Consider the following 57,773-nt stretch of genomic DNA (forward strand, 5'->3'; position numbering starts at 1 on the left):
CAACGCTCACTGTTCATCCAATCGATCGGCTTCAGTTAGCAGCAGTAGCGAAGGAATCACTCGATCGGGTTCAGTTAACAGCCATCGATCAATCGCTCGGGTTCAGTAATGTGTAGCCTGCAGTGCAATCGCTCGGGTTCAGTTAGAGCCCAATGCCTCGCTCGGGTTCAGTTAGAGCCAACGCCTCGCACACACGCGCGTACGTGTACGAGAGAAACATGCATCGCTCGGCTCCCGACCACCCACCGTAACCGGAAACTCCCCGAGATTTTCCTCGCCCTCGCTTCTACCACGGTTTTTTCCGTCATGGACGGCCCAAAGAATGTCATGCAGCAGCGTCTCCGGCCCTCCCAGGACGAAAAGCCCATTTTCTGTCATGATTTTTTGTCATAGAAGTAGGAGCCCACCACATCTATGATGATACCGGGTTTTGTCACAATTATCGTCATAGAAGTCCCATAAGTATGACAGAAAAAAGTTTTGTTCGGCCCAAAATGTCATGGATGTGTCTTTTTTTTGTAGTGCATCAATAGATATCAATGTGAGTGAGTAGGAATTGCCATGCAACGGATGCACTAGAGCTATAAGTGTATGAAAGCTCAAAAAGAAACTAAGTGGGTGTGCATCCAACTTGCTTGCTCAAGAAGACCTAGGGCACTTTTGAGGAAGCCCATCATTGGAATATACAAGACAAGTTCTATAATGAAAAATTCCCACTAGTATATAAAAGTGACAACATAGGAGACTCTTTATCATGAAGATCATGGTGCTACTTTGAAGCACAAGTGTGGAAAAAGGATAGTAGCATTGCCCCTTCTCTCTTTTTCTCTCATTTTTTTGTTTGGGCCTTTTATCTTCTTTTTTATGGCCTCTTTTTTCGTCCGGAGTCTCATCCCGACTTGTGGGGGAATCATAGTCTCCATCATCCTTTCCTCACTGGGACAATGCTCTAATAATGAAGACCATCACACTTTTATTTACTTACAACTCAAGAATTACAACTCAATACTTAGAACAAAATATGACTCTATGTGAATGCCTCCGGTGGGGTACCGGGATGTGCAATGATTCAAGAGTGACATGTATGAAAAAATTATGAATGGTGGCTTTGCCACAAATACGATGTCAACTACATGATCATGAAAAGCAATATGACAATGATGGAGCGTGTCATAATAAATGGAACGATAGAAAGTTGCATGGCAATATATCTCGGAATGGCTATGGAAATGCCATAATATGTAGGTATGGTGGCTGTTTTGAGGAAGGTATATGGTGGGTGTATGGTACTGGCAAAAGTTGCGTGGTACTAGAGAGGCTCGCAATGGTCGAAGGGTGAGAGTGTTGGGGAACGTAGCAATAATTCAAAAATTTCTACGCATCACCAAGATCAATCTATGGAGATCCTAGCAACAAGAGAGGAAGAGGATGATCATCTTCATACCTTTGAAGATTGCTAAGCGGAAGCGTCACTAGAACGCGGATGAGGGAGTCATACTCGCGGCGATTCAAATCGCGGAAGATCCGATCTAACACCGAACGGACGGCGCCTCCGCGTTCAACACACGTACATATCGGGGACGTCTCCTCCTTCTTGATCCAGCAAGGGGAGATGAGAAGTTGAGGGAGAGCTCCGGCAGCACGACGGCGTGGTGGAGGATCTTGCAATTCTCCGGCAGGGCTTCGCCAAGCACTACGGAGGAGGAGGTGAAGTTTGAGAGGGGCAGGGCTGCGCCAGGGGAAGGGTGTGGCAGTCCTCCCCCCTCCCCACTATTTATAGGGGGAAGGGGAGAGGGGGGCGGCCCCCTTAGATCTCATCTAGGGGGGGCAGCCAAGGGGGGGAGCTTGCCGCCCAAGTTGGTGGGAGGCGCCCCCACCCCCTAGGGTTTTCAACCCTAGGCGCCTTGGGCCCTTAGGAGGGGCACCAGCCCACTAGGGGGCTGGTTCCCACCCTTGTTCAGCCCATTTAGTCCCCCGTGGCAGGTGGACCCACCCGATGGACCCCCGGACACCTTTCGGTGATCCCGGTACAATACCGGTAACCCCCGAAGTTATTCCGGTGACTGAAAATGGACTTCCCATATATAAATCTTTACCTATGGACCATTCTGGAACTCCTCGTGACATCCGGGATCTCATACAGGACTCCGAACAACATTCGGTAACCGCATACTAATTCCCATAACAACTCTAGCATCACCGAACCTTAAGTGTGTAGACCCTACGGGTTCGGGAATCATGCAGACATGACCGAGACAGCTCTCCGGCCAATAACCAACAGCGGGATCTGGATACCCATGTTTGCTCCCACATGTTCAAAGATGATATCATCGGATGAACCACGATGTTGGGGATTCAATCAATCCCGTATACAATTCCCTTTGTCAATCGGTACGTTACTTGCCCGAGATTCGATCGTCGGTATCCCAATACCTCGTTCAATCTCGTTACCGGCAAGTCACTTTACTCGTTCCGTAATGCATGATCCCATGACTAATTGCTTAGTCACATTGAGCTCATTATGATGATGCATTCCCGAGTGGTCCCAGAGATACCTCTCCGTCATACGGAGTGACAAATCCCAGTCTCGATTCGTGCCAACCCAACAGACACTTTCGGAGATGCCTATAGTGTACCTTTATAGCCACCCAGTTACGTTGTGACGTTTGTTACACCCAAAGCATTCCTACGGTATCCGGGAGTTGCACAATCTCATGGTCTAAGGAAATGATACTTGACATTAGAAAAGCTTTTAGCAAACGAACTACAAAATCTTGTGCTATGCTTAGGATTGGGTCTTGTCCATCACATGATTCGCCTAATGATGTGATCCTGTTATCAATGACATCCAATGTCCATGGTGAGGAAACCATGACCATCCATTGATCAACTGGCTAGTCAACTAGAGTCTCACTAGGGACATGTTGTGGTCTATGTATTCACACATGTATTACGGTTTCCGATCAATACAATTATAGCATGAACAATAGACAATTATCATGAACAAGGAAGTATAATAATAACCATTTTATTATTGCCACTAGGGCATATTTCCAACAGTCTCCCACTTGCACTAGAGTCAATAATCTAGTTACATTGTGATGAATCTAACACCCAAAGAGTTCTGGTGTTTATCATGTTTTGCTCGTGGAAGAGGTTTAGTCAACGGATCTGCGACATTCAGATCGGTATGCACTTTACAAATATCTATGTCTCCATCTTGAACATTTTCATGAATGGAGTTGATGAGACGCTTGATGTGCCTGGTCTTCTTGTGAAACCTGGGCTCCTTGGCAAAGGCAATAGCACCAGTGTTGTCACATAAGAGAGTCATCAGGCCCGGCGCATTGGGAATAACTCCTAGGTCGGTAATGAACTCCTTCATCCATATTGCTTCATGTGCTGCCTCCGAGGCTACCGTGTACTCCGCTTCACATGTAGATCCCGCCACAACGCTTTGCTTGCAACTGCACCAGCTGACCGCCCCACCATTCAAAATATACACGTATCCGGTTTGTGTTCCAGATCTGTGTCGAAGCTAGCATCGACAAAACCCTTTACGACGAGCTCTTCGTCACCTCCATAAACGAGAAACATATCCTTAGTCCTTTTCAGGTACTTCAGGATATTCTTGACCGCTATCCAGTGTTCCATCCCGAGAATACTTTGGTACCTCCCTACCAAACTTACGGCAAGGTTTACATCAGGTCTGGTACACAGCATGGCATACATAATAGACCCTATGGTTGAGGCATAGGGGATGGCACTCATCTTTTCTCTATCTTCTGCCATGGTCGGGCTTTGAGCCGTGCTCAGTCTCACACCTTGCAAAACAGGCAAGAACCCCTTCTTGAACTGATCCATATTGAACTTCTTCAATATCTTATCAAGGTATGTGCTTTGTGAAAGACCTATGAGGCGTCTCGATCTATCTCTATAGATCTTGATGCCTAATATGTAAGCAGCTTCTCCAAGGTCCTTCATTGAAAAACATTTATTCAAGTAGGCCTTTATGCTTTCCAAAAGTTCTATATCATTTCCCATCAATAGTATGTCATCCACATATAATATGAGAAATGCTATAGAGCTCCCACTCACTTTCTTGTAAACACAGGCTTCTCCATAAGTCTGCATAAACCCAAACGCTTTGATCATTTCATCAAAGCGAATGTTCCAACTCCGAGATGCTTGCACCAGCCCATAGATGGAGCGCTGGAGCTTGCATACCTTGTTAGCATTCTTAGGATCGACAAAACCTTCCGGCTACATCACATAAAATTCTTCCTTAAGGAAGCCATTAAGGAATGCCGTTTTGAGGTCCATTTGCCATATCTCATAATCATAGAATGCGACAATTGCTAACATGATTCGAACGGACTTCAGCTTTGCTACGGGTGAGAAAGTCTCATTGTAGTCAACCCCTTGAACTTGTCGATAACCCTTAGCAACAAGCCGAGCTTTATAGATGGTCACATTACCATCCGCGTCAGTCTTCTTCTTAAAGATCCATTTATTTTTCTATAGCTTGCCGATCATCGGGCAAGTCTGTCAAAGTCCATACTTTGTTTTCATACATGGATCCTATCTCGGATTTCATGGCTTCAAGCCATTTGTTGGAATTTGGGCCCGCCATCGCTTCTTCATTGTTCAAAGGTTCACCGTTGTCTAACAACATGATTTCCAAGACAGGGTTGCCATACCATTCTGGTGTGGAACATGTCCTTGTGGACCTACGACGTTCAGTAGCAACTTGATTCGAAGTACCTTGATCATCATCATTAACTTCCTCTCTAGTCGGTGCAGGCACCACGGAAACATCTTCCTGAGCTGCGCTACTTTCCGGTTCAAGAGGCAGTACTTCATCAAGTTCTACTTTCCTCCCACTTACTTCTTTCGAGAGAAACTCTTTCTCCAGAAAGGACCCATTCTTGGCAACAAAGATCTTACCTTCGGATCTGAGGTAGAAGGTATACCCAATGGTTTCCTAAGGGTATCCTATGATGACGCATTTTTCCGACTTGGGTTCGAGCTTTTCAGGTTGAAGTTTCTTGACATAATCATCGCATCCCCAAACTTTTAGAAACGACAGCTTAGGTTTCTTCCCAAACCATAATTCATATGGTGTCGTCTCAACGGACTTAGACGGTGCCCTATTTAAAGTGAATGTGGTTGTCTCTAAAGCGTATCCCGAAAATGATAGCGGTAAATCGATGAGACATCATAGATCGCACCATATCCAATAGAGTGCGATTACGATGTTCGGACACACCATTACGCTGAGGTGTTCCAGGCGGCGTGAGTTGTGAAACAATTCCACATTTCCTTAAGTGTGTACCAAACTCATGACTCAAATACTTTCCCCCACGATCTGAGCGTAAGAACTTTATTTTCCTATCACGTTGATTCTCCACCTCACTCTGAAATTCCTTGAACTTTTCAAAGCTCTCAGACTTGTGTTTCATTAAGTAGACATACCCATATCTACTTAAGACATCAGTGAGGGTGAGGACATAATGATAGCCACCGTGAGCCTTAACGCTCATTGGACCGCACACATTAGTATGTATGATTTCCAACAAGTTGGTTGCTCGCTCCATTGTTTCGGAGAATGGAGTCTTGGTCATCTTGCCCATGAGTCATGGTTCGCATGTGTCAAATGATTCATAATCAAGAGACTCCAAAAGTCCATCTGCATGGAGTTTCTTCATGCGTTCGACACCAATGTGACCAAGGCGGCAGTGCCACAAGTATGTGGGACTATCATTATTAACCTTACATCTTTTGGTATTCACACTATGAATATGCGTAACATCACGTTCGAGATTCAATAAGAATAAACCATTGACCAGCATGTGACCATAAAACATATCTCTCAAATAAATAGAACAACCATTATTCTCAGATTTAAATGAGTAGTCATCTCGCATCAAACGAGACCTAGATACAATGTTCATGCTCAAAGATGGCACTAAATAACAACTATTGAGGTTTAAAAATAATCCCGTAGGTAAATGTAGAGGTTGCGTGCCGACGGCAATCACATCGACCTTGGAACCATTCTCGACGCGCATCGTCACCTCGTCCTTTGCCAGTCTTCGCTTATTCCGCAGCTCCTGTTTTGAGTTACAAATATGAGCAACCGCACCGGTTCAAATACCCAGGAGCTACTACGAGTACTGGAAACGTACACACCAATGACATGTATATCACATATACCTTTGGTGTTGCCGGCCTTCTTGTCCGCTAAGTACCTGGGGCAGTTCCGCTTCCAGTGACCATTTCCCTTGCAATAAAAGCACTGAGTCTCGGGCTTGGGTCCATTGTTTGGCTTCTTCCCGGCAACTGATTTACCGGGCGCGGTAACTCCCTTGCCGTCCTTCTTGAAGTTCTTTTTACCCTTGCCTTTCTTGAAACTAGTGGTCTTATTCACCATCAACACTTGATGTTCCTTTTTTGATTTCCACCTCCGCCGATTTCAGCATTGAATATAACTCAGGAATGGACTTCTCCATCCCCTGCATATTGTAGTTCATCACAAAGCTCTTGTAGCTAGGTGGGAGTGACTGGAGGATCCTGTCAATGACCGAGTCATCTAGGAGATTAACTCCCAACTGAGACAAACAGTTGTGTAACCCGGACATGGTGAGTATATGCTCACTGACAGAACTGTTTTCCTCCATCTTACAACTGTAGAACTTGTCGGAGACTTCATATCTCTCGACCCGGGCATGAGCTTGGAAAACCATTTTCAGCTCTTGGAACATCTCATATGCTCCGTGCTGCTCAAAACGCTTTTGGAGCCCCGGTTCTAAGCTGTAAAGCATGTTGCACTGAACCAGGGAGTAATCATCACTACGCGACTGTCAGGCGTTCATAACATCTTGAGTTGCTGGGAAAATGGGTGCTTCACCTAGTGGTGCTTCTAGGACATATGCTTTCTTGGCAGCTATGAGGATGATCCTCAAGTTCCGGACCCAGTCCGTATAGTTGCTACCATTGTCTTTCAGCTTGGTTTTCTCTAGGAACGCGTTGAAGTTGAGGGCAACATTAGCGTGGGCCATTTGATCTATAAGACATATTGCAAAGATATTTTAGACTATGTTCATGATAATTAAGTTCATCTAATCAAATTATTTAATGAACTCCCACTTAGATAGACATCCCTCTAGTCATCTAAGTGATACATGATCCGAGTCAACTAGGATGTGTATGATTATCACGTGAGACGGACTAGTCATCATCGGTGAACATCTTCATGTTGATTGTATCTACTATACGACTCATGTTCGACCTTTCGGTCTCTTGTGTTCCGAGGCCATGTCTGTACATGCTAGGCTCGTCAAGTCAACCTAAGTGTTTTGCATGTGTAAATCTGGCTTACACCCATTGTATGCGAACGTTAGAATCTATCACACCCGATCATCACGTGGTGCTTCGAAACAACAAACTTCCGCAACGGTGCACAGTCAGGGGGAACACTTTCTTGAAATTTTATGAGGGATCATCTTATTTATGCTACTGTCGCTCTAAGAAAATAAGATGTAAACATGACAAACATCACATGCAAATCATAAAGTGACATGATATGGCCAATATCATTTTGCGCCTTTGATCATCATCTTTGAGGCGCGGCATGATCACCTTCTTCACCGGCATGACAACATTATCTCCATCATCATGATCTCCATCATCGTGTCTTCATGAAGTTGTCTCGCCAATTATTACTTCTACTACTATGGCTAACGGTTAGCAATAAAGTAAAGTAATTACATGGCGTTATCATTGACACGCAGGTCATACAATAAATTAAGACAACTCCTATGGCTCCTGCCAGTTGTCATACTCATCGACATGCAAGTCCTGATTCCTATTACAAGAACATGATCAATCTCATACATCACATATCATTCATCACATTCTTTTGGCCATATCACATCACATAGCATACCCTGCAAAAACAAGTTAGATGTCCTCTAATTGTTGTTGCATGTTTTACATGGCTGCTATGGGTTTCTAGCAAGAACGTTTCTTACCTACGCAAAAGCCACAATGGTGATATGCCAATTGCTATTTACCCTTCATAAGGACCCTTCTCATCGAATCCGATCCGACTAAAGTGGGAGAGACTGGCACCCTAGCCACCTTTATGCAACAAGTGCATGTCAGCCGGTGGAACCTGTCTCACGTAAGTGTACGTGTAAGGTCGGTCCGGGCCGCTTCATCTGACAATACCGCCGAAACAAGATAGGACTAGTAACGGTAAGCAAATTGAACAAACCAACGCCCACAACTACTTGTGTTCTACTCGTGCAAAGAATCTACGCAATAGACCTAGCTCATGATGCCACTGTTGGGGAACGTAGCAACAATTCAAAATTTTCTACGCATCACCAAGATCAATCTATGGAGATCCTAGCAACAAGAGAGGGAGAGGATGAGCATCTTCATACCTTTGAAGGTTGCTAAGCGGAAGCGTCACTAGAACGCGGATGAGGGAGTCGTACTCACGGCGATTCAAATCGCGGAAGATCGGATCTAACGTCGAACGGACAGCGCCTCCGCGTTCAACAAACGTACAGCCCGGGGACGTCTCCTCCTTCTTCATCCAGCAAGGGGAGAGGAGAAGTTGAGGGAGAGCTTCGGCAGCACGACGGCGTGGTGGAGGAGCTTGCAGTTCTCTGGGAGGGCTTCGCCAAGCACTACGGAGGAGGAGGTGGAGTTGGAGAGGGGGAGGGTTGCGCCAGGGAAAGGGTGTGGCAAACCTCCCCCCCCCCACTATTTATAGGGGGAAGGGTAGAGGGGGTCGGCCCCCTTATATCTCATCTAAGGGGGGGCGGCCAAGGGGGGGAGCTTGCCCCCCAAGTTGATGGGAGGCGCCCCCACCCCCTAGGGTTTTCAACCCTAGGCGCCTTGGGCCCTTGGGGGCGCACCAGCCCACTAGGGGGCTGGTTCCCACCCTTGTTCAGCCCATTTAGTCCCCCGTGGCAGGTGGACCCACCCGGTGGACCCCTGGACACCTTTCGGTGGTCCCGGTACAATACCGGTAACCCTCGAAATTATTCCGGTGACTGAAACTGGACTTCCCATATATAAATCTTTACCTCCAGACCATTCCAGAACTCCTCGTGACATCCGGGATCTCATCTGGGACTCCGAACAACATTCGGTAACTGCATACTTATTCCCATAACAACTCTAGCGTCACCGAACCTTAAGTGTGTAGACCCTACGGGTTCGGGAATCATGCGGACATGACCGAGACAGCTCTCTAGCCAATAACCAATAGCGGGATCTAGATACCCATGTTGGCTCCCACATGTTCGACGATGATCTCATCGGATGAACCACGATGTCGGGGATTCAATCAATCCCGTATACAATTCCCTTTGTCAATCGGTATGTTACTTGCCCGAGATTCGATCGTCGGTATCCCAATACCTCGTTCAATCTCATTACTGGCAAGTCACTTTAATCGCTCCATAATGCATGATCCCGTGACTAACTGCTTAGTCACATTTAGCTCATTATGATGATGCATTACCGAGTGGGCCCAGAGATATCTCTCGGTCATACGGAGTGACAAATCCCAGTCTCGATTCGTGCCAACCCAACAGACACTTTCGGAGATGCCTGTAGTGTACCTTTATAGCCACCCAGTTACATTGTGACGTTTGGTACACCCAAAGCATTCCTACGATATCCGGGAGTTGCACAATCTCATGGTCTAAGGAAATGATACTTGACATTAGAAAATCTTTTAGCAAACGAACTACAATATCTTGTGCTATGCTTAGGATTGGTCTTGTCCATCACATCATTCTCCTAATGATGTGATCCCATTATCAATGACATCAGGAAACCATGGCCATCTATTGATCAACGAGCTAGTCAACTAGAGGCTCACTAGGGACATTTTGTGGTCTATGTATTCACAGATGTATTACGGTTTCCGGTCAATACAATTATAGCATGAACAATAGACAATTATCATGACCAAGGAAATATAAAAATAACCATTTTATTATTGCCTCTAGGGCATATTTCCAACAGAGAGTGCGTATAATCCATGTACTCAACATTAGTCATAAAGAACTCACATACTTATTGCAAAAATCTATTAGTCATCGAAACGAAGTAGTACACGCATGCTCCTAGGGGGATAGATTGATAGGAAAAGACCATCGCTCGTCCCCGACTGCTAGTCATAAGGAAGACAATCAATAAATAAATCATGCTCCAACTTCATCACATAACGGTTCACCATACGTGCATCCTACGGGAATCACAAACTTTTAACACAAGTATCTCTCAAATTCACAACTACTCTACTAGCATGACTCTAATATCACCATCTTCATATCTCAGAACAATCATAAAGAATCAAACTTCTCATAGTATCCAATGCACTTTATATGAAAGTTTTTATTATACCCATCTTGGATGCCCATCATATTAGGATTAATTTTATAACCAAAGAAAATTACCATGTTGTTCTAAAAGACTCTCAAAATAATATAAGTGAAGCATGAGAGATCAACAATTTCTTTAAAATAAACCACCATCGTGCTCTAAAAAGATATAAGTCAAGCACTAGAGCAATATTGTCTAGCTCAAAAGATATAAGTGAAGCACATAGAGTATTCTAACAAATCACGATTCATCTGTGTCTCTCCCAAAAGGTGTGTACAGCAAGGATGATTGTGGTAAACTAAAAAGTAAAGACTCAAATCATACAAGATGCTCCAAGCAAAACACATATCATGTAGTGAATAAAAATATAGCCTCAGGTAAAGTTACCGATAGACAAAGACGAAAGAGGGGATGCCTTCCGGAGCATCCCCAAGCTTAGGCTTTTGGTTGTCCTTGAATTTTTACCTTGGGGTGCCTTGGGCATCCCCAAGCTTAGTCTCTTGCCACTCCTTATTCCAAAATCCATCAAATCTTTGCCCAACACTTGAAAACTTCACAACACAAAACTTCAACAGAAAATCTCATGAGCTCCGTTAGTATAAGAAAATAAACCACCACTTTAAGGTACTGTAATGAACTCATTCTTTATTTATATTGGTGTTAAACCTACTGTATTCCAACTTCTCTATGGTTCATACCCCCCGATACTACTCATAGATTCATCAAAATAAGTAAACAACACGCAAAAAATAGAATCTGTCAAAAACAGAACAGTCTGTAGCAACAGTTTTGTTTTTTACAACAAGATCACAAAGACTTCACCCAAGTCTTCCCAAAGGTTCTACTTGGTACAAACACTAATTAAAACATAAAAACACATCTAAACAGAAGCTATATGAATTATTTATTACTAAACATGAGCAAAAAGCAAAGAACAAAAATAAAATTGGGTTGCCTCCCAACAAGCGCTATCGTTTAACGCCCCTAGCTAGGCATAAAAACAAGAATAGATCTAGGTATTGCTATCTTTGGTATGCAATCCATAAGTGGCTCTCATAATAGATTCATAAGGCAATTTAATTTTATTCCTAGGAAAGTGTTCCATGCCCTTCCTTAATGGAAATTGGAATCTAATATTTCCTTCTTTCATATCAATAATTGCACCAATCGTTCTAAGGAAAGGTCTACCAAGAATAATAGGACATGTAGGATTGCAATCTATATCAAGAACAATGAAATCTACGGGCACATAATTCCTATTTGCAACAATAAGAACTGTTGGAAATATGCCCTAGAGGCAATAATAAAAGTGTTATTATTATATTTCTTTGTTCATGATAATAGTCTTTTATTCATGCTATAACTGTATTATCCGGAAATCGTAATACACGTGTGAATACATAGACCACAATATGTCCCTAGTGAGCCTCTAGTTGACTAGCTCGTTGTGATCAACAGATAGTCGTGGTTTCCTGGCTATGGACATTGGATGTCGTTGATAACGGGATCACATCATTAGGAGAATGATGTGATGGACAAGACCCAATCCTAAGCCTAGCACAAAAGGTCGTGTAGTTCATTTGCTAGAGCTTTGCCAATGTCAAGTATCTCTTCCTTCGACCATGAGAGCGTGTAACTCCTGGATACCGTAGGAGTGCTTTGGGTGTATCAAACGTCACAACATAACTGGGTGACTATAAAGGTGCACTACAGGTATCTCCGAAAGTATCTATTGTTTTATGCGGATCGAGACTGGGATTTGTCACTCCGTGTAAACGGAGAGGTATCTCTGGGCCCACTCGGTAGGACATCATCATATGCGCAATGTGACCAAGGAGTTGATCACGGGATGATGTGTTACGGAACGAGTAAAGTGACTTGCCGGTAACGAGATTGAACAAGGTATTGGATACCGACGATCGAATCTCGGGCAAGTAACATACCGATAGACAAAGGGAATTGAATACGGGATTGATTAAGTCCTTGACATCGTGGTTCATCCGATGAGATCATCATGGAACATGTGGGAGCCAACATGGGTATCCAGATCCCGCTGTTGGTTATTGACCGGAGAACGTCTCGGTCATGTCTACATGTCTCCCGAACCCGTAGGGTCTACACACTTAAGGTTCGATGACGCTAGGGTTATAAAGGAAGCTTGTATGTGGTAACCGAATGTTGTTCGGAGTCCCGGATGAGATCCCGGACGTCACGAGGAGTTCCGGAATGGTCCGGAGGTAAAGATTTATATATGGGAAGTCCTGTTTTGGTCACCGGAAAAGTTTCGGGCGATATCGGTAATGTACCGGGACCACCGGGAGGGTCCCGGGGGTCCACCAAGTGGGGCCACATGCTCCAGAGGCATACATGGGCCAAGTATGAGAGAGCACCAGCCCCTAGGTGGGCTAGGGCGCCTCCCACCATGGCCCATGCGGCTAGAGGGGGAGAAGGGGCAAACCCTAAGGGGATATGGGCCTTAGGGCCCATATTGGTGCGCCTCCCTCTCCCCTCCCCTCTTGGCCGCACCCCAAAACCCATCTAGGGTTGGCCGCCGCCCCTTGGGGGTGGGAAACCCTAGAGGGGGGCGCAGCCCCCTCTCCCCTTATAAATAGTGAGGCATAGGGCTGCCCATAACACATGATTTGATCTCTCGTTGGTGCAGCCCTGCCCCTCTCCCTCCTCCTCTTCTCCCATGGTGCTTGGCGAAGCCCTGCGGGATTGCCACGCTCCTCCACCACCACCACGCCGTTGTGCTGCTGTTGGATGGAGTCTTCCTCAACCTATCCCTCTCTCCTTGCTGGATCAAGGCGTGGGAGATGTCACCGGGCTGTACGTGTGTTGAACGCGGAGGTGCCGTGCGTTCGGCACTTGATCATCAGTGATTTGAATCACGACGAGTACGACTCCATCAACCCCGTTCACTTGAACGCTTCCGCTTAGCGATCTACAAGGGTATGTAGATGCACTCTCCTTCTATTCGTAACTGGTTTCTCCATAGATAGATCTTGGTGACACGTAAGAAAATTTTGAATTTCTGCTACATTCCCCAACAGTGGCATCATGAGCTAGGTCTATTGCGTAGATTCTTTGCTTACCGTTACTAGTCCAATCTTGTTTCGACGGTATTGTGGGATGAAGTGGCCCGGACCGACCTTACACGTACTCTTACGTGAGACAGGTTCCACCGATTGACATGCACTTGGTGCATAAGGTGGCTAGCGGGTGCCAGTCTCTCCCACTTTAGTCGGAACGGATTCGATGAAAAGGGTCCTTATGAAGGGTAAATAGCAATTGGCATATCATGTTGTGGTTTTGCGTAGGTAAGAAACGTTCTTGCTAGAAACCCATAGCAGCCACGTAAAGCATGCAAACAACAATTAGAGGACGTCTAACTTGTTTTTGCAGGGTATGCTTTGTGATGTGATATGGCCAAGAAGAATGTGATGAATGATATGTGATGTATGAGATTGATCATGTTCTTGTAATAGGATTCACGACTTGCATGTCGATGAGAATGACAACCGGCAGGAGCCATAGGAGTTGTCTTTATTTATTGTATGACCTGCGTGTCATTGAACAACGCCATGTAACTTACTTTACTTTATTGCTAAACGCGTTAGCCATAGAAGTAGAAGTAGTCGTTGGCGTGACAACTTCATGAAGACACGATGATGGAGATCATGGTGTCATGCCGGTGACAAGATGATCATGGAGCCCCGAAGATGAAGATCAAAGGAGCTATATGATATTGGCCATATCATGTCACTACTCTATTTGATTGCATGTGATGTTTATCATGTTTATGCATCTTGTTTCCTTAGAACGACGGTAGTAAATAAGATGATCCCTTACAACAACTTCAAGAAGTGTTCTCCCCTAACTGTGCACCGTTGCTACAGTTCGTCGCTTCTAAGCACCACGTGATGATCGGGTGTGATGGATTCTTACGTTCACATACAACGGGTGTAAGACAGTTTTACACAGCGAAAACACTTAGGGTTAACTTGACGAGCCTAGCATGTACAGACATGGCCTCGGAACACGGAGACCGAAAGGTCGAGCATGAGTCGTATAGTAGATACGATCAACATGAAGATGTTCACCGATGATGGCTAGTCCGTCTCACGTGATGATCGGACACGGCCTAGTTGACTCGGATCATGTGATCACTTTGATGACCAGAGGGGTGTCTATCTAAGTGGGAGTTCATAAGATGAACTTAATTATCTTGAACATAGTCAAAAGACCTTTTGCAAATTATGTCGTAGCTCGCGCTTTAGTTCTACTGTTTTAGATATGTTCCTAGAGAAAATATAGTTGAAAGTTGACAGTAGCGATTATGCGATCAGTAGAAATCTTATGTCCTTAATGCACCGCTCAGTATGCTGAACCCCAAACGTCGTTTGTGGATGTTGTGAACATCGGACATACACGTCTTGATAACTACGTGATAGTTCAGCTAAAAGGTTTAGAATTGAGGCACGAAAGACGTTTTCGAAACATCGCGAAACATATGAGATGCTTCGAGGGCTGAAATTGGGATTTCAGGCTCGTGCCCACGTCAAGAGGTATGAGACCTCCGACGATTTTCTTAGCCTGCAAACTAAGGGAGAAAAGCTCAATCGTTGAGCTTGTGCTCAGATTGTCTGAGTGCAACAATCACTTGAATCAGGTGGGAGTTGATCTTCTAATAAAATAGTGATGTTTCTCCAAAGTCATTACCACCAAGCTGCTAGAGCTTCGTGATGAACTATAATATATCAGGGACATATATGATGATCCTTGAGATATTCGCGATGTTTGCCACCGCGAAAGTAGAAATCAAGAAGGAGCATCAATCGTTGATGGTCAGTGAGACCACTAGTTTCAAGAAGGGCAAGGGCAAGAAGGGATACTTCATGAAACGGCAGATCAGCTGCTGCTCCAGTGAAGAAACCCAAGGTTGAACCCAAACCCGAGACTAAGTGCTTCTGTAATAAGGGGAACAGTCACTAGAGCAGAATTACCCTAGATACTTGGTAGATGAGAAGGCTGGCAAGGTCGATAGAAGTATATTGGATATACATTATGTTAATGTGTACTTTACTAGTACTCCTAGTAGCACCAGGGTATTAGATACTGGTTCGGTTGCTAAGTGTTAGTAACTCGAAATAAAAGCTACGGAATGAAACGGAGACTAGCTAAAGGTGAGCTGACGATATGTGTTGGAAGTGTTTCCAAGTTTGATGTGATCTAACATTGCACGCTCCCTCTACCATCAAGATTAGTATTAAACCTGAATAAGTGCTCTTGCACCTATAGGAATGGTTTATTAAATCTCGATCGTAGTGATACACATTCTCATGCCAAAAGATATAAGATAGTAATGATAGTACCACTTACTTGTGGCACTGCCATATAAGTCATAATGGTATAAAACGCATGAAGAAGCTCCATGTTGATGGATCTTTGGACTCACTCGTTTTGAAAAGTTTGAGACATGCGAACCATGTCTATTGGTGTATATGCATAAAGAAACTCCATGCAAATGGACCGTTTGGACTCACTTGATTTTGAATCACTTGAGATATGCAAATCATACCACATGGGCAAGATGACTGAAAAGCCTCGTTTTCAGTAAGATGGAACAAGATAGCAACTTGTTGGAAGTAACACATCGTGATGTGTGCAGTCCAATGAGTGCTGAGGCATGCAGTGAATATCGTTATGATCTTACTTCACAGATGATTCGAGTAGATGTTGAGAATACTTACTTGATGAAACACAAGTCTGAAGAATGGTTCAAGTAATTTCAGAGTGAAGTAGAAGATCATTGTGACAAGAGGATAAAATGTCTATGATATGATCATAGAGATGAATATCTGAGTTACGAATTTTGGCACGCAATTAAGACATTCTGGAAATTGTTTTACAATTAATACCGCCTGGAACACCATAGTGTGATGGTGTGTCCGAACATCATAGTTGCACCCTATTGGATATGGTGCGTACCATGATGTCTCTTATCGAATTACCACTATTGTCCATGGGTTAGGCATTAGAGACAACCACATTCACTTTAAATAGGGCACCAGTAAATCCGTTGAGATGACGCCGTATGAATTATGGTTTAGAGAAACCTAAGTTGTCGTTTCTTAAAAGTTTGGGGCTGCGACGCTTATATGAAAAAGTTTCAGGTTGATAAGCTCGAACCCAAAGCGGATAAAATGCATCTTCATAGGAAACCCAAAACAGTTGGGTATACCTCCTAATTCAGGTCCGAAAGCAATATGGATTGTTTCTAGAATCGGGTCCTTTCGCGAGGAAAAGTTTCTCTCGAAAGAATTGAGTGGGAGGATGGTGGAGACTTGATGAGGTTATTGAACTGTCGCTTCAACTAGTGTATAGCAGGGCACAAAGAGTTGTTCCTGCGGCACCTACACCAATTGAAGTAGAAGCTTATGATAGTGATCATGAAACTTCAGATCAAGTCACTACCGTACCTCGTAGGATGACAAGGATGCGTACTACTTCAGAGTGGTACGTAATCCTGTCTTGAAAATCATGTTGCTAGACAACAATGAACCTACGAGCTATGGAGAAGCGATGGTGGGCCCAGATTCCGATAAATGGCTTGAGGCCATAAAATCTGAGAGAGGATCCATGTATGAAAACAAAGTGTGGACTTTGGCAGAACAGCTCGATGGTCGTAAGGCTAATGAGTACAGATGGATTTCAAAAGGAAGACGGACAATGATGGTAAATGTCACCATTAAGAAAGCTCGACTTGTCGTTAAGATGTTTTCCGACAAGTTCAAGGAGTTGACTACGATGAGATTTTCTCACTCGTAGCGATGCTAAGAGTCTGTTGGAATTATATTAGCGATTACTGCATTATTTATGAAATCTTGCAGATAGGATGTCAAAACATTGTTTCCTCGACGATTTTATTGAGGAAAGGTTGTATGTGATATAACCGGAAGGTTTTGTCAATCCCGAAAGATGCTAATAAGTATGCAAAGCTCCAGCAATCCTTCTAAGGACTGGAGTGAGCATCTCGGAGTTGGAATTTATGCTTTGATGATGATCAAAGATTTTGGGTTTGTACAAAGTTTATGAGAAACTTGTATTTCCAAAGAAGTGAGTGGGAGCACTATAGAATTTCTAATGAGTATATGTTGTTGACATATTGATGATCAGAAATGATGTAGAATTTCTAGAAAGCATATAGGGTTATTTGAAAGGTGTTTTTCAATGGAAAGCCTGGATTAAGCTACTTGAACATTGAGCATCAAGATCTATAAGGATAGATCAAAATGCTTAATAATACTTTCAAATGAGCACATACCTTGACATGATCTTGAAGGTGTTCAAGATGGACCAGTCAAAGAAGGAGTTCTTGCCTGAGTTGTAAGGTACGAAGTTAAGAATTAAAGCTCGACCACGGCAGAATAGAGAGAAAGGACGAAGGTCGTCCCCTATGCTTAAGACGTAGGCTCTTCAGTATGCTATGCTGTGTACCGCACCTGAAGTATGCCTTGCCATGAGTCAGTCAAGGGGTACAAGAGTGATCCAAGAATGGCTCACAGGACAGTGGTCAAAGTTATCCTTAGTAACTAGTGGACTAACGAATTTTCTCGATTATGGAGGTGGTAAAAGAGTTCGTCGTAAAGGTTACGACGATGCAAGCTTGAACCTATCCGGATAGCTCTGAGTAGAGAGACCGGATACATATAATGGAGCAATAATTTAGAATAGCTCAAAGTAGAACAGTTATTTGGAATAGCTCCAAATAGAGCGTGGTAGCTGCATCTAGGAGATGACATAGAGATTTGTAAAGCACACACGGATCTGAAAGGTTCAGACCCGTTGACTAAAACCTCTCTCACAAGCAACATGATCAAACATAAAACTCATTGAGTGATAATCACATAGTGATGTGAACTAGACTACTGACTCTAGTAAACTCTTGGGTATTAGTCACATGGCGATGTGACCTGTGAGTGTTAATCACATGGCGATGTGAACTGGATTATTGACTCTAGTGCAAGTGGGAGACTGTTGGAAATATGCCCTAGAGGCAATAATAAAAGTGTTATTATTATATTTCTTTGTTCATGATAATAGTCTTTTATTCATGCTATAACTGTATTATCCGGAAATCGTAATACACGTGTGAATATATAGACCACAATATGTCCCTAGTGAGCCTCTAGTTGACTAGCTCGTTGTGATCAACAGATAGTCATGGTTTCCTGGCTATGGACATTGGATGTCGTTGATAACGGGATCACATCATTAGGAGAATGATGTGATGGACAAGACCCAATCCTAAGCCTAGCACAAAAGGTCATGTAGTTCATTTGCTAGAGCTTTGCCAATGTCAAGTATCTCTTCCTTCGACCATGAGAGCGTGTAACTCCTGGATACCGTAGGAGTGCTTTGGGTGTATCAAACATCACAACGTAACTGGGTGACTATAAAGGTGCACTACAGGTATCTCCGAAAGTATCTATTGTTTTATGCGGATCGAGACTGGGATTTGTCACTCCGTGTAAACGGAGAGGTATCTCTGGGCCCACTCGGTAGGACATCATCATATGTGCAATGTGACCAAGGAGTTGATCACGGGATGATGTGTTACGGAACGAGTAAAGTGACTTGCCGGTAACGAGATTGAACAAGGTATTGGATACCGACGATCGAATCTCGGGCAAGTAACATACCGATAGACAAAGGGAATTGAATACGGGATTGATTAAGTCCTTGACATCGTGGTTCATCCGATGAGATCATCGTGGAACATGTGGGAGCCAACATGGGTATCCAGATCCCGCTGTTGGTTATTGACCGGAGAACGTCTCGGTCATGTCTACATGTCTCCCGAACCCGTAGGGTCTACACACTTAAGGTTCGATGACGCTAGGGTTATAAAGGAAGCTTGTATGTGGTAACCGAATGTTGTTCGGAGTCCCGGATGAGATCCCGGACGTCACGAGGAGTTCCGGAATGGTCCGGAGGTAAAGATTTATATATGGGAAGTCCTGTTTTGGTCACCGGAAAAGTTTCGGGCGATATCGGTAATGTACCGGGACCACCGGGAGGGCTAGGGCGCCTCCCACATGCTCCAGAGGCATACATGGGCCAAGTATGAGAGAGCACCAGCCCCTAGGTGGGCTAGGGCGCCTCCCACCATGGCCCATGCGGCTAGAGGGGGAGAAGGGGCAAACCCTAAGGGGATATGGGCCTTAGGGCCCATATTGGTGCGCCTCCCTCTCCCCTCCCCTCTTGGCCGCACCCCAAAACCCATCTAGGGTTGGCCGCCGCCCCTTGGGGGTGGGAAACCCTAGAGGGGGGCGCAGCCCCCTCTCCCCTTATAAATAGTGAGGCATAGGGCTGCCCATAACACATGATTTGATCTCTCGTTGGTGCAGCCCTGCCCCTCTCCCTCCTCCTCTTCTCCCATGGTGCTTGGCGAAGCCCTGCGGGATTGCCACGCTCCTCCACCACCACCACGCCGTTGTGCTGCTGTTGGATGGAGTCTTCCTCAACCTATCCCTCTCTCCTTGCTGGATCAAGGCGTGGGAGACGTCACCGGGCTGTACGTGTGTTGAACGCGGAGGTGCCGTGCGTTCGGCACTTGATCATCGGTGATTTGAATCACGACGAGTACGACTCCATCAACCCCGTTCACTTGAACGCTTCCGCTTAGCGATCTACAAGGGTATGTAGATGCACTCTCCTTCTACTCGTAGCTGGTTTCTCCATAGATAGATCTTGGTGACACGTAAGAAAATTTTGAATTTCTGCTACATTCCCCAACAGTGGCATCATTAATCCTTCACATAGGTTTCTTAATGGTGGAGTCCGCAAGATGCAAATTTAAAGAACAATCATCAAATTCACGGAAACCTAGCACATCACACAAAGTTTTTGAAATCATGGAAACACCAGCACTCAAATCACACAAAGCATAACATTCATAATCTTTAATCTTAATATTAGTAGTAGGTTACCACTCATCATAAAGTTTTCTAGGGATAGAAACTTCTAGTTCAGCTTTTCTTCATAAGATTGCATCAAAGCATCAACGATATGTTTAGTAAAAGCTTTATTTTGATTATAAGCATGAGGAGAATTTAACACTGATTGCAACAAGAAAATACAATCTATTAAAGAACAATTATCATAATTAAATTCCTTGAAGTCCAAAATAGTGGGTTCATTGCTATTTAAAGTTTTGACCTCTTCAATCCCACTTTTATCAATTTTTTCATCTAGATCTAAAAACTACGAATCATTGGGACGACTTTTAACTAAAGTTGACTCATCTCCAGTCTCATCTTTATCAAGATTCATATTGGAAAACAAATATTTAATAGGAGTCACATCAATCACTTTTAGATCTTCATCATTATTATGATGAAAACTAGAAGAACACGCTTTCACAAACCAATCTTTTTTTGCATGCACCTCTTTCTTTGCACTCATCAATGGAAATTTTCTCATGGCTTTGAGAGACTCATTGATATCATGCTTAGGTGGAATGGATCTAAGTTTCAAAGAATCAACATCAAGAGAAATTCTATCCACGTTCCTAGCCAACTCATCAATCTTAAGCAATTTTTCTTCAATCAAAGCATTGAAATTCTTTTGCAAACTCATAAATTCTTTAATACTATTCTCAAAATCAGAGGGCATATTATTAAAATTTCCATAAGAGTTGTTATAGGAATTACCATAATTGTTAGAGGAATTACTAGGAAACGGCCTAGGATTAAAATTGCCTCTATGCGCATTGTTACCAAAATCGTACCTACCAACAAAATTCACATCCATAGATTCATTATTATTCTCAATCAAAGTGGAGCATATCATTAGGATCACAAGAAACACTTTTATTAGCAAACAATTTCATAAGTTCATCCATCTTTCCACTCAAAGCATTAATTTCTTCAATCGCATGAACCTTTTTACTAGTGGATCTTTCGATGTGCCATTGAGAATAATTAACCATAATATTATCTAGGAGTCTAGTGGCTTCTCCTAAAGTGATTTCCATAAAAGTGCCTCCCGCGACTGAATCTAAAAGATTTCTAGAAGCAAAATTCAATATGGCATAAAGATTTTGTATAATCATCCACAAATTCAAACCATGTGTAGGGCAATTACGTATCATTAATTTCATCCTCTCCCAAGCTTGTGCAACATGCTCATGATCAAGTTGCTTAAAATCCATCATATCATTCCTAAGGGAGATGATCTTAGTGGGAGGAAAATACTTAGAGATAAAAGCATCTTTGCACTTATTCCAAGAATCAATACTATTTTTAGGCAAAGATGAGAACCAAGTTTTAGCATGATCTCTAAGCGAAAACGGAAATAGCTTCAATTTAACAATATCATTATCCACATCTTTCTTCTTTTGCATATCGCACAAATCAACGAAGTTGTTTAGATGGGTTGTGGCATCTTCACTAGGAAGGCCAGAAAGTTGATCTTTCATAGCAAGATTCAACAAACGGTATTAATTTCACAAGATTCAGCATTGGTAGTAGGAGCAATCGGAGTGCTAATAAAATAATGTAATGCAAGGGAGAAGAGTTTATGATGGGTACTTGGTATGGCTTGACTTGATGAAGATCTCCCCGGCAACGGCGCCAGAAATCGGCAAGTTGACGAGAGATCAAATCTTGTCTTGACTTGGCGTAGGTTTCCCCGGCAACAGCGCCAGAAATCCTTCTTGCTACCTCTTGAGCTTGCGTTGGTTTTCCCTTGAAGAGGAAAGGGTGATGCAGCAAAGTAGTGTAAGTATTTCCCTTAGTTTTGAGAACGAAGGTATCAATCCAATAGGAGACGACGCACAAGTCATCGAATACCTGCACAAACAATCAAGAACTTGCAACCAACGCGATAAAGGGGTTGTCAATCCCGTCACGGTCACTCGCAAAACTGAAATCTAATAGAGATAGTAAAGTAATATTTTTGGTTTTTTTATGTATAGATTGGAAAGTAAAGATTGCAAAATAGTAAATGAGATTCAATAATATGGAAAAGAGATGCAATATAATGGAAAAGAGACCCGGGGGCCATAGGTTTCACTAGTGGCTTCTCTCAAGATAGCATGTATTATGGTGGGTGAACAAATTACTGCCGAGCAATTTATAGAAAAGCGCATAATTATGACAACATCTAAGGCAATGATCATGAACATAGGCATCACATCCGTGTCAAGTAGACCGACTCTTGCCTGCATCTACTACTATTACTCCACACATCGACCGCTATCCAGCATGCATCTAGAGTATTAAGTTCATAAGAACGGGGTAACACATTAAGCAAGATGACATGATGTAGAGGGATAAAATCAAGCAATATGATATAAACCCCATCCTTTTATCCTCGATGGCAACAATACAATACGTGCCTTGCTGACCCTACTGTCACTGGGAAAGGACATCGCAAGATTGAACACAAAGCTAAGCACTTCTCCCATGGCAAGAAAGATCAATCTAGTAGGCCAAACTAAACCGATAATTCGAAGAGACTTGCAAAGATATCAAATCATGCATATAAGAATTCAGAGAATAACCAAATAATATTCATAGATAATCTTGATCATAAATCCATAATTCATCGGATCTCGGCAAACACACCGCAAAAGAGTATTACATCAAATAGATCTCCAAGAACATCGAGGAGAAATTTGTATTGAGAATCAAAGAGAGAGAAGAAGCCATCTAACTAATAGCTATGGACCCGAAGGTCTCTGGTAAACTACTCACGCTTCATCGGAGAGGTAATGGTGTTGATGTAGAAGCCCTCCATGACCGATTCGCCCTTCGGCAGATCGACGGAAAAGGCCCCAAGATGGGATCTCATGGGTACAGAAGGTTGCATCGGTGGAAAAGTGGTTTCGTGCCCCCCTGATGTTTTTAGGGTATAAGAGTATATATAGGCGAAAGAACTAGGTCGGTGGAGCTATGAGGGGCCCATGAGGGTGGGGGCGCTCCTACCCCCCTGGGCGCGCCCTCCTGCCTCGTGGACGCCTCGTCGCGTCTCCGACTTCATCTTTAAGTCTTCTGGTTTGCTTTGGGTCCAAGCAAGATCATCGCAAAGGTTTCATTCCGTTTGGACTCCGTTTGGTATTCCTTTTCTACAAAACTCTAAAATAGGCAAAAAAAATAGAAACTGGCACTGGGCCCTCGGTTAATAGGTTAGTCCCAAAAATAATGTAAAAGAGCATATTAAAGCCCACTTAACATCCAAAACAGATAATATAATAGCATGGAACAATCAAAAAATATAGATACGTTGGAGACGTATCACTTTCATACGAAATTCCCGGTGATCTTGTGGATGAGTATGTTTGCATGAATGAGTCCACATGCCTTGCATCATTGTACAAGTTTTGCAAAATTGTGGTTGCAGTGTAAAGCCTCTCAATTCATTGATTACTATTTGCTTGGCAGGGGCAATTGTATGCACTGGAAGTGAAAGAAATGTCTATTTGCTTGGCAGGGGCAATATAGGGGGCATGTTAAAGCTTGCACGGTCATACTTGAAGCCATGGCATCACAAGATCTCTGGATTTAGCACTCCTTTTCTGACATGGCAGGATCACACAATGACATCAACGTGTTTCAGCGGTCTCTAGTGTTCATAAGAATTACAGAAGGCAACTGCCCAAAGGTCAACTTTGAGATCAATGGCCATCACTACAACAAGGGATCCTACATAGCTAACGGTATATATTCTCAATGGTCAACTCTTGTGAAGGCAATCTTGAAGCCAGGAGGAGAGAAGAGTGTTAGGTTTGCCCATGCACCAAGAGAGTGCTAGGAAGGATGTGGAGCATGCTTTTGGTGTGCTCCAATCTCGATGGGCTATCGTTCGGCACCCTGCTAGAACATGGAGTACTTAGAAGATGTGGGCGGTGATGACTGCTTGTGTGATCATGCACAACATGATCATAAACTATGAGTGCGATGACAACATCTTCGACCAAGGGTTTGATTTGTACGGATAAAAATGTTTAGTATGAGCATGGACCGACAACATTTACACAGTTTACCCAATTTCGTATAGAATTGCATGATTGGACAACTCACATTCAACTTCAAAATGATTTGGTTGAGCATATGTGGACTCACATTGACAACCAATAAATGTATCGGCTCTTTTTTTATGTATTTGTGGCAATTCAAATTGCTTTTGGTTGTAAACTTTTTATTGCGATGTTCAAACCATATGATTTAATTGGTTTTAATGTTTTTTATAATGTCTAATTGTAAAAATTTGGCCGCTCAATGGCCGGGTGGACCAAATGGGTCGGCCGGGTGGGCACGACCATGAACAGCGTCAGACAACCCCTCAAAAGTCCTGCCGGATAACCGCATTTCTTATATCTAAACCCTCAAGTTCATGCAAATCCATGCACATCGATCATATCGATCAAATTCATCACAATCAACAATTCAATAATGCAACAAAGCAAAATAAAATCATAAATCAACAATTAAGACATGTCAAAATAAAATTAAAGCCACATGCGTGCCAAGCCAAAGGTATAAGAGCATCTACAGCCGGACTTTGCAAATCTGGCCCCTCAAACGCCCGCAGACGTGCCCGGGCGCATCCGCGGACACTAATCGGTCAGGCCTCAAATTGCCTTCTCACAACCGGACACCTCAATTTGAAGGAAATATGCCCTAGAGGCAATAATAAAGTTGTTATTTATATTTCCTTATATCATGATAAATGTTTATTATTCATGCTAGAATTGTATTAACCGGAAACTTAGTACATGTGTGAATACATAGACAAAACAAAGTGTCCCTAGTATGCCTCTACTTGACTAGCTCGTTAATCAAAGATGGTTATGTTTCCTGACCATAGACATGTGTTGTCATTTGATGAATGGGATCACATCATTAGAGAATGATGTGATGGACAAGACCCATCCATTAGCTTAGCATAATGATCGATAAATTTTATTGCTATTGCTTTCTCCATGACGTATACATGTTCCTCTGACTGTGAGATTATGCAACTCTCAAATACCGGAGGAACACCTTGTGTGCTATCAAACGTCACAACGTAACTGGGTGATTATAAAGATGCTCTATAGGTGTCTCTGAAGGTGTTTGTTGGGTTGGCATAGATCGTGATTAGGATCTGTCACTTTGTGTATCGGAGAGGTATCTCTGGGCCCTCTCGGTAATGCTCATCACTATAAGCCTTGCAAGCAATGTGACTAATGAGTTAGTTGCGGGATGAAGCATTACGGAACGATTAAAGAGACTTGCCGGTAAAGAGATTGAACTAGGTTTGATGATACCGACGATCGAATCTCGGGCAAGTAACATACCGATGACAAAGGGAACAATGTATGTTGTTATGCGGTTTGACCGATAAAGATGTTCGTAGAATATATAGGAGCCAATATGAGCATCCAGGTTCCGCTATTGGTTATTGATCGGAGATGTGTCTCGATCATGTCTACATAGTTCTCGAACCCGTAGGGTCCGCACGCTTAACGTTCGACGGCGATTTGTATTATGAGTTATGTGATTTGATGACCGAAGTTTGTTCGAAGTCCCGGATGAGATCACGGACAGGACGGGGAGTCTCAAAATGGTCGAGACATAAAGATTGATATATTGGACTAAGTTATTCGGACACCGGAAGAGTTCCGAGTGGTGCCGGGTAAAAACGGAGTGCCGAAGGGGTTACCGGAACCCCAGGGGAAGCAATGGACCATCATGGGCCATAGGGGAGAGAGAGGACAACCCACATTGGGGAGGCGCCCCCCCATGGGGAGTCCGAATAGGACTAGGGGAGGGAGCTCGGCCCCCCTTTCCCTTTCCCTCTCCCTCTTCCTTCTTTACTTCCCCCTTCCACCAAGTGGAATCCTACTAGGATTTGGAGTCCTAGTAAGACTCCTCCCTCTTGGCGTGCCCTACAGGGCCGGCCAGCCTCCCCCTCTCCTCCTTTATATACCGACGCAGGGGGCACCCCAAAGCACAATAGACAATCTCTTAGCCGTGTGCGGTTCCCCCTCCACAGTTTAACACCTCGGTCATATCGTCGTAGTGCTTAGGCGAAGCCCTGCACTGGTAACATCATCAACATCGTTGCCACGCCGTCGTGCTGATAGAACTCTCCCTCGACCATCTACTAGATCAAGATCTCGAGGGACGTCATCATGCTGAACGTGTGCTGAACATGGAGGTGTCGTACGTTCGGTACTTGGATCAGTTGGATCGTGAAGACGTACGACTACATCAACCGCATCACTAAACGCTTCCACTTTCGGTCTACGAGGGTACATGGACACACTCTCCCGTCTCGTTGCTATACATCTCCTAGATAGATCTTGCATGATCGTAGGAATTTTTTGAATTACTACATTCCCCGACATAATTATCATATCTCAAATCCATACAAACCCATGCAACTACGTCGATGCATTACACGCATCGTTCAGCTACTCCATCATTACTAACATGCCATTGGACTACCAAAATTTGGCATGTTTGGCTATGGTGGAGATCATCTGCGGCTGCTCTTGCCCTTCCCGATGGCCTTGTCGTCCTTCTCGTGGAAGTACCAATCGAAGACGCGGTAGGGATCGAGCCAGATCTGCTCGTCGCCGGAGCTGTCCTCGACGCCGCTGTCCTCGCTGTCGCTGCCTCCTTCTCCTCCTTTAGTGGCAGTCCGGCCATGGCATGGACCGCCCGATTCTGCTCTCTGGCCAGGGTGCGCGTGTTCTTCCGCTGCCATTTCTCCACAATGCAGGCGCGGATGGCTTCCTCCTCTACGGCCGCCCGCACCGCCGCCTCCGCCGCCACCATTTCTGTCACGATACGGGCCTCAGCGCCCCTTATCCTCTCCTTCCCACGGCTGGCCGCTCGTTCCCGTGGGACTCATAGTCTGCCTGATCCGGAGATGGGGAAGAAGAGATTTTCCGGTTGCTAGGACCACGATGATCCAACCCCAAAGGACCGAGCGCCCATTGAGTTGACGTTGTGGTGTCGCGCCAGATAGATCCGTCCGTCGGCTAGGTGCTGTCCTCCCGGGAGCGGCAGAGTGTAATGCGAACCACCATTGCCTCCTCCAACCCGCACGGGATGGCACCTCAATCGACGGATTCGGATTAGGCGGAGTTAGATCCATTGCCCGCCATGCTGGAGACAGCCGGAAATCGCCGGAGGTGAGCTCAGCTAGCGGAGGGGGTGGAGTGAAGAGGAGAGTGAAGCGGCTATGGTTTTGTGACGCCCCCGATTCAATCGTACACTAATCATGCACGCAAATGTGTACGATCAAGATCAGGGACTCATGGGAAGATATCACAACACAACTCTAAAAACATAAATAAGTCATACAAGCATCATAATACAAGCCAGGGGCCTCGAGGGCTCGAATACAAGTGCTCGATCATAGACGAGTCAGCGGAAGCAACAATATCTGAGTACAGACATAAGTTAAACAAGTTGCCATAAGATGGCTAGCACAAACTGGGATACAGATCGAAAGAGGCGCAGGCCTCCTGCCTGGGATCCTCCTAACTACTCCTGGTCGTCGTCAGCGGGCTGCACGTAGTAGTAGGCACTTCCAGTGTAGTAGTCGTCATTGACGGTGGCGTCTGGCTCCTGGGCTCCATCGTCTGGTTGCAGCAATCGAGTAGAGATAGGGGGAAAAGGGGGAACAAGGCAACCGTGAGTACTCATCCAAAGTACTCGCAAGCAAGGAGCTACACTACATATGCATGGATATATGTGTGAAGGGCCATATCAGTGGACTGAACCACAGAATGCCAGGTTAAGAGGGGGATAGCTAGTCTTATCGAAGACTACGCTTCTGGTCACCTCCGTCTTGCAACAGGTAGGAGAGGGTAGGTTGAAGTCCTCCAAGTAGCATCACATAGCAATAATCCTACCAGGCGATCCCCTCCTCGTATCCCTGAGAGAGAGTGACCACCGGTTGTATCTGGCACTTGGAAGGGTGTGTTTTATTAAGTATCCGGTTCTAGTTGTCATAAGGTCAAGGTACAACTCCAAGTCGTCCTGTTACCGAAGATCACGGCTATTCGAATAGATTAACTTCCCTGCAGGGGTGCACCACATAACCCAACATGCTCGATCCCATTTGGCCGGACACACTTTCCTGGGTCATGCCCGGCCTCGGAAGATCAACATGTCGCAGCCCCACCTAGGCTCAACAGAGAGGCCAGCACGCCGGTCTAAACCTAAGCGCACAGGGGTCTGGGCCCATCGCCCATAGCACACCTGCACGTTGCGTACGCGGCCGAAAGCAGAACTAGCCCCCTTAATACAAGAGCAGGCTTACGTTCCAATCCGGCGCGCGCCACTCGGTCGCTGGCGTCACGAAGTGCTTCGGCTGATACCACGAGGCCGAGTGCCCATATCTTTCCCACGTAGTTGGTTAGTGCGTATAGGCTCGTAGCCAACTTAGATCAAATACCGAGATCTTGTTAAGCGTGTTAAGTATTCGCGAACACCGAACAGGGCCAGGCCCACCTCTCTCCTAGGCGGTCTCAACCTGCCCTGTCGCTCCGCCACAAAGATCCACTCGCGGGTGCTCCACCAGCCGACCCGTCTTTAGTCACCACATGTATCATGTATAAGTATATAGTATATACCCGAGATCACCTCCCGAGTGATCTCGGCCCAATAGTATAGCACAACAGACGGACAAGAATGTAGGGCCACAGATGAAAATACTAGCATCCTATACTAAGCATATAGGATTGCAGGTAAAGGTAACAACAGTAGTAACAAGGACAGGCTATGCATCAGGATAGGTATAACAGAAAGCAGTAACATGCTACACTACTCTAATGCAAGCAGTATAGAGTAGAATAGGCGATATCTGGTGATCAAGGGGGGGCTTGCCTGGTTGCTCTGGCAAGAGAGAGGGGTCGTCAACTCCGTAGCCGAACTGGGCAGCAGCAGCGTCGGTCTCATAGTCTAACGGAGAGAAGAGGGGGAAGAAACAATGAATACCATGTAAACAGATGCATAACGATGCATGACATGACAAGTAACGATGCTAGGTGTGACCTAACGTGGTATGAGGTGATGCCGGTTAAGAGGGGAAACATCCGGGAAAATATCCCCGGTGTTTCGTGTTTTCTGACAGATGAACCGGAGGGGGAAAGTTGCGGGTTTGATATGTTAGGGATGTGTGATGGACGAACGGGCTGCGTATCCGGGTTCGTCTCGTTGTTCTGAGCAACTTTCATGTACAAAGTTTTTCCATCTGAGCTACGGTTTATTTTATATGATTTTCTAAAGTTTTAAATCATTTTTAGAATTTATTTAATTCAAGATTATCCAGAATAGTGTTTGCTGACATCATCATGACGTCAGCATGACATCAGCACTCAATAGAGGTATTGACTGGTCAAACTGACATGTGGGTCCAGTGGGACCCACCTGTCATACACTGATAGGTTGATTAGGGTTTAGGTTAAACTAATTTCTGTTTAATTAAACTAACAGGTTAATTAGACTAATTAAATAGGATTAATTAACTTAATTAATTAATTAATTAAATTTATCTTTATTATTATTATTATTAAAAAAACCTTTTTTTAAAATTTTCGTTCTGGGGCGTGGGCCCCTGTGGTCAGTGGCCCATGAGGCTAAACGGGGGCGCGGGTGCGGGCGCTCGCCCTAACGGGGCGCGGGCAAGGCCGTGGCCGGTGGCGCGGCGCCGGCAAGGGGAAGCGGGGGCGAGGCCAGACGCGGTGGTGGCCGGGGCGGCCGACGGAGAGGCGGGGGAGCACGGGGCCACCGCAGTAGCGGGGCACCGGCAGAGGCGGCGAACGGCGCGGGCTATGGCGAGCCTCGGCCATGGAGGGCGGTGGCTGGCGAGAGGGGACGGGGAGGAGGAGGAGGACCGGGGTCCTCACCGAGGGAGCGTAGGGCACGGGGCAGCGGGCTCGGGGGAGGTTGGGGAGGACCGGCAAGGAGGAGGACGAGGACGGCATTGACGGAGTCGAGGCGGAGGAGCTCCGGGTGGCGGCGATTGGCGTCGGGGCGACGAACACGACGTCCTGCGGAGCTCGGGGAGGAGGACGAGGACGCGAGGTCGGGCAAGGAGGCGGTCGGTCCGAGCGGCGACGGCGGGGCCTTCGACGGTGGTGGTGGTGGTGGCGCACGGCGATGACGAGCGGGTGCGGTCCGGTGGGTGGCTCCGGCGATGGCGGGGCGCGGGGTTCGGGCGCCCCCGAGCGGCGGCGGCGGCGAGCGCGTCGTCGGGGCAATCGGCGGGGCGCTGCCCCGATCCGATCGGGGAAAGGGAGAGCGGCATGGGGCGGGGAAGTGGGGGATCGATCCCGATCCAGATCGGATCGGGAGAGGGGGAGTGGGAGCGAGTGGGGAATGGGTTGGGGTTTCGGGTGTCGTGGGGGGACATGTGTAGGCCAGGGGTGGGCTGGCCTGGGCCAGTTGGGTTGGCTGGTTGGGCCGGTTGGCCCATGTGGGGAGGGGGGCTTGTTCTCCTTTGCTTGTTTTGTTTTGTTTTTCCTTTTTTATTTTTGACCTTTTCCTTTTATTTATTTCCTTTCTGTTTTTTATCATTTTAAATTATTTAGACATCTTCTAAAAATGTGATTGCTGTACCATAACTACCCTTGTAATATTTGGCACCCACCGAACATTTTTGTTTCTACTTTCGAAAACTTTTATTGTCGACATTAATTTTAAATTTTAATTTGCCGCGGTTTCGAACTAACGCGAGATTAGCAACAGTAATCGAGGTGACGTGGCATCTTTAGCGGAGGGTTACTGTGGCTTAATTATCCGGGCGTCACAATTCTCCTCCACTACAAGAAATCTCGTCCTGAGATTTAAGAGGGAGACTAAGGGGAAAGGTCTGGTTACGAAATTCTAACGAATCTTATCGGTCTTGGTTGTTCTTCTCGAAGAGGTCGATCCATTACGTTGATGCCTTCATTTTTCTGCTTCAAGTCATCAAGATGAAGTCGGTATCCTTTCTTCGGGGGTTCCATCGTACTTACGAAAGAATAAGGGGTATTCCGGGAGAACGAACCTCTACAAGGTTGACTATCTGGTCGATAACATTGGGGAAGGTGGCAGAAAGTAACTCTCGAATTTAAACTTAAGAAAATATCGAGAGCAAAGTAATGAGGTTTCAGGGGAAGTTTCGAGCAAGCAGGCGACCGTTCGATGCCTGAAACAGGGCGTGAAAGGGGCTCAAAGCAATCGGGAATAAGCATTGCGTCCGATAACAGATTTGATGATCCCTCGGAAGGTGGCTCGTGAATTACATACGAGGCCACACGCGAGGAACAACCTTGGGAACAGGGGGTGTACAGGAGAGTCAGGTTTCGATCCTGTGGAACTGTGGGTTATGGGCCCACCATGTGGTTGAAAGTAGGAAGGGGGCCGACATCTTGCACGGTCGCGATAGTAAGGCGTGTCAGAGGGTAGCCTATCAGTTATGTCGGCAACAACATCGTTACCAAGGGCGAGGGACGAAGAGAACCATCTTCCTGCTCGTTGAACGAGGTGGGTCAATAGGCAAGGTTCTCGTCCATCGATGGCTACCGGAATGTCATCAACCATAGTAACAGGGTCTTACTGACTGAGCGGTACCTCAAGGTGTTTACATAAGCAGGAGAATATTACTGCTTAGGTCATATAGATCACAAGAAAGGTTAAATCAAACAATGGAAAGGAAAATATGATTATCAGATTAAACAGAACAATGGAAAGGAAAATGTGTTAAAACACATATTTTGGGGTATTTCCTTCCCAAGGACAAACAGAGCATGATATCCATGACAGGATAGAAAGTAGAAAACCATTTATGTAAGGGGAGAGGAATTTCATGACATTACCCATACAGCGGTATTTGGATAATTGAGCAGGAAACATTTAGCATTGGGCTTCAAATGTTCTTGTTGAAAATCGGAGTACCACAGACATGCTTCAAGATAGTATTGACATGGTCTTCAAGCAAAGGTCAGACTTTGGATACAGGAAGGATCCATCAGGAACAACTTGTAGAATAAGTCTTACAATTTCCTCATGGATGAATGGATAACCTTGTTGAAAAGGAATCTATAATGATAGGTCCTCCAGCCGGGGGGGGGGGTGCTAGGCATGACATCATGTTACCGGGTCATCAAAGGATCAACATCATAACTCTTGGAAAGTTGTCCCAACCATCATATCTGACCGAGATTCATATCCAATTGGTGTCATGATACCTCAGACTCAGGGGGTCCGAGAGGAAAAGGTGCAACACAAATCGGCGAAATGACATTTTAAGATTCTCGAGAAATGAACTATGGGAGCGGGTTACTGAAGCAATAGTTCATCATTAAACCAAGGACGGGATGAAAAGGTGGCTGATGGGCTCAGCGACAATTCATCGAGAATTCCAAACGGATGGATTTCCACGATAATGTGAACAAGAAGATGACATTTGTTAGATCAAATGATATAATGGGATATGCTCGAGGAAAACATACATAATTAAACATTGGTTGAACGGTGCACCCGAAATATGGATAGGGTTGCACGGCCAATGTTAGAATGGTGATTCAATTATCGAAAGACTTAGAATGAACTATCGCCCATTCACTTCAAAGCAATAGGGTTGCTAGAAGTTTTGAATTCACACGTCATAGCTCAATTGTCGGTATTCCGGTTGAAAACAATACGGGGACCAAGGAATGAACGAAGATGGCAAGAAGTATTATGATATCAAGAATTCTTAAGAGGTGGTGAAATTCTCACCACATTCTTGACAAAAAGTGATGGTAATACTTCCGAGGTAAGGAAGATCAACTGCTAGGTAGCAGGGATCTCAAGGTTTACACAAAACACGAACAAGTTATGTTGAACGGAAGGCAATAAAGTGGTCGATGAGAACAGGAATCATCGAGGGGCAAGGATGGTATTACCCATCATGAATTCAATTGAATTCCTGGAAGAGCTCATAAGGTTGATGATGATCACGACACATTTGTCGAGAGATTTCATGCAGATGTAATCAACCAGCGACGACATCAAGTCAGAGAAATGATGAAGCAAGAGTGAAGCGGCTATGGTTTGGTCCGACACTGATGGGAACGAATATATGTGGGGTCGGGTGGACCAGTTTGTGCCGGGACCGACATGACGGGCGCGTTCGGGCGCCCTCATATACGCTCCGTATTTGGGCTGGAAACGAGGGGTGCTGGTCAGCCCGTGCGTTTGAGGCCCGTTTGAGGCGCCCGGCTGAATCGAAATTTCGTGACCTGTTAGTAACGGGCGGCTCAACCGAGCGTTTGAGGAGGGTTTGGGGTGTCTGGCTGTAAATGATCTAACAAGCTACTCCATCTGTAAACAAATCTAAGACGTTTTGACAGTTTATATTGAGCTGCCAAACTTCTTACGTTTGTGTTTCCACGATTGGAATGAGGCCCGGAGTCTAAATGCTTGTTTGGCCTGATGCTAGATCCCCATTTCAATTGGTTTTCACGATGACCGTGACGCTTATGCAGACAAAATGTCACCTTCCAACTTTTATCGTTTGACTTGCTCTTGTACAACATATATTTTGGTTCTACCTTCATTTTCAAAGAATCCGTGGAACGGAAACTTTGTTTCAACAGCCCTCCATGAACCGACCGCCTTTTGTTGTGCGTGCGTGTGCTCTTGTAGCTGCGATGGATCTGTGACTCGGAGAGTTGAATCGGTCATGGAAAATGAGCCAAAGCCGTACGCGAATTGGAGCGGCGTGCTCTCGGCGGTGGACGTGGATGCGCAATGCCTGTCCGCCAGAGCGCGCTCCGACTCCGAGCGCAGCAGTTGGCGCCTCCTGTGCGTGTGTGCCAAGACGCAGCCATCCGCCACATCGTTTCTGATTCCCAATAAACAAAGCGAACGCAACGCACAAGGCAGAAGGCAGAAGGAAAGAAGAAGAAAAAACATTGGAAACCGCAAAATAAACAGAGGCTTTGGTGTATTGGACGACGGCTCTGCTGTGCTGTCTGTCTCGTGCTCGTCCAGCTTTTTCGCCGTGGCACGGTTCAGAATTTACGAGGTTTGATCGAGCGACGGGATCCTGACTTTATTCGGGAATATTTTAGCAGCAGAAAAGATTGGGAGGACTACTACTAGTACTGCCGGCAATTGGCGTCCATGTCGAGATCCGTGAGGTGGGGAGGGGAGGGGAGGGGAGCAACGGAGGAGTCCTAGGCCTGTCGTTTCCCTAGGGCTCTGTGCAAGATCAGGTGACGGAATGTCCCTGGGATCAATAATTTAATTTTGTCCCTTACCGGGTCTGGGTCTCCGCTCTTGGATCATCCGATATACAGCTCCTACTACTGGTCTCCAACGATAGAGGAGTTTCTTTCCTTTTCTCCCGCAAATAAAAAATATGAACAAAGGAAAGTTGTAAGTAGAGATTTCCAACTGGCAAAGAAATTCACCATTTACCATAGTTTAAGATTCAAAATTTCAAAAAGTTGTAGTAAGGCAGAAGTAGGAAAGGAATTACCGGTCGGGTTTGGATCACAGCTAGCAAATGGGCCCAGCTTCCCCCGAACCATATTATAGGACTAGAAAATCTCGCCCTCCTCTCCGCCCACCCACCTCTCTCTCTATCTCTCTCCTCGCAAGTTGCGATTCCCAAATCCCAATGCCACCTCGCAATTAACACCTCCTGCGGCGGCACACAGCCTGCCTCCACCCCCCGCGCGCCCTGCCATCGCCCCCCCGGCCGGCGCCCATGACGTCATCGTCGTCGCACCACCACGACGCCTCCTCGGCCACCTCCACCCCCCGCGCCGGGGCCGGCAGCACCGCCAGCAGCAACGGCAACGGCAACGGCAGCGGCAACGGCGGTGGCGCCGGCTACCACCACCCGCCTCCTCCGCGGGCGCAGGCGCAGCCGCACGGGGCCGCGTGCGTGCGCCTCATGTGCAGCTTCGGCGGCCGCATCCTGCCGCGCCCGGGCGACCACCGGCTCCGCTACGTCGGCGGCGAGACCCGCATCGTCTCCGTCCCGCGCACCACCTCCCACGCCGTCCTCTTCGCCGCGCTCGCCAAGCTCGCCCCCGCGCTCTTCGTCCCCGGCGAGCCCACCCCGGCGCTCAGGTACCAGCTCCCGCACGACGACCTCGACGCGCTCATCTCCGTCTCCTCCGACGACGACGTCGACAACCTCATGGAGGAGCTCGACCGCGTCCACAGCCTCGCCGCCACCGCCATCAAGCCGCCCCGCCTGCGCCTCTTCCTCTTCGCCGCCTCGCCGGACCACTCCCCCGCGGGCGCGTTCGGCTCCGTGCTCTCCGGTGTCGGCGACGCCTCCTCCGACCAGTGGTTCGTCGACCAGCTCAACGCCCCCCCGCCGGGTTCCATCGAGCGCGGCCGATCCGAGGCCTCGTCGATCGTCTCGGAGGTCCCGGACTACCTCTTCGGCTTCGACACGACCTCCGAGGAGCCCAGCCCCGGCGCGGGTGCGCAGCCCAAGTCTGACGCGGAGGTGGCGCAAGGCGACGACGACGACGACGCGCCGGCTCCCGTGCTGGGCGCTCCTCTGGTGCCATACGTCCCGGAGAGCGCCCCGTGGCCGGCCCCGCCTCCACCGTACATGGCGCAGCCGGTGTTCTACGTGCCCGTGCGCCCGGTCCATTACCTCAACGCGGCTGGACACGGCGGCTACATGCCCGGGCCGGTTTACCACATTGTCGGTGGAGGGAGAAACGAAGGCCCGGGAGATCTCTACTCGTCTGGGGGCGTCGGTGGCGTCTACGGCGTCCCCCGCTCCATGCCGCCATTCCGTCAGGTGATGTACGCGCCGCCACCCGCCACGGAAGCCTACTCGGTGGAGGGGAAGCCGCCGGAAGGTGAGTCCCACTCTCCGTAGGCGCAAGGGGAGGAAGAGTCATGGCCGTGGTAGATTCTGATGATCGCATGGGCTGTTCCTGAAGCCGGTTAATTCTGATGATCGCTTATATTTGAGCTAAGATTTTTGCATTGCCGTGGTAAATGTTCACTGTTTCTGCTGGGGTTACTCTTGGTAGCTGTATAGATGAGGGAGGTGGAGGATGGATGGGTCATGGATATCACAATTTTCGTCGAGTGAAATAGATTCTTGAATTGTTATTATGTGAGTACATTTGGTGTGATTAGTACTAGCAAGTTTACTGTAATGTGGGATTGGATTCATATATATTCTACTAGAAGATTTTTTATCTGCGAAACACAATGTTTCTGCATTTTGTATTCATATGCTTGATGCTGGATGTATCATGGTCCATGAATGTCCTATATATCTACTCTAGCTTTGATGCGAATGTTTGCGCATTTGTTCTCGTGAAAGCTTAATTTACTGAATTCGCTCTAGCTTTGTTCTTGTATGCCAGAAATTTTGAACAGGTCTTTTCCTGGCATTAACATGTCCGGATTTTTTCGGATGAATTTTATCATATCCGGATGATTCTCTACTTATTAGAATGACATGTTGGCTTCGATCTTCGAGTAGAACTAGGGAGAAAGAATTAAAGTTCCATTGTTGACTTGATTCAAGAGGGAAGTGTCATTTCTGAAGAGAGAAGCTATCCCAAATATACTTGAGAGAATAGCTTCTAGAGACAGTGGCTTGTATCATTTCCAGAACAGATCGACTCTGCATTGCCCTTCTGAAACAAATGCTGCAGCCTGCAGATATGCCATCCTAGATCTTTAACTATTCAGATCGCTATCTAGGTTGTCTAGATTCAGGAGATGTGTGTTTCAGGTTTGATCAGCTATAGAAAAAGAGTCGTCTACATCGTAGTACCAGATCCCGAGTCCTCAAAATGTGATGCTATATGCAATGAAAAGGTTTCTCTTCTTCCATAGACTGTATACATATAACTGGATACAAGAAACAGGTGCATTTATAGCAGGAGTAGTCTTATAGCAGCGTTCTTAGGACTGGCAGGAGGCTTAACATATCACACGAGTGAGCATTGCTGCCGGAGCTTGCGTCGCTTATTTCCACCACGGGTTGTCGCCGGTCCTGAAGTCGGTCTCCACCCACGGCACGAAGACGACCTTGCCGTCGTCGACGTCGGCGTGAACAAGGGCCAGCGACTGTTTCAGAAGAGCAATGCAGATGAGGTCAGCTTGGTTCAGTTCAGTAATAAGCAAACAATGTGTTCTTCAGAAAGGTTCAGTTAAGATAGGAGGGCATGTTTGTTTTCTTACCAGAGGTGCAGGCCCACGGACAACCTTGCCCTGGTTGTTGTACTGGGATCCATGGCAGGGGCAGAGGAACTTGTTCTCGGCGGCGTTCCACGGCACGACGCATCCAAGATGCGTGCACACGGCGTTGATCCCGTAGGTGGCGAGGGTCTTGTCGGACTCCACCACAAGGTAGGTAGGATCACCCTGCAACATCCACACCACACGATTTCAGCAACTTACTCTGGGCCTGGGCTGATCCATCAGCTTCTTCATCTCTGCTTGCATATAGCTTTGCATGCATGGCCGTCTGAATCTTCCGAACGTACTACATACCTTGAGCCCCTGGGCGAGCGTGCGGTCGTTGGGGCCGTGCGTCTTGAGCCAGTCCTCGACGAGGATGTCGTTGCCGAGCTTGTCCTTGGCGGCGACCCCTCCGGCGTTGCTCCCGGAGCCGGCCGGGACGAGGAAGGAGCCGTAGGGGACGAGCATGCCGAAGGTGGGGAGCGAGATGGCGCCCAGCAGGAGCAGGTTCATCAGCTCCCTCTTGCTCATGTCCGGCACGCGGTCCGCGGAGATGCTGCCGGCCATGCAGGTGATGTTCCTCGGGACGCGCTCCCGGCCGAAGCCCAGGCCCTTGACGGGCTTGCACAGCGAGCTTGCGCGGGTCCGGCAGAGCTGCGCACCAACATGCTCTCAGCAATTACAAGAGATCAGACGGCGGCAGGAAGAAGGGAGGGATGGTTACCTGGGTAGGGTTGGAGGCGGTGGAGAGCGCGGTGGAGGCCATGGCGACTGGCTGCGTCACGGCGGAGAGGACGATCGAGCGAGCGAGCGAGCTAGCACTGCCTGTGTCCACCACAGGCTTGCAGATGAGGCACGGGTTATATGTCCCTGCGGCCGGTGATTGGTTGATGCGCAGCAAACCGGCTTCGACAACCACATATTGCGTGCCTTGTGGCCTTGTGGGTGGCTAGGCTGCCACACACACGCCCCCGAGCAGACTTTGGGACCTTATCGGCACCGGGCAATGCAGATTTACGAAACCAGATGATGTAGTGGTGCTCGTCTCGAGTGCGGCGTTGCTAAGCTGGTTTGGACCAGGCTTCGTGACAGTGCCTACAAAGGTCGGTCCAGTTAAGCTCCCTGAGATGCATAGCATGCTGCCGCATGAGATTTTGCTAGTGGTCACGCTTTAGTGATCTAAACGCTCTTATGTTTCAGTATAGATAGAAGACTTGGATAACAGTAGTGGATACATTTTCAATAACTCTGAGAAAGGCTCCCACAGGGACACAATAAATAATCAAATAATCGTCCCAGATGCCCAGTTTTCAGTTTCGATACAATCAACGATGCATTGGTCTCATCTAACTACATACGCCTGGCATTCATCTTCCTGGTGTCTTGGGAAACAATATAAATCATCCACAAGGGAAAGGGACCCATGATTCTGCTACTGTTGGTCGAGGAATGGGCTGTTTACATGCTTTGGTCCACCAGATGTTGTAAACTCTACTGAGTCTTCAACAAGCAGTTGTCTTAACAATACTGATGTGGCAAAGTGATCTTAATGCACTGGTGCCCTAACAAAAGCAACAAGCAACAAGATGCTTCGGTTTACGATGGAAATAGAAGGGCGACAATACGGTAGCAGTCCAGTTCTTCCTACAAAGAAACAGCATACAGTGAGAATAATAATTATTAGTTTAGCTACACAGCATATACAAGTGTATGTATTTGCAGCGACACTGCATGCGCATCTTGCAGCCTACCTTAGAGATACCTCAATGGCCTGACGACCTCAGAAGATCTTTCAGCTCATCCGCAATTGCACGGTAGCAGAACATGTATTGTTGCTGAAAAGCAAAGATATGCCAATACAACATCTAAATACACATAAAAAACACTAAACTGTTCATGCAATAAACATAAATACTATTAGCACGTTCAGCAGTATTAGATGCAATGGTCAACAGGAACTGTGTATTGGAATTACTGACCACAACTCATTCTATACACATGACCAGTAATAAGATACTAAACCAGCTTCGTTGAGTTAAAGACTTACACCAAGAAAGTACACTTTGAATAAGCTCCGCAAAACTAACACTAAACTCCCTGCTATGGCAGGTGTCGCATGATCAAATTCAAGGATGAGGGAATGACAAAAGAAAAACTAATTTACCCTGTACTGTACCTTAACCTAACAACTCTATGCGCAAGATGCCGATGAAGGCAAGTTAGGATTACACAGCAGGCAATGTTTCGCCTTGAAATTGTAGGTAATCACTTGCATTGTAACAAACGAAATAGATTTCTGCTATCTCATTAACTATTTCGTAACATGAGAGAACATCTGTTAGCAAGGCCTAAGTCTGATGTGCTTAAATTATGCTGGCACTGGGGTATATTCTTTTTAGATGAAGATGATAGGAGTACGAATGAAACAGAACGCACCTCAGTTTGAACCATTCCAGTTCGCTGGGACCTAAAGTTTTTTACAGTTTCAACAAGATCATAAGAGCTTTTGTCTCCAAGGAGAATTCTCTCAATTGAACTATGGATGGTGATGTAAGCACCAGTTCTCCCAATTCCAGCACTGGAGAAAGAGATCAAAATAATGTTAAGAGAATAAAAAAATGAGCAAAGGGTAGCATAGCATTAAGCTGAAGCAAACCTGCAATGTGCAACTATAGGATGTTCTCTCGGAATGTGATGTAACCGTTTTTGAATTTGTCGCACAGCATCAGTGTTTGCTGGTACGCCATGGTCGGGCCAATCAGGATACTCTATATGGAGTACAGAATGAACCTTGCCTGACTACATCATGAAAAACAACGATCAGAAGATCTCTAACCATAAAATGTTTCTAGAAATACTGGCAAGTGCTAACAAATAAGCAATTTTTAATATCTTAAATCTGAACACGGCAGAAATGAAGACCACTACAGCACCATCCTATAAAAAACATAACAGAAGCTTGAGCGTATATCTCCAAGTCAAATAACGAAATCAGTTAAATGGTGCAGCATGGTTTAATAATCTAGAATGCCACCACATGCTTCTTCTATAACTACATTTAAACAATAAAACAAAATAAAATGAAAAGTAAAAGTTGATGGGTACAGACTATACAGGAAATTATGAAGTGGCACGTCATGATGGCATGACACTGATTCACTATGCCAAAAATAGAATAATAAATATGAACTGAACATACTTATGTGCTATATATTGTTAAGAACAACTCCTCAAAACAACCTTAGGTCTTGTTTGGTTATAGTCTAAACCACGTGGAATGCCAGGGATCACACTCTATCCACGTGGGCTGTCTCAGAGGGGAACTGTTACACGTGGGTTATACTTACATTGTTTGGTTTGGATCACGGCGGGGACAACAACGGCCCAAACCGCGTAATTCCACAGGGGCCAGAAGAATCGCGTCCACCTCGTGGAACGAATCCACGGAGGCGCAAAACAAACTGGGAGGGACAATTTATAGTCTATAGAGGATTGAATCTGGATCAACCAAATGAGATAGTAGGGATGGGGATTGTGTTAGACAGGGATTGAGTGACAAGTGATGATCAACCCAATCCCTTGGTGGATTAGTTCCACTAGGGGATTAGATCCCTAGTAACCAAACAAAGCCTTAAGGCTTTGTTCGGTTGAGGTGGATTTGAAGGGGATTGGCAGGGATTGAGGGGGATTAAATCCCCTGCAATACAAAATCCCCTCCAATCCCCTTGGGAAGAGGATTAACCGAACAAGGCCTAAAGAGTAAGAAACCCCAACAAAGATGCTGCTTAGGAACATTTAGTATATTAGTATATAGTATTTTTACAGACATATCCACCAGAGACATTAAAGATGTACATCACTTTAAAACATATATAATTTTGCCACATCATATGCCTTGTATTTACCATGGTTTGGTATACATTCAAAGGCAGTAGTATATAAGGAATACACAAGTAATATTGTGAAAAGAAATCAATCACAAGTTTATATAAAAAAATCATAACACATAAACGTTAAATGGTTGCCTTGTTTCATTCTCATGATGATGGCATTACTTTTTGTGACACCTGACCTAACTGAGGTCTGTATCGATAGAGATATATACTAGTACCAGCTAAGTTTAATCATTTAGATCCTCACAGCACAACAGGAAGGCGAATTCATCAGTAATAAGATATCATTGCACATGTCATCTACGATGTCTGATAAAACACAATAAAAGTGATCATTTTCTGAAAGAATAATAAAAGGCATATCAAGTTTCTAAGTAAATTTTGTGCCCTGTCATAAGAACTAAACCCACAGGAGAAACCTATGAATAAGAAAATCATACATCATCTAAATTTTATTGCGATGCGAAAGAGAAACAATCCTTAAGACAAATAATAATGAAAAAAGTATACATGGATGCCCTTAAATGTTTTAAATGTTTACCTCATTGCACTGCACCTCCACAGCACGCAAACATAATTGATGCTTATCTCTTGTGTCCTTCCTAATCTTAACATCATACTTTCCATATGTCCCTTGACCATTTTGCAATGGAAGATATTCATCACACTGCAATTATTTCAAATATAATTTCAGAGGAAATACTGCTGCTTCAAAGTTAATCTATAGCACAGAGAAAGCCAATTGATAAAGTTGGAAGAACGTCATCATTTCCTACTGTTTCCAAAATGCAATCACTAAGCAAAAGCTACTATGATCGATGCCGCAAAATATGACATCCATCATGCATAATAAAAATATAAATGAAGAGGACTGCAGGAGCTTCAAAAATCCCCTAAAGATGCTTCAGTCAAAAGGGTCTGTTGGCTATTTACAAGCCAACTGGTTTTCCGTTTTTAGTTGCAACTTGCAAGGATTATGCTCACATTTTCTAGTGCATTCATGAATATTTGGATCCTCCCATATTTGAACCCTACATTCTTAAAAAAAATAGCGTTTTAAGCATAGCATCTATTGGTTTCTCCTGTAAGAACTGTAAATTTGCATTATGTGTTTCATCACATATTTTCCAGCTTCCGCATCTTGTGGGGATTTTTCATGCTTAAGTTCTCATATGGCACAATGGTATAGTTTGCTAATGATGTAATGTTGTTCCTTGTAATGCTTCGGTTTGACTTATTATATTGTCATGCCTCCCTGGTTCATATAAGTAAGCAAGATTGCACATGCAATTATACCAGCATGACTGGGTTTCATTTGCACATTAGATCAATTCAAAGATGTTAAACAGATTGTTTAATGTAAGCAATCACCTTAACACTGTCGAACTGTGTGAGCATAACAATCACAGGACACTGATTTTCACAAACCATTTCCCAAAAATCCTCAAATGTCCTGACTAGTGGTCCTTGGGTGGAAATAAATCTTGCAACATTGTTGTCCTCAGTAGCCTGCAAGTTTTACACCCCGTCTTAAGCTCCTACCAATTATCTCAAACAACAATTAGAAAGCCAAAAGGAACATGCATATGATACAAACTTGACCTTTACAAAGCTTGCATTGATGTAATCATTGCCTGAAATTTGACTGGTTGCTGATGATTTTAGCCGTACCCTGGTATCATCAACTAGAGACAAGGAGTCAAATCTCAAATGCTGTCAAATCCATAATGCGACTAGGAGGTCTTACTTGGTTTGCACCCCCAATAATCACCACAAATCCATGTAAAAATACAGGAGGCAAATCTCACATGGTAAGACATCAATATAGCGGTTTTTCTCCCTATTGGCAGCATCACGAGCTACACTGGACATTTTCATCATCTCCGGATGCATTGTTCTCATGCCCTGAAACGTCGCCAGCAGATATGAAAAAGATATACTATGAATGTGTTATTTTCATGGTAGCTACAGTACTTGAATATCATGTACTGCCTGCAAAAAATCGAACCATGAATGCAAGAATACAAGATGTAAACATTTGACTAGATATCTGCTTGAAAACAAGCCAAACACCAATTAGATAGAAATGATCTGCCATGCAAGAAAAATGTATATATAAAGCCAAGTAACATGCTACAACTATATTGGAGAATAGGGCATTGGTAGAATAATAAAAATTGTCTAAACAGATCTACTTCCATCATTCCATGTAGTGAGCCAGCAATATGAACAGAGTAAGATTAAGTATAAAATCTAGAGATGGGAATAGAACCCTAGGGAATTTAACTTCTACAAATCAAACTCAATCCTGATAGGAGTAAGGATCTACAGCTTCTCAAGTTAATCCATCCTTATCCCACTCAAAATCTTGTATCACGGTGATGTTAACTAAGTAAATTCTGACAGGGCAACTGGTACTGATGCATCAACATAAACATTTTTCTTGCATGGCCACGAATGCCACAAAGTGGGAAACCACATTTCAACATATATGGCATAAGATCCACAATGGTTCACGTAAAAGAAATCTGGGATCAGCACTTCATAGGGAAACTAATACATAAACCATGTAAGGAAAGGCACATTCAGAGCCCAAGATATTTTCAGTTGTGCATCCATTGCTTTGGTTACAATTCTAGAATTTTGTAAGACATATACCTCTGCTACTGGAAAAGGAATAATTATTGGGTTATTTAACTGCATAATTGCACTAACTGGCACGAAAAGGCCATGTCAATTTATGAAAAAGACCAAAATCCCGGCATAACAAGGGCGATCACTACCCAAAGCAGTAGATGCTAAATTGCCGTATTTTACCGACAAAGAGTGCCCAATATTTGGCAGACATTTCAGAATCATTACGCAGACGGATTGGTAACTGGGGAAAAAAACATAATCAAACCTGAAGCCGTTGGAACTCGTCGGACAAGACATCCAGCTGCTTGCTCCTCCGCTCGAAATGCGCGAGCGCATCCTTGCATAGCTTGATCTGCTCGGGCGTCAGCGCCAACGGCGGAGGGTCGGCCTCGATGTCGAAGGGGTCGAACGCGACCACGGGGACCGGACCCCCGGAGTACTGAGCATCAGCATGCGTATGGCGGGAGCCGGATCCGGCGAGGCGGGCGACGGCCCTCGCCTTCTCGCGGAGGCCGCCGCCGCCGCGGGAGCTCGTCGCGTTCCCCGTGACTGCGAAGGCGGGCTCACGGCAGCGCTTGGAGAGGGACGCGGTGGCGGGGGCGGGGGGGCTGGTCGGGCTCGTTGCCGTGGTGAGGTTGACGAGGAAAGGAAAATCGTGTGGTCGTTCAGCAGAGTTGTTTCTTTGCACAAAAATGAAATTTATATTTATTTCCTCGAATTTTTTTTTGAAAGACCCAGCATATTGCTGGCGTTTCATTGATAAGCAGGAAACAATGGGAAAATACAAAGGGTGGGATGAGGGTCCTAGGACCAATCAGTTCAAGAACCGATGAAAACGAAAAGAAGAAGAACAAAAAACTTCTCTATATGGACTTCTCATGGTGGATCCCAAAAGGGTCTCTCTAGGTGAGTTGCTCCCGCTTGTCGCCAAAGTTCAATGGATTGCTCGATAGCCTGAATGATGCCTTGAACTGATGGTATTTTCCCCCTGAACACGCACCGGTTCCGCTCTTGCCAAAGCTCCCAGCAAGTTAGGAGCATAACGGCATTGCTGGCCCTCTTTTGCGTCGGTTGGGTGTTTGCCGCTATTTGCTGAAAACAGCGGCAATGCTATCTTCATGGAACTGTTGCACTGGTTGAAACTGTTGGCATCCTCGTCTTGCAGCCACCTTCTCCCAAACTTCACGGGCCAGCGGGCATGTCCAGACTAGGTGGAGTGCTGTCTCCAGGTTGCGGACGCAGAGCGGGCAAAAATAGGTGTTCGGCCAGCCGCGCCGTTGTAGTCTATCGCACGTCCATAGAAGGTTCTGCAGGAGGAGCCAGCTAAAAATCTTTATGCATCCTGGCACCTTTGCTTCCCAGATCAGCTTCTGCCAGTCAACTTGAACACGTCCCTGGAATTGCACGGCATAGGCCGTGCTTGCGGAGTATAGGCCGCTCGCTTCGAGAGTCCATCTAATCATGTCCCTGCTTCCGTCAGTTAGCACAATCAAGGAGATGGTGCGGTGTAGCCTGATGAATTCCGGCAGCAGTGGCTATAGGTTCCCGTGTCGCAGGTCTTTTATCCATGTTTCTCCTGAGAGCGCCTCGCGCACCGTCCTGTTTTTCCGCCTGGAGTGCGAGTAGAGGAGGGGGTAAGAGGCGGCTAGGTTTTGCATCCCGATCCAGGAGGAGTGCCAGAAGAGAGCCGTTGCGCCGTCACCGATGGTGACCGTTGTCACAGCCCTGAAAAGGCTTTTATCAATGTTGCTGCACGGTGGCTCTGTACCGACCCATGGTCGCTCCGGGTCGGTCCAGGAGGTCCATAGCCACCGCAGTCTGAGGGCTCGGCTGAACCGCTCAAGGTCGAGGATGCCTAGTCCTCCGAGCGATGTGGGAGCGCATACTACTGTCCAATTAATCTTGCAGCTTCCACCTGTGATCTCCTCATCTTGCTTCCACAAAAATCTGCGCCTGCACTTGTCAATCTCCTTTAGAAGCTTCTTCGGCACTCGAAGGACAGTCAAAGCAAACGTAGGCATTGCGCTGAGGACACATCGAACGAGCACACGGCGGCTAGCCAAAGGTAGCAGCTTCCCTTTCCATCCCGCTAGTCGGGCTTTGATCCTATCTATGATGAACTGCAAATTCGCGATGCGCAGCCTGGCTAGGGTCAGTGGCAGACCCAGGTAGGTGGTTGGGAAGTTCCCCACTGATCCTCCAAAATTTTGCAATATATGTCCCAGGTCTATATTTTGGCATCTAATGGGTAGGGCCATCGACTTTGAGGGGTTGATGTGCAGCCCCGAGGCTGCACCAAAATTACGAAGAATCTCCATGAGTTCGAATGGAGCGGCTATTCGACTGTTTTATATGGATTTCCTTTTGCGAGAAACACATGCTAGGCTGTTGATCAGCAAGGTAAGATCTCCTGCAGACATTTTTTAGTCACTGGATGCAAACACGCTTAGCATATGAATATGTTGGACCGTTTAGCTGAATTATATGTTGATTAATGAAATAATTAAAATTAATACTCCTCATCAAATATTCATTTTTACAGATAGCTAACTCTTTTAGTTTTGAGCTCGGCCATGACCAAACGAGAGTTGGTCAGAGGTTAACAACCTCGCGAGAGTCGGTTTTCATCACCACATTATAAGTCTCACCAAAGATAAGGCCTTCACGATTAATGGATCGGTGACTCGCGGAAAGGGCGTACCATATGGCCATGAAGGAGCGTGGGATCTCGCTATATACCCCTAGCACCTGCTTGCCTTCATCGGTATTGACTGATGCATTAATGTTGATCTTAATATGCCGAGATCTAGGGTTGCCAGCCATGACTTGGCAAGACAACTAGCTCTCGTCGAGGTATATCAAGGAGTGTCATGGCTTCTCTTCTCATCCTCACAGTTTACCAGGTCAATAAGCTCTTGACCATATGCCCAACACGTGTGTGAATGCCAGATGGATCACATGATGGTGATAATGATGGCATGTTCCTTTTCATAAAACAATTGGCCACATAAAATATCCCTGGTCCAAATGTTTGGATGATGACGCGACAATCTTACATCAAACAAAAGGTGTGCTTCTCCCAAAAACGTCAGGCATGTGAACAATGGATCAGAGCTTGCGCCAAATCTTCGTCCATTGCATGACAAACTTTGCATACGCTCACTTCGTTGGTACGTCAATGCTTTAGAGTACGTTCATCTGGAACAATTCCACGTATAACTCGCCACCGGATGACCCTAAATTTTGGGACCATATTTAGAGACCAAATAGCCTTCCACGTTTGGTGTTCATCAACTGAGACTCATGTAGCCTAACCTTCATCTAGAGCTAATTGCTCTTTCTGATTTATTGTGGATTTGCGGGATAACATTAACCATATGTGCTTCAATTTCAATCAGGTGCCACAACCAAATGAGAGTTGGCTAGAGGTTAACAACCTCGAAGTAGTGTGTTTCCAACACGGCATGATAAGCCCCACATATTGGTAAATATAACACCATCACACAAAGATAAGGCCTCAACGACCATTAGATTGGTGACTCCGAGATAGGGCTTGCACCATGTGCCCATGAAAGCAACATGGGATCTCGCTATATACCTCTAGCACATCCCTTGCCATCATCAATATTAATTGATGCATCAATGATGATCTTAATGTGCTCGAGATCTCGGGTCGTTATCCATGACCTGGTAAGACAACTAGCTACCATCGAGGTATATCAAGGAGCGTCGGGGCTTCTCTGGTCATCCTCATAGAGTTCGATGAGCCAATACACTCTTGATCATGTGTCCAACATGTGCATGAATGCTAAATGATGACTGATGGTGATAATGTTGGCCCGTTCCTCTCCGAAAAACAATTGGCCACATAAAATATCCCTGGTCCAAGTGTTTGGATCATGACGCGACAATCTTATATAAAATAGAAGGTGCATTTCTTCCCAAAAACACTAGGCATGTGAACAATGGACCAGAGCATGCTCCAAATCTTTGTCCATTGCATGACATACTTTGCATATGCTCACTTCTTTGATATGCCAATGCTTCAGAGTATGTTCATCTGGAACGATTCCACATCCAATTCACCACCAAATAACCTCGACTTTTGGGACCATATTTAGAGACTAAATGGCCTTCCACATCTGTTGTTCATCAACCGATGCTCGTGCAACCCGACTTCATTTAGAGATAATCGCTCTTTCTGATTTAATATGGATTTGAGGGATAATATTAGTCATACATACAAAGTGCTTACAAGCGTAATATATGGGAGCACGTGTCCTGTCTCAATTGATTCCCCCCATGAATTTTACTGCGTGAGATGCTACTTGTGAAATGCGTTGGGATTTCCCCGAAGAGGAAGGGTGAAGTAATATAGTAGCAGAAAGTACTTCCATCAGTAAAGAACCGGGGTTTATCAAACCAATAGGAGATTTACCTAAACCATCTTTAGTAGTACCTACACACACAAGAACAAATACTTGCACCCAACACGTGCAAGAGGGGTGTCAATACCCTTGTACTCGTTAATTACAAGGATTAAATCTGATAGTAGGACATATATAAATTGCAAAGTAAATAAATTACAGTAAGGTATTTAAGGTTTTGGCAATATGATTTATATGGACCCGGGGGCCATAACTTTCACTAGAGGCATCTCTCTCAAGAACATAGCGATACGGTGGGTGAACAAATTACTATTGGGCAATTGATAGAATAGCGTATAGTTATGATGTTATTCATAGCATGATCTGTACATAGGCATTACATCCGTGAAAAGTAGAGCGACATCCATCTGCATCTACTACCATTACTCCACTTCGAGAGCGCTTCTATGCTTGCCTCTCCAGGTATTAAGTTCATGACAAATGGAGTAATGCATTAAGTATGGTAACATAATGTAGACAAAATAAGATCAACTAATATGATCGAACCCCATCGTTTTAGCCTTAGTAGAAACAATACAAATGCGTGCCTCTCTACTCCTCCTGTCATAGAGTGAGGACACCACAAGATTGAACCTACTACCATGCACCACTTCCACCGACGATCTAATCATCAACTTGGCAAAAGATAACTCATAAATCGGAAAGCATTACATGGCTATAACAATCGCACATAATAAAGTTTAGAATATAAATAAATTACTTTCAGTGAATAATCTGACCATAAACCCACAATTCATCGGATCCCAACAAACACACCACATAAAAGGATTAGATCATATCAATCTCTGAAGAGAACATTATGTAGAAGATCAAAGGGGAGAGAGAGAGAGAGAGAGAGAGAGAGATCTAGCTATTGCTATGGACCCATAGGTCTGGTGAGGAACTACTCACACATCATCGTAGGTGCAACAAGATTGATGTAGAGGCCCTCCGTGATTGATTCCCCCTCCGGCAGAGTACCGGTGGAGGCCTCTAGATGGGATCACGGAAGAACAGAGGCTTTCTGTGGCGGAATAATTGTTTCGAGTCTCGCTCTAGTGGTTTCTGGATTTTAGGGAATTTATGGGTCTGGAGTTAGGTCAAATGGAGTTGCGCGTAGTGTGACCTTGTGCCTCTCTCATGTGGCGTCTGGTCTCCTCTTGAATCTTCTAGGGTCCCTTCTGGTCCAGAAAAAATCACCATAAAGTTTCATCGTGTTTGGACTTCGTTCGGTACTATTTTTCTGCGAAACAATAAAATAGGCAAAGATAGGAACTGGCACTGGGAACTAGGTTAATAGTTTAGTTCCCAAAAATGATATAAAAATGCATATAAAGCATACAAGATTGATAATATAATAGCATGGACAATAAAAAGTTATCGATACATTGGAGACGTATCAGCATTCCCATGCTTAATTCTTGCTTGTCCTCGAGTAGGGAAATGATAAAAACAGAATTTTTTATGTTGAATGCTACCGAGCATGTCTTATCATGCAATCCTTTCATGGCGTGAATATTGAGAAACGATGAAGTAATTGATATCAACATAATAATATCCATGAATACTATAAAATATCATTACTCTTCAAAATATATGGTGCTTAACAAATGTTATCCCTACTCATCTTACATTCTTAAGAAGTTGTATCCCCACTACTACCAATTCTCTCAACATGCACATTGTCCACATCATCATGCTTGCCACATCACCCGTCAATTGTGAACAGCAAGCAATCATCAGCCGTTAATCTCTCTCTCTCTCTCTCTCTCTCTCTCTCTCTCTCTCTCTCTAAGGAAAACGAAAATTCCCCTGCATACATTTGCACACAGTGGTGGAAATCATCTTTTTTAGGGAAAGGAAAACACCCCCCGTACCACGCCATTAACTAGCCACACAACTGCATGGCGGTACAAATCATCGCCTCATTGCCCTACCATCCGTCCATCCCATATCTGACCCCTTCCCTTCTCAAAACCGTCAAACCCTACCTTGTCGTCGCCTTCAATCTCCCCACCTCACCGTCACAGGCAAGAAGCGGAAGCTCAAACCGTAATCCGACTTGGCAGCAAAGTCCTCCGCCGCTAAGATTGTTGAGCCAACAACCCCTTACCCTATCTCACGGCGATCCCCAACCAATATCCATTTCAGTCCAGCTCCTCCAGCACGACCGGTGATCAGCGATCCCCACACCCAATCTTGGTGTGAAGCCTGCTCTTCGCGCACGGCTCTTAGTCTTTGTTGCCTTCGACGCGTGATGCCTTCCTACGGTTGGGCTGTGAGCTGGTCCATGGTCCCATTGTCAAACACCTAGGTCGTCGAGGAGCCGCTCCTCCCATGCGGTAAGACGCGGGTCGGACGTGGTTTCATTGCAGTCCACCGCAGGTCGTCGAGGAGCAGGCAGCATGTTCCTCTGCTCAGCTGCCATCCCACTGTTAGGTAAAAAATAATACATTTTCACTTTAACATTCATGTGTTAGTGGAGGGATTGGCAACATATCATGTATTTAGATGCACGAATCTGAATGATAGTGTAATTCCTGATATTCTGTCCCCTTATGCGACAACAAGATCAATCTGTATGTAGTATAGTTGTACTACCAAAACTAAACTTTCCATGCACTTCTCTTTGTCAGACGCATAGAGATTGAAACAGAGCAATTTGGAAGAGGTTTATTAGTAAGGGAATTCATTTGTAAATTCACATCCAAGATTTAATAACCGATGGTGTCGTGGAATTTTCACGGCAGATGTCCTAGTGAAAGGACTTAGTCGTGGAGCCATCACAACTAGGAAGCTTAAAGGGGTTAATCGGAACAAAGGACACGAGGTTTATACTGGTTCGGCCCCTTACGGTGAAGGTAAAAGCCTACGATCCAGTTTTGAGTGGGATTACTTATGTGTCGATAACCAGGGAGCGAATCACTTGTCCTAGCTCTCGAGTTGATGTTACTTGCCCTGAACCGCCGCCGGGTCGTCCCTTTATATACAGAGGTCAACGCCCAGCGGCTCTACAGAGTCCCGGCCGGCTCATAACAGGCTCGGTCTCTTAACTATTCTTGCCTTACAATACAAGTCACGCATACATGGCGGTTTATTACTACGGGCCTTAAGTCGCCTCTGGGCTTTGGGCCCTTAACTGAACCGCCATCTCTATCCTGGGTCTTGGGCTTCAACAATATTTGTAAGTATAACCCGCCCCCTTCTGGGCGGGTCATACCAATAGTTATATCCCCAACATTAGGCCCCAGATTGATTTGAACTGGTTCATGTCAATCTTCAACACTTAAGATAAATCTTTTGCACTTATAATTTTTTTTGTAACCCGCCATGACATCATCATCTGGATTTGTGGTAACCCGCCATGACGTCACCTGCCATAAAAGCACATTTTCTTCAATGTATCCCAACGGATCTTTGTCTTGATGACCATCCCGAAAATCGAGGCGCCCCCGTAGTTGGATAACTTATATTTTCGGCCTCCTCGTTTTTCGCGCTCTTTTATTGGCCCTTCCTTATAAATATAACCGACTAGGTCTTCCTCATTCTTCCCGTTCCGCATCTTCTTCCTCTCGCCCCCATCTGTCACTGGAGCTCCGCCGCCGCCCCAGCGCATCTCATCTCCGTCGAGCTTGGCCGCTGCATCAACCTAAACTTGACCAGAGAACGACAGCGCCCCTCCGCCACAGATCTTCCGCAGTAAGTTTTCCCCTTTCTGCGCCATAGATCCGTACTAGGGCTAGTATGTTCTTCTGTACAGTTCCTCGTTCATCCTAGTTCTTCGCATTTGCTTCTGCCGTAGCTTGTTTGATCCAACGATAGCGTAGATCTCGTGTGGTAGTTGCTCCGCATCCATTTTTAGTACTAGCAGATCTTCTTTCTTTGTAAGAATCCTCAGTCGAACGCATGAACTTCTCTGCACCATATTTTTAGGTCTAGAATTTTTCCTTTTCTGAACATCTGTTTGATCCAAAATAATAGCTTCAGTTTGTGAAACCTGTTTATGCAACACTTAGGCGAAATCGGCACCTGTTAGATTCGTCTAGCCATGGTGACTCTAATTACCGACTTCGAAAAGACCATGCTCAATTGATAATTCTGATCACCCACAGCGGTTTTAAATAATCCTAACGGCTTATAGAACCTATGGCGGCTTAAATAACCATGACATAATCATCCTTATACCATTAGACCCCTTTGTAAGCCGCCATCTTGAATATGCACAGTAATATTTTTTCCTTCCCGGCTTAAATTTGAACTGGCACTTTTACTTTGTCTTAGGCTTTCAATCAGAATGGCACCAAAGGCACCTACTTCCTGCAACTGGGTTAAATCCATTGTCACTGACAATACTTTGGATGACTTTCTGAAGACCGGCTATCTACCGAAATAAGAAGTCATGCCTTATCGCGCTCCTAACCCGGAAGAGGAATTTCCTCAACCCAAAGATGGAGAAGTTATTGTTTTCACAGATCATATGAACCGGGGTTTCACTCCACCTGGATCAAAATTCTTCAGAGATGTGTTGCATTTCTTTGATCTTCACCCACAAGATATCGGACCCAATTCCGTGTCCAATATCTGCAACTTCCAAGTATTCAGTGAAGTATACCTTGGAGAAGAACCCAATCTGCTGCTCTTCAGAGAACTGTTTTATTTGAACCGCCAGAACGAGTGTGCTAGCGGTCAGAGCTTACAGCTTGGCGGTGTCTCAATCTAGCGCCATAGAGATGTGATCTTTCCTTACGCCAACCCGCCGAGCCACCCCAAAGATTGGAATATGACATGGTTTTACTGTCAAGATACCTCTCCGGCTGGCGAAAACCCTTTGCCCGGCTTTCGTGCTCTTCGTCTCGGGCCCAACCATCATTTTCCTGACAAGATTACAGCCGCCGAACGCAAATCACTTGCCCCCACTTTGGCCAAGATCAAGGCTCTTCTGGGGAATGGGCTAACAGGCATCGACCTAGTCCGGGTTTGGCTCACCTGACGGGTCATTCCGTTGAGCCGCCGCCCCGGCTTGATGTGTGATTATACAGGCGCGAAGAATGACCCTCTGCGTCACAACCCTGATGACTTGCCAGAAGACGTCATTGACGATATGACGAAGTCTCTTTTGAACTAGAGCCTGCAGACTATAGTAGAGTGGGCTTAGCCCCTTTCTGCAAGGCTAACCCGGCGCCAAAGGTAAGCCGCCCATATGAATTAATTACTTTGATTTTTCCATGGCTTCACCCATATTTATACCTTTGCTAACTTCCTACAGGCGGGTGATAAATTCTGGAAGGTCAAGTATGACCATGAGGCTGCCAAGAAAGCCAGAAAGGAGAAGAAAGTCGCCAGGAAAGAGGCTGCCAAGAGGAAAGGCAAAAAGGCCACCACCTCTGACTTGCTTCAGCTAGCAGACTCTTCTGAGTTGGAGGTAGCCCTTGACTCCCTTGGCTCATTTTTTAACCATCTTATTGACACTGATTATCAGCAGGAGGACACAGGAGCAAGCCGTAGCAAGGCTGATGAGGTAACTATCCTTTCCTCTGACTCCGAGCCTTTGCCAAGGGAAAATCCGCAGAGTGACCCAGATAGTAAGGTTTTCCCATCCTTTAGCTCATCACGATCCTCAATTTCTTTTGAAGCGGCAGATTCATGAGAGTCGAAGGCAGACTCGGACCAACAAGGATGTAGAGCTCTCCTCTGGCTTACCAAACACCCCAAGGAAGCGCCAGAATGAGGTCACTTCTGTTTTAAATACCTTTTATCCTTTGGCGGGTCTTACTCGTCAACCGCTCAATTCTTCTGAGTCGGATTACCAGGACACTTCCCCTTCCTCCGGCGACTCAATACAGTCCAACCTGCCGGCTTTCAAGACTGCTCCAGGGTATAATGATCTGCTTATCTTGTTTTTACTTTAACCCCTTGTATCTATACTAACCTTTATTTTCACGCAGTGGACAAGCCAAGCCTAACAAACGGGTTAGGAAAAACAAGCCAGCTGAAGACACGGTCGTGACTGAGCCGGTTGTTGAAACAACTGTGCTAGACTCGTCAACTCATGAACCGCCATCTGAGCCAGCTCAAGACTTACCAACTCCCGCTACTGACCTGCCCACTGAACGAGCCGCCGATGAATCAGAAAATCCAGAAGCCCCTAGCCCGGTCAGGACTGATGACCCTCAAAATACTGACGTTGAGATCACCAGAACCGACTTTGTTGAGCCGGGAAGGCCGACTGTATTGGCCAAGTGCCCTGCCAAGGAAGAACTTCTGGACCACCACTGGGTCAAGCTTGATGTTGCAAATTATGCTCACATGAGTATCGGGGACATCTTTTCTGGCTACATGAGCCAAGTGCACAGCAGGCGGAACCTTGAAGTTGACATGGTGAAGCAAATGCACCAAAAATTCGAGGTACAATCCTTTCTCTATATTCATTTATCTTTACTTTGCCAGCCCCCAAGTCTATTGCTTATGATTAATATGTTGTAGACTTAGAAACAAATTTAGCGACATTAGTAGCATAGATGAACAAAACATGAAAGAAATCCGGCTTACTCTATAGTCCCCAAGGGGCGGCTTAGCCAACATGGTTGTGCCGGTTCTTAAAATATAGATGAAAAACACTTACATAGCTTTGAACAGCAATATGCATTAGCCCCCAAGTGCCAAGTACTATTGCTTGCAAAATGCTTGGGACTTACTGTTATGAACTGCCATGTTATGAACCGCCATGTTACGAACCGCCACTAAAAATAAAATTTCTTCGGTAAACATTAGCTCCCAAGTGCCAAGCGTTGTTGCTTGCAAAAGGCTTGGGACTTTAACATTGTACTAAAATTGGCTTGATTTTGACCCGTATAGGCCTCCACAAGTCAACTCGAATCAGAGGTGACTGATCTGAAGAGCCGCCTAGAGTCCCAAGAAACGGAACTCCAAAAGGCCGACACCAAATTCAAATTCAGCATTTCTGAGCAAGAAAAAATGAAGAAAGAATTTGAAACTGAAAAGAAAGGCTGGGCTGATAAGAAAATTGCGTTGATCAGCCGAGCTGAGAAGGCAGAGGCGGCTCTGGAAGAAGCATCCGGTGAACTATCCGGTTTAAAGCGCCATGTCTCTCAGATGGTCTCGGCGATCTTTGGTAAGTCGCCCTGTAAGCATTTAAACATTTGATCCTTTCAGTTGATCATATAATTTGGAATTGACTCACCTGATCATGTTTATGTAGGCCCCAGAAGCTCCAATTTGAACCAAGACATGCTGATCAAACTGAAGGTAGTGCACACACTGGTGGAGCAATTATACACCGGGTCTCAACGCGCATTAGCCACGGTGGCTTTATCAAATGAAGTGCCTACCCTCCTGGTAGAGGTCTTGAAGAAGCTGTCTGTGCTACCCCAATGGTTCAATGAACCGAGACGGTCAGCTGCAAGAGCCGGAGCAGTAAATGCTTTAAGCCGGGCCAAGGCTTGGTTACCAGAATTAGACCCGGCCGACATTGCCACCGACTATCCAAGCTTGAAGGAAGACGGCACCACTACAAAAAAAAGACACATCCATGACATTGTGGGCCGAACGAAAAAAATTTCTGTCATACATATGACACTTCTATGACGATAATTGTGACAAAACCCGGTATCATCATAGATGTGGTGGGCTCCTACTTCTATGAAAAAAAATCATGACAGAAAATGGGCTTTTCGTCTTGGGCGGGCCGGAGACGTAGCTGCATGACATTCTTTGGGCCGTCCATGATGGAAAAAAACGTGGTAGAAGCGAGGGGGAGGAAAATTTCAGGGAGTTGCCGGTTACGGTGGGAGGTCGGGAGCGAGCGATGCGCGTTTCTCTCGTACACGTGCGAGGCGTTGGCTCTAACTGAACCCGAGCGAGGCATTGGGCTCTAACTGAACCCGAGCGATTGCACTGCAGGCTACGCGTTACTGAACCCGAGCGATCGATCGATGGCTGTTAACTGAACCCGATGGAGCGATTCCTTCGCTACCACTGCTAACTGAAGCCGATCGATTGGATGAACAGTGAGCGTTGTGGGGGGGGGGTTGGATGAACAGTGAGCGGTGGTGTTGCCTCTGGATGAACAGGACCCCGTGGTGTGGAAGGCTGGATGAACAGTAGATGATGGAGGGGTGGCCGTGGAGGGGTGGTTGAACATGACCCCGTGGTGTGGAGGGATGGATGAACAGTAGACGGTGGAGGGGTGCCCGTGGAGGGGTGGTTGAACAGTAGCCGGTGGAGTAGCGCACAGTGGAGGCTGGATGAACAGGAGCCCGTGGAGGCTGGAGGAGGTCGACGGTAGCCCGTGGAGGCTAGAGGAGGTCGACGGTGGAGATGAACAATATCCCGTGGAGTCCCGTTTTGCGGTACGCCACACCCCTCCCGATGAACAGGACCCCCGTTTCGACCGTAGCGCTCCAACACAAGTCCGTTTCGTCCGTTTTGCGATATGCCACACCCCTCCCGATTAACATGACCCCCGTTTCGACCGTAGGAGGTCTGTTTCCTCCATTTTGCAGTACGCCACACCCCTCCCGATCAACAGGACCCCCATTTCGACCGTAGGAGGTCCATTGCCTCCGTTTTGCGGTATGCCACACCCCTCCCGATCAACAGGACCCCGTTCCGAATATAGGAGGTCTATTTCCTCCGTTGTGCGGTACGCCAGGCCTCGTTTCCATCGCCTGTTCCGTCCAAGCCGGTTGGCTCCCACGCGTTCCGTTGCCTCCCGATGAACACGACGCATTCCGTTGCCTCCCCATGAACACGACGCATTCCGTTGCCTCCCCATGAATACGACGACGACGTTGTTTCTCTATTGTGACCCAACCATGTACACAAGCCCTGGCCGTACGTATGTGCGAGTAGGCGTTCGAGACCCTGCCCGTATGTATGTACGTGGCCGTATTTTCTTTCTTGCACCCTCGCCGTTGTACGTATGTATACATGCTACGTGCGCGCCTCTACTACGACATGTGCGCGCCTCTACAATGACCAGTATGTACGTACACGTTCGCGACCATAATGACAACACTATGTACGCTTCGACCAGGTGGGTCCCGACTGTCAGGTACTTCCTTGCCTGCGAAGATGTAGCTGGTGGGTCCCAGCAGTCAGGGGGCAAATCGTTTTTTTTGCCCGGACGCACTTCCTTGCATGCGAAGATGTAGCCGGTGGGTCCCAGC

General features: G+C 45.9%; 2 protein-coding genes and 1 pseudogene across 2 annotated transcripts; 1 reads left to right on the plus strand and 2 right to left on the minus strand.

Annotated features, from left to right (window-relative positions):
• The first annotated feature begins 35,023 nt into the window (after positions 1-35,023).
• LOC119363348 lies at positions 35,024-36,682 on the plus strand. The gene has a single exon (XM_037628687.1). The coding sequence runs from the start codon at positions 35,164-35,166 to the stop codon at positions 36,301-36,303; it is 1,140 nt and encodes a 379-aa protein (XP_037484584.1). The 5' UTR covers positions 35,024-35,163; the 3' UTR covers positions 36,304-36,682.
• Positions 36,683-37,228: 546 nt separating this feature from the next.
• Positions 37,229-38,512, minus strand: LOC119363349 (cytochrome b6-f complex iron-sulfur subunit, chloroplastic). The gene is made up of 4 exons (XM_037628688.1): positions 38,353-38,512; positions 37,941-38,282; positions 37,629-37,811; positions 37,229-37,514 (listed from the first exon to the last, which is right to left on the minus strand). Exons 1-4 carry the CDS (start codon positions 38,392-38,394, stop codon positions 37,413-37,415), a joined length of 669 nt encoding a protein of 222 aa, XP_037484585.1. The 5' UTR covers positions 38,395-38,512; the 3' UTR covers positions 37,229-37,412.
• A 330-nt stretch (positions 38,513-38,842) lies between these two features.
• Positions 38,843-44,790, minus strand: LOC119363350 (annotated as a pseudogene).
• Between the last annotated feature and the right edge of the window lie 12,983 nt (positions 44,791-57,773).

This window comes from Triticum dicoccoides, chromosome 2B (genome assembly GCF_002162155.2).
Source record: "Triticum dicoccoides isolate Atlit2015 ecotype Zavitan chromosome 2B, WEW_v2.0, whole genome shotgun sequence".
Lineage (NCBI taxonomy): Eukaryota > Viridiplantae > Streptophyta > Magnoliopsida > Poales > Poaceae > Triticum > Triticum dicoccoides.

Coding starts and splice junctions, on each gene's coding strand:
- LOC119363348 (XM_037628687.1), top strand. CDS start 35,164: ATGACGTCATCGTCGTCGCACCACCACGACGCCTCCTCGGCCACCTCC.
- LOC119363349 (XM_037628688.1), bottom strand. CDS start 38,394: ATGGCCTCCACCGCGCTCTCCACCGCCTCCAACCCTACCCAG. Junction 38,283..38,352: donor CCGCCTCCAACCCTACCCAG/GTAACCATCCCT, acceptor GTTGGTGCGCAG/CTCTGCCGGACCCGCGCAAG. Junction 37,812..37,940: donor CGCTCGCCCAGGGGCTCAAG/GTATGTAGTACG, acceptor TGGATGTTGCAG/GGTGATCCTACCTACCTTGT.